Consider the following 72089-nt stretch of genomic DNA (forward strand, 5'->3'; position numbering starts at 1 on the left):
GAACAATCGTCCAGAGGTTCAAACGGACTCATAGTTAGGCCATTTAGTACTGTGTTAAGGTCCCAGGAGGGGTTGTGTGACTTCAGCGTGGGTCTTTATCTAGATCAGGGTTTCTCAACGCCAGTCCTCGGGACCCACCTACCAGTCATGTTTTCCTTAGTATTGAGCAGGTGATATAATTAGTGTCCATGCATCAGGACTTTCCACAGGTATTCATTCTGTGGGATATTCCAAAATCCTGACAATGAATGGGGACAAAACGGAAGCGTTTTTTTCCGGTATTGAGACCCTATGACGGATCTCAATACTGGAAAATATTAACGCTAGTGTGAACGTAGCCTACATCATTTTTTTCAACATTTTCAAGTAAATGGCGGAGGTCACTTTCTTTTTACAGGATCTGAGCATGGATATCACCTTATCGGAAAGTCCCTGGTGCTTTAATAATTCTACCTCAGGCTGTAAGTTTTAGGAACTCTGGGTGAGGAGGTAGAATGGGCCCCTGATGAAGAAGGTCCTTCCTGAGAGGAAGAATCCAAGGGTTGGAGACAGAAAGCCTCTTGAGGAGGTCAAAAGGGGGTTATCAGAATTAGGCTCCATTCACACGTCCGCAAAATGGGTCCGCATCCTTTCCGCAATTTTGCGGAAAGGGTGCGGACCCATTCATTCTCTATGGGGACGGAATGTGCTGTCCGCATCCACATTTGCGGATCCGTGCTTCCGTTTCCGGAAAAAAATAGAACATGTCCTATTCTTGTCCGCAATTGCGGACAAGAACAGGCATATTCTATTATGTCGGCAATGTGCGGTCCGCAAAATGCGGAACGCATATTGCCGCTTTCCGTGTTTTGCGGATCCGTGGCTCCGTGTATCCGCAAAACACATTGCGGACGTGTGAATGGAGCCTAAGGCTACATTCACACGTCAGTATTTTTCTATAATCCGATTTTCTGTCCGTTTTTTGCGGATCCGTTGTTCCTGAAAATGTTTCCGTATGTCATCCGTTTTTTGCGGATCCGCAAAAAATGGAAACATGTATAAATTTCAATAAGCAAATAAAGTTGTTTGGATTTCTTTAAAAAAAAAAATAAAAAATTAAAATGTAATTTCCAGGAACGGATTCCGTATAAAACGGATGACATACGTAATGACATCCGAATTTCTTCCGTTTTTTGCATATCCATTGACTTTGTATTGTACCAGGATCCGATTTTTCAGGAAAAGAATAGGACATGTTTTATATTTAAACGGACATGCGGAACGGAAACGGACAGCACACATTGTGCTGTCCGTTTTTTTCCAGGACCCATTGAAAATGAATGGGTCCAGATCTGTTCCAGAAAAAACGGAACAGATCAGGAAAGAAAAAACAGACGTGTGAATGGACCCTAATTGTCTAATTTTCCTGCTGGATCTTCTGAATCGCTCTTGGGAAATACTCTAGCTCTTTTGACCCTCAAGCCTCCAAACATTTCTTCCTTGATGGAGTGTGCTTTCTGAACTTCCTCCAGCCCCATGGTGGCCCTAACAGCTTTCAAAAGATCATTCATTTCATTCGCAGCAAAGTAGAACTTTTTACTTCCTTCAGAAATTTCTCTGTCTGATAAGGGGTCCTCTTCATCCCACTGTCTGGAGGAGGAAGAGTCATTCCCCAATCACTATGAATCAGAGCATGAAGGCACTATTAATTTTTAATTTGGGTGGAAGCAGCCCTGGGGAAGCTTCAGACATGTGAGACAAAGAAGATCTAATTTTCTCCTGTATCGAGGTTCTGAACTAATCTATAAGTGAGGGTTGCTCCTCACATACAATATTTGCAAATTCTTCCTCACTATCAGGATACTTACATTTTTGATAAAACAGCAACAGGATTTGAGTATTTTACACATGGGGGGATATTTACTAAAGGTAAATGTGCCTGTATTCTGGCTTAATCTGTGCCATAAAAACCGAAGTATATGCTTTGCTTCATAGCGCCTAGTCTGACAAGGACACATGACTTCGCATACGATGAAACTCCGGAGAAAAGTAGGTAAACCAATAGATGATGTAAAGATAGAGAAACGTGTCTAAAAATGTACCAGATTTATCCTCCACCATAAGACAGTTCGATAAATTTGGCACATCTTTAGACTGTCTAAATAGGTCTAAATGTGCTCCAATGAACATGGTTAAAGTGGATAAAAATGAATAGGCAAGACAAAAATATAAAGAGAATTTTATTCCTATTGAAGGAAGAGTTGGCAACAATTATGCATTTTAATGACCCCATACCTGCCTGTCAATGGGAAAAAGGATGCTATGAGAGAGCAACAAGATAGCAGCACCATAACGCCTGGAGCATGAGGTCCCATTACTGATTGGTCTTGAGTATTTTTGCCTCAAAACCAAAAGAGGATTTCCAGACTGCAATAACTACAGGTAATTCATTTTAATGTGCATTTAAAGGGGTATTCCCATCTCAGATATTGGGGGCACATTGCTAGGATATGCCACCAATTTATGGGACAAGCATCCATACTTTGAATGCAGCCTGCCAAGTGCTGGATGGAACACCATGCACATGCGCCCGCCCGCCGTTTATTCCTATGGGAGCGCCAAAAATAGCCGAGCACTGGCTTGGATATTTCCATCAGCCCCAAAGAAATGAATGGAGGGGTGGCCATATTTTCAATAGGTCTTCTGAAAATAGCCTAATGCACTGCTCAAGTATTTTCAACACTCCCATAGGAATGAATGGAGGGAGGGTGGCCGTGCATCCTCCGGCACATTGCAGGCTCAGTTCTAAGTATAGGTGAGAGTCCCAGAGATGGGATCTGCACCTATCAGATATTGGAGGCATATCCTAGTGATATGCCCCCAATGCCCAAGATAGGAATACCCCTTTACCTGTCAGTTTTGTAATACAGTTTAATTACTTGTGTGGTCTATATATTCAGAGCAAAACACCAACACATGACCCCTCTCCACTAAACAAGAGGCTCATTCTGCTTAAATCACATGCACCACTTCCTTCCTATTTTACGACCCACAGTCCGTCACCACCATAGGCAGTCAGTAGGTGGTACCAGAATCCTTTCCCCAGTCATGTCTGTAGACCATGTATAAAAAAGTGAATGCACCATGACTAGGGAAGGTTTCTGGCATTGGCTACTTATCACCCATGGTGGTGAAAAATTCTGGACTGAAAGACCGAAAAGAAGTGGACGTGACTTCGCCAGAAGGACTTTCTTATTTAGGCTTGTTTCACATCTGTGTTGTGGCATTCCGAATTTGAGATCTGGCAGAAGTCAAAATGGATCAGTTTTGTCCCCATTATCAATGGAGACAAAACCGATCAGGATGCATTACGTTCCCTTTTTTTTTACCAGATACAAAACCGTTGCAAGCTGTTTTGTGTCCAATCTGCAAAACAGAAAAAACGGATCTGGTATGAAAATCAATGTATGCATGTCAATGGATGTGGGGTTTTTTGCTAGGGAAAAAAAAAACGGATCTGTCGCCCATTGACTTGCAATGATTTTCATACCAGATCCGTATTGTTTAGATTCAAGACAACCGGATCCCAAAACCTGAAAGCCACACCGAAAGTGTGAAACAGGCCTTAGTCATGTCACAAATTCTAATCCTGTGTGGATAAGGTTTTAAAAATCTCATCCACTTTGCTTGTACTGTAAACTCCTGGAATGGAGAATCCACAGCTTTTATGGCACTTGTGGCTGTACCCTTGCAGACGAGCGTGTCGGGATTAGGTCCGGAGGCGTTGCGTCTGCGATTAGGGAAAATTGTGCAAGTAGGTACGCAATTGAAGTCAGTTTTGACTGCAATTGCATTCCGATGTTCAGTTTTTATCGCGTGGGTACAATGCGTTTTGCACACGCGTGATAAAGAAAAAAGAAGGACTGTGATACCCGAACTCGGACTTCTTCTTTGGGTTAGGTGTTCTGTATATTTTATTATTTTCCCTTATAACATGGTTATAAGGGAAAATAATAGCATTCTGAATACAGAATGCTTACTAAAATGTGGCTTTAGGGGTTAAAAAAAATTAATTAAATTAACTCACCTCATCCTGCTGGTCGCGCAGCCGGCATCATCTTTTTTCAGGACCTTTGATGACATAATCGCGCTCACCACGTGGTGACGTCATCGCAGGTCCTGCTGAATAAAGATAGAAATCTTTATTCAGCAGGACCTGCGCTGATTACGTCAAAGGTCTTTAGCAGGTCCAGAAAGAAGATGATGCCGGCTGCGCGAATAACAGGATGAGGAGAGTTAATTTTTTTTTCTTTAACCCCTAAAGCCCCATTTTAGTAAGCATTCTGTATTAAGAATGCTATTAGTTTCCCTTATAACCATGTTATAAGGGAAAATAATACAGTAAATTGACTTATCAATTTACTTACATCATCTCCTAGCAACCATGCGTGAAAATCGCATGCAGAACCATTCATTTCTATAGGGCCTGCGTTGCGTGAAAAACGCAGAATATAGAGCATGCTGCGATTTTCAGGCAGCGCACAAGTGATGCGTGAAAATCACCGCTCATCTGAACAGCCCCATTGAAGTGACTGGGTCCGGATTCAGTGCGGGTGCAAAGCGTTCATCTCACGCATTGCACCCGCACGGAAATCTCGCCCGTGTGAAAGGAGCCATAAACACTTACAGCCATTTTCCCTTGATATATAAAATTGCTCGGTAAGTATGTGATAAAATAATAAAGTAAAACCACATTGGAGATCACTAATCTTGTCCTGATTATAATGAATCTGGAGGACTACCCCAGATTCTCCATGGTGAATATTACAGCAGTAAAACCCATTAGCATCAATCACTTGGTCACACACAATGCAACAAGTAGCTAAAACTTAAAATAACGTTTCAATACTTTTTTAGAGGAAAAAGTAAAACCAATATTTGATCATGATAATCATTAGATATTAACTCTTTTCAATCCTGACATGAAAATAAAGATTTATTCTTGAACTTTGGCAGTTAAATAAGTGTCCGCTAGTATACTGAGAATCACACCGCGTCTCCAGTCTAATATTTCAGTTTCTTTGGTCTCTGTTCAGATGGCTCACAGAAACAAATAGATGTTCTAGCACTAGGCCATGGTTGAGAAGGGATAATGTGGATGCCACCAGTCTAAGAGGTGGACGCTGTGTACAGGATCCAAAACAATCTGCACTCCTTGTTCTCCACGAGGTTTCTTGCCATTTAACACTGGACAGTCATGAAAGACCAGTCTTACACGGTGGTGCCTCATATCCGTACTGACATTTATAGTCAACTGGAGGAAAAAAAATATATATTTATATATAAATAATTTTAAATGACATTTAATATTAAGCCATAGTACATTCATAGGATATTCTTTTAAAAAGAAACCTAAACCTAGAAATGAAAGCTAAAATAAACAAAAAATATAGTTGCCCTCACTTTTCATGGACTCAGACTATGATGGGTGTGTTTGGTCCGCGTCATGGACCAAAGTAGTGCATGTTTCAGTGATATTTTCACTGACCCACGGTCAGTAAAAAAAAAAATACTGATGTGTACACAATTCAAATCAATTGGTATGTGTATTTTCCGAAGAAAATGCGGACAGCGCGTCAGTTACAAAATGAAAATGTGGACAAGGACTGACACAAACTGTCCTGTAGGAATCCCGCAAAGGACAAAAGGGCTCAGCTTCATCAGAACTGACAAAGGGAATGTTTAAAAAAAACTTGCACTGGGTCTCTAAATGAGAGACTGTGTGAATGGCTGGACGAATATCTATAACCTCTGGTCCTCAAACACCTGGATATATCAGAGACAGAAAGGAAATATTGACCATTTTAATTGGGACACCTCATATTCATGAATAATGTGATCCTTATATTCTTGCACAATTTGGCCATCACAGCAGGGTCCCACCATCTATATAAATATGGCAAATACACAGAGGAGCTCTGAATGTATTATAGATGTGCTTAACTACCTTCTTACTCCATTTTTCTTTTGATCCCTGTCGCTGGCTAACATGTTCATGTCATGGTGGGAAGAAACTTGTGAACTCCACTAACAATCCTTTTAGTGAGAATATACGCAGGTACGGATGTTACATCGACGATGACATTTACATTTTTTGGTTGGGGCGAGGTGGAGTCCGTACCAGCTTTTTAAAATTTTTTATTACATTAACAACCAATGTAGCCTACAGTTTACAGGCAAGAGTAAAAGGTACGCAGGTCATGCTGTGCAGAGGCCGCCCAATGCCTTGCACGGCATGGGGACCTGCTTTCTACGGGTGCCGAGGAGATCCAGCCCCAGGCTTGTCTCCTAGGCAACCTGTTAGTGTATTACTTAGTGTAATACGCTAACAGGCAATGCATCAGACCCCCAAAAGTTGAAGTCCCAGAGTGGGACAGAAATAAAGTTTAAGGGGGGGGGGGGGGGGGGAAGTGTTTTTAAATTTACAAAAAATAAAGTTTCAAGTAAAAAAAAAAAAAAAAAAAAAAAAAAAAAAGCTTCTTCCCCCTGATTTAATAATAAAAAATAAAATACACCACATTAGGTATCACCGCGTCCGTAACGACCGGCTCTATAAATATATCACATGATCCACCCCATCCAACAAACACCATAAAAATAACAAAAAACAACTGTAAAAAATAAAATAAAAAGCCATTTTTGTCACCTTACATCACAAAAAGTGCAACACCAAGTGATCAAAAAGGCGTATGTCCCCAAAATGGTACCAATAAGACTGACCTCATCCCACAAACAAATTTCTCATGTAGGGACTAAATAGCTTAAAATATTATTTATATATATATATATATATATATATATATATATATATCTCTATCTCTCAGAACATGGAGACAAACATTTTTTGTTTCAAAAATGCCATTATTATTGTGTTAAAGTGAAATAAATAAAAAAGTATACATATTAGGTATCGCCGCGTCCATAACAACCAGCTCTATAAAAATATCACATGACCTAACCCCTCAGGTGAACACAGTAGAAAAAATAAAAAATAAAAACAGTGCCAAAAAAGCCATTTTTTGTCACCTTACATCACAAACATTGCAACACCAAGCAATCAAAAAGGCATATGCCCCCCAAAATAGTACCAAACAGTCCTCTCATACCGCAAAAAATGAGACCCTACCTAAGACCATCGCCCAAACAATAAAAAATAAAAATAAAAAAAAACTATGGCTCTCAGAATATGGAGACCCTAAAACATTTTTTTGGTTTCAAAAATGCTATTATTGTGTAAAACAAATAAGAAAAAGTATACATATTAGGTTTTGCCACGTGCGTAATGAAAATGTCACATGACCGAACCCAATTTTTGGTCAGCTTGCCACATAAAGGGTAATAATGAATTATCAAAAAATCATATGTACCCAAAAATGGTACCAATAAAAACGCAGACTCTTCCTGCAAAAAAAAGAGCCCCTGCACAAGACGATCAGCAGAAAAATAAAAAAAATACGGTGTTCAGAAATGGAGACAAACATTTTCTTTTTTTCAAAAATGCCTTATTATGTAAAACTTAAACAAAGAAAGTAGACATATTTGATATCATTGCATTTGTAACAACCTGCTCTATAAAAATAGCACATGATCTAACCTGTCAGATGAATGTTGTAAAAAATAAAAACTGACATTTTTTGGTTAACTTGCCTCACAAAAAACGCAATATAGAGCAATTAAAAATCAAATGTACCCCAAAATAGTACCAATAAAACTGGCAGCTTATCCCGTAGTTCCCAAAATGGGTCACTTTTTGGGAGTTTCTACTGTAAGGGTGCTTCAAATGGGACATGACATCTAAAAAGCAGTCCAGCAAAATCTGCCTTCCAAAAACCATACAGTGCTCCTTTTCTTCTGCGCCCGGCCGTGTGCCCTTACATCAGTTTACGACCACATCTGGGGTGTTTCCGCAAAATCAGGCTAATATAAAGTTTTGCTGTTAACCCTCCATGTGTTAAATAAGAAATATGGATTAAAATGGAAAATCTGTCAAAAAAGTAAAATTTACAAATTTCATCTCCATTTTCCTTTAATTCTTGTGGAACACCTAAGGGTCAACAAAGTTTGTAAAATCAGTTTTGAATACCTTGAGGGGTGTTTCCACTATGTTAGCCCCACAAAGTGACTTCACAACTGAACTGGTCCTTAAAAAGTGGGTTTTGGAAATTTTCTAATTGCTTCTAAAATTCTAAGCCTTCTAACGTCCTAAAAAATAAAATGACATTTACAAAATGATGCCAACATAAAGTAGACATATGAGAAATGTTAAGTATTAAATATTCTATGAGATATCACTGTTTTAAAAAGTAGAGAAATTAAAATTTCTACATTTTTGGTAAATATATATATATTTTTTCATAAATAAAAGGTGAAATATATTGACTAAAATGTATGAAATTCATGAAGTACAATTTTTCACGAGAAAACAATCTCCGAATGGCTTGGATAAATAAGTGTGCCAAAGTTATTACCACATAAAGTGACATGTCAGATTTGCAAAAAATGGCCTGGGCAGAAAGGCGAAAACTGGCCCGGAATAGAAGAGGTTAAACAGCAAGCGCCGGAGCACTCTGCTGTTTATCGGACAGCTAGTGGTTGGGACCGTGTCTCATCTCGCCTTAGCAACTGCAAGAGGAGACAACCCCTTTAACTGTTCACAGTAAGTAATTTTCACCACGGGTGCCCAAACTTTTGCATGCCACTGTATAAGTCTTTATAGAACGTAAAGACCATTTAACAAATTCCCTTGACCTCGTAAGTATGTATGGGGGCACACAATGGAGAATGGTACAAATTTAACAAATCCAAATAATAATTCCACTTATAAGGCGACTCTGTTGAAGTTACAAAGTGCATTCTTTATAGCTAAATTCTTATCAAACGGATAACCAAATGAGTGTTAAAAGGGCCCTTTACAGAGGTCGGGAATCCCAAAGAATGGGCGGTGTAAATTTATCGCCGATTTTCTGATCAACAAGCGAAATGCTTGTGCACACAAACATCATTTACTGGCAGCAGATTGTGCTGTGTAAACAGGATCTCCTGATGGCTAACAACGAGTCAGTATGGGGACAAGTGATGGCATTAGAGATCGCTCTTCTCCATACTGTGGAGGAGATTGCTGCATGTAAATGCAGCGCTCTCCTCTACTGAAGAGCAGACGATTGCTTAATTCCCAGCAATCTGCTGTTCTGCCGTCCCATGTAAAAGGGACTTTTAGAGATATCAGGAGTTTAGAGATGAGGGTTACACATAGCCATCAGAACAGCAATACGATGGGACTGTAAAACTAGAATGAATACTCTGAAACTAAAAGGGTAACTGTCATTTTTATTTATTTGCTAGTTTATTAGAGCTAGGCATGTATACCTGAGTTAGTCTGTCAATGCTTCTCAAAAGATCTGTAATTATCACCTTATAATAACAGCTTTTATTAATGTCCCCTGTCCCTTTCCACTGCTCCCTTAAAATACAGTTGCTATGGCTTGTCTGTCTTCCCTTTAGTATAAACAGAAGACGGAGGGGCGGTCCTTCACACTGCATGCCTGCATTAGACTTCAGAGTGAGGAGGAGTGTCTCAGTAATCCAATCTGATTGGCTGGCAGGGAGCTGCTGGCTACAGCAAGTGCGTATGGGAAGTGAGGGAAAGCAGTTTTGGCCTCAGAACTGGCAGAGGAGCCATCTTGAGAAGGTCCTTATATTGTAAATTAATAACTTGAGGGGTGTACGATGTACAGTGTACGATACAAAGCACAGGCGCTATAGAAAGCCGTAACTCAAGGAAAACAGTGGTATGTGAAGAAACTAAAGATTGTTTTATGCATAATGCTCCTGCAGCAGTAACATTAATTTTTTGATGAAGTCAAACAATTGTCCCCAAAAGGTGTCCATAGCTTTTAACTCTTTACAAATAAAACCCCCCAGAAATAAATAGATTGTAACATGTTCCATGGCATGCCTATATTGAACCTGCTTCAGGTCATCTAGCTTATCCTTCCCTCACTGATGGAAGCTTAAAGGTTTTTTTTCTGAGAATTAAAATACTGACGACCTATACTCCGGATAGGCATCAGTATCTGATTGGTGGGGGTCAGACCCTCGGAACCCCCGCCAATCAGCTTTTTGAGAAGGCAGTGGTGCTCGCAGTAGCACCGTGGCCTTCTCTCAGCTTTTCCTAGGCCAAGTGACATTGCGTTTATCGGTCACATAGCCTAGGCACAGCTCAGCCCCATGGAGGTGAATGGGGCTGAGTACGATACCAAGCACAGGCGCTATACAATGTACGGCGCTGTGCTTGGTGAGCTGCAAGAAGGCCGCAACTCTCACAGCAGCACCACTGCCTTCCCAACCAGCTGATCTGCAGGAGTCTCTCACCAATCAGATACTGATGGCCTATCCAGTAGGGATCGACAGATCTAGATTTTTTTAGAGCCGATACCGATATTTTATATCTTATAATATATATTATATTAGTTGGTAGTCACTGAGGTGGTGGAAATTTGCATTTGGCACTAGTACGGTATATCATAAATTAATAAAGCCCTTAGTTGGTAGTCAATTTATAATTTACATTTATAATATGCTAGTGCCAAATGGCAATTTCCACACCATCCCCCCTCCTCACTGACTTTATTAAACCCCATCAGGCCTCAGATCAGACCTTTATTAACCCCTAACAGACCTCAGATGAATAAAAAAATAAAAAAATGCTCACCTCTCATGCGCCGCGGCTCCTCTTCATCTCCGGGTCCGGTGTCTCGCTCCCCTGTCTTCTCCGGCCCGCGTACAGGGTCAGGACAGTGCAGCATGGGCCCCATCAAAGAAGACCATAATGGAAGCGCTCACTAGTATTCGCTTTATAGGCATTATCGGTATATCGGCAAGGTTAGATGCTGATACCGATAATGTATAAAATCCTGAATATCAGCCAATAATATCAGTACTTCCGATAATCGGTCGATCCCTACTATCCAGAGTATAGATAATCAGTATTTCATCAGTCTCGGAAAACCCCTTCAAAGCATTAACAGATGTACTGATTTCAGTGGTGAGCTACTCATCAGCTAAAAGTAAGTCATAAATGTCGAGAACCAGTTTCATAATCATCACAGCCTAGGCCTGGAAAAGAGTCACGGATGCCTGAGAAGAGTCATGGTAATTTATATGCTCCTGCTCTCTCCGTCCACCTGCTGATGACTGGCAGTTTTCTCCTTTGCCATTGGCTTCCTAAGGTGAAAACAAATGTCACCAGTAGGTGGCTGGGGACAGCCAGTATGAATAAATGTCAATCTTCTAGGCGTCCACGACTCTTTTCCAAGTCCATGCTGCAATGGATTATAAAGTAGGTTCTCTCCAAACACTTACCCTTAGCTCATGAGTGATACACCACTGAAACCAGCATTGCTGTCACTACTTTATGCTCCCACTAGTGAGAAGAGCACAACGTCAGTCACAGCTTCCCTTGACCAGCACACAATGCTGAACAACATGGATGACAATGACACAGCCCATAAGGCTCATGGCCACACATGCAGCTAAGTAGCCTTTTGTATTTTCTGGAACAGAATGGATAACATGGAAAAATAATCATATGACTATTACTTACGTAAGTTAGTGTCATGCCCATTGCCACAGGGATGAAGATAAAATTTAAAGTGGTAACTTGAAAAAGGAAACAGTCCTGGTCTGGGTTAAAATGGACTTCTTTGTACTCTGCAGGGGGTTGTAGTCCATTAAGACAATGGTTCTTCTGCTTTAGAGGCTAAACAAAGAAAACCGTTGTTAATTGTACTATAAACCTCGTATTCATCGTATAAACACTCCATGCTTGGCTAGTGCACCTAGATTCTGGAATATGCCGGACTGCGCCAGCACCCGTCAGAACCCATTCACTACAATGGGGTCTAATGAGCTGTGGAGCGGGTACAGGCATTTTGCAGCATTTCCTCCTTTATTTCTGCCAGAATCGGAGGCAGAGGCTCCCGCAGGAACCTCCACTGTAGATGTCCACTCAGCCTAAGGTCTCATGCACACGGCTGTTTTGGCGGCTCGGATGTGGACCCATTCACTTCAATGAGGCCGCAAAAGATGCGGACAGCACTCTGTGTACTGTCCGCATCCGTTGCTCCGTTCCGTGGTCCGCAAAAAAATATAACCGGTCCTATTCTTGTCCGCGTTTTGCGGACAAGAATAGGCAGTTATATTAATGGCTGACCGTGCCGTTCCGCAAATTGCGGAATGCAGACGGACGCCATCCGTGTTTTGCGGGTCGGCGGTTTGCGGACTGCAGAACACACAACGGTCGTGTGCACGAGGCCGTACAATATTGTAGCTGTAGAAGAAAGTATGTCATAGGGTTTAGTCGTGGCATATTTACAGCCTAGGTCATATACAGTGGTAAGACTTATGCTACTTTCACACCCGCGTTTGGTGTGGAGCCGTCATGGATCTGCACAGACGGATCCGTTCAGATAATACAACTGTTTGCATCCGTTCAGAACGGATCCGTTTGTATTATCTTTAACATAGCCAAGATGGATCCGTCTTTAACACCATTCAAAGTCAATGGAGACGGATCAGTTTTCTATTGTGCCAGATTGTGTCATAGAAAACGGATCCATCCTCATTGACTTACATTGTGTGTCAGAACGGATCAGTTTGGCTCAGTTTCTTCAGACGGACACCAAGACGCTGCAAGCAGCGTTTTGGTGTCCGCCTCCAAAGCGGAATGGAGATGGAACGGAGGCAAACTGATGCATTCTGAACGGATCCTTATCCATTCAGAATGCATTGGGGCTAAACTGATCCGTTTTGGGCCGCTTGTGAGATACCTGAACGGATCTCACAAACGGAAAACCAAAACGCCAGTGTGAAAGTAGCCTTAAAGGGGTTGTCTCACTTCAGTAAGTCGCATGTATCATGTAGAGAAAGTTAATACAAGGCACTTACTAATGTATTGTGATTATCGATATTGATTCCTTTACTGGCTTGATTCATTTTTCCATCACATTATACACTGCTCGTTTCTATGGTTACAGATCACCCTGCAATCCATCAGTGGTGGTCATACTTGCACACTATAGGAAAAAGCATCAGCCTCTCTGGTGGTCAGGACCATGGGAGCGCACATAGGCTAGTGCTTTTTCCTATATTGTGCAAGCACGACCACCACTGATGGATTACAGGGTGGTCTGTAGCCATGGAAACGACCAGTGTATAATGTGATTGAAAAATGAATCCAGCCAGCAAAGGAAGCAATATGGATAATCACAATACATTAGTAAGTGCCTTGTATTAACTTACTCTACATGATAAATGCCACTTACTGAAGCGAGACAACTCCTTTAAAGAGGTTGTCTGGGTTCAGAGCTGAACCCGAACATACCCATATTTTCACCCAGGCAGCCCTCCTGAGGATAGCATCGGAGCATCTCATGCTCCGATGCGCTCCCTTGCCCTGCGCTAGATCGCGCAGAGCACGGGTTCTTTTGTTTGCAATAACACACTGCCGGGTGGAAACTTCCGCCCTGCAGTGTGTTCAGTGACGTCACCAACTCTGATGGGCGGGCTTTAGCGCTGCCCTAGTCGTTTTACTGACTAGGGCAGCGCTAAATCCCGCCCATCAGTACCGGGGACATCACCGGAGTTCCTGGCAGCCCCATGGAGAGCCCCAGTATGTCACCGGATCTCCAAAAAATGCCTTCGCCCTGTGCGATTTAACTGCTCTGATGCTCAAGTCAGGGGGCTGCCTGGGTGAAAATGGAGGGATGTCCGGGTTCAGCTCTGAACCCGGACAACCCAATTAAGGGTGTATTAGACACCCTGATGCAGCAAGCGATTATTGGGAGGAAAGCGTTCCCTCCAGGCAGTGGCCAGATAGCTAGCAGAAGACACCGCTGTTATTACATGTCCTCCACAGCATGGGGAGGAGTGATCGCTACGCCATCGCTCATCCCCATGCAGGACAGCGGTGTGCCGGCAGCAGATTGTGATTACACAGCACGATTTGCTGCCGGCAAATCTAGATCTTTCAGAATGCTGACAGATCTGGACTGCCCGATAAACTACCGTAGCTCGTTCATCGGGCAATCCGAGGCAGTATTAGACCACCAGATGATCGCTAACTAGCTTTACTACGAACGTTCGTTGGAGGCCTATGTTTAACAAAAACTGTTAGGGCCCTCAGCACGCGGCACATGCTGAGCAGTTGTGGTCTGTTTGATTCTTTATCTTCCCTATACTTATATGGAGAGAATGATGACCAACAGGTAAGGGTATATTAAACAGGAAGATTTTGTGCCCGATAATGTACACCCTTGCACTATGTATGGATGTAGCTTCACAATCACACGGATCGTGTCTCACAACGAACAACCTATGCCACTCTACCTATTAGATGGACCTAGCCCTGACCACTGCCGCCAGCAACTCTTCATTAATTCATAAATGGACACAAGTTGGATTGTATGTAGTAAGTAAACTGGCATACCAGCTTCTTAAATTTGAAGTTAAATTCCCACAATGGCTGAGGTCTGCTTCCAGTCTCCACCTTTTTACACCAGAAAAGTAGACACTGAAATTAAAACATAAATGTACCAGTTATGACAAAGAAATTTAATGTCACATATGCAGAAAAGGTCAGCTGTAAACCAAGATCTCATATATATGAGGCTACATACACACGACTATTTTGGGTCCGACCTGCATCCCCACGACCTTTCAGCTAATTATACATGTCCTATTCTTGTCCAGTTTGTGGACAGGAATACGCAGTTCTATCATCAAAAATCAGGCACAAAGCCAGTATCTGTATTAAATGCATACGGTTGTGTGCATGAAGCCTTAAGCTGGATTCACACTGCCTGAATATATGGGCTAATTATCGGGAACAAGCGTTCGTAGGAATCTGCCTGTCTAAAGGTGCTGCAGATCACCCAATGAACGAACGTTCATCGGGTGAAATGATTGGTTGTGCGGACACCTCAGTCTTCAGATCATGTTAGGGTACATTGACACTTGCGGACGAGGATTGCGGCAGGCAGTTCCGTCGCCGGAACTGCCTGCCGGATCCGTCAAAATGTATGCAAACTGACGGCATTTGTCAGACGGATGCCGGATCCGGCTCTCCGGTGTTATGCGGAAAAACGGAACCAGCATTTATTTTTTCACCTTTTTTGCGGTCTGAGCATGTGCAGACTGCAATGCCAGATCCGTTTTGCCGGAACACTTCGGGCCAGATCCGGCATTAATGCATTTGAATGGGAAAATACCGGATCCGGCATGTGTTCCGGAATTTTGGACGGAGATAAAACCGCAGCATTATCTCCGTTCTGAAAAGTTAAAAAGACTGAACTGAAGACATCCTGAACGGATTGCTCTCCATTTAGAATGCATTAGGATAAAACTGATCAGTTCTTTTCCGGTATTTAGCCCCTAGGACGGAACTCAATACCGGAAAAGGATAATGCTAGTGTGAAAGTACCCTTAGCAGAACACTGCTGCCCAGGTGTAGTGTTGAGCGAACTTGTGTTTTAAGTTCGGCGACTAAAGTTCGGGTTATCGAAGAATCGCGTTGTGGATTCCGCTACCACAGACCATAACAGAATTTAGAATCCACAACGCGATTCTTCAATAACCCGAACCCGAACTTTAGACGCCGAACTTAAAACACAAGTTCGCGCAACACTACCCAGGAGCATGGATTTTGCACGAGGAAGAGCAATAGCAGCAGCGATCACTTGTCCTCATACTGTGGAGGTGATCACTGCATGTAAATGCAATGCTTCACCTCCATTTAACAAACAGCTGACTGTTAGGAAGCAACGTTTCCTTCTCGACAATCTTCTGGTCCTCGGCCTGTGTAAATGCACCTTAACACTTGACTTCAGACTAAGAGCCCTTTTACAGTGTCCGAGGATCGGGACCATTATTAGGAGCTAGGGTTCCAATAGGTCACATGAAAGCCCTTTAATCAAGTACAGACTGACACTAAATCCTGGATCTGTGCTCTTATAGCCCATGTACAACCCCCAATAAATTAGTCTCAGCCCTTACTCTCTACAGCATCCTCTAATGCACTGAGGCATACGATAAGAGCACATACAAAACCACTCAGCTTACTTTGGAATTTAACAAAGTGTTAGGAGTCGATTCCGGTAATGAAGGATTTTTAGCCACCCTGGAACAAAACGGCTCGTACATGTGGAATAAGGAACGAATAACACATGCACGCAGATAGCGCAGCCTGTACATGCACCCTGGAAGCAAACGAACAGGAAGGTAGGAGCTTGTGTGATAATGTCTGAAAAAACAAGAAATGTAGTATTAAAACCAAATCGATGAATCGTTTACATCAATCCTGTGGCTGAATGTCTCCTTTCATGCATTAGCTTGTTGGCAAGTGTTACAACAAGAGAAAAGGTGCATTCCAGCCAGGGCAAATGATGGCATATCACTTGGATCATGAGGAACGGGATGTAGGGACCCCCAACAATACAAGAGAATAAGAAGTAAGGATCGACCGATATAGATTTTTTAGGGCCGATACCGATAATTTGTGAACTTTCAGGCCGATAATTTATACCGATATTCTGTGAAATTTCATTAAAAAATAAAATAAAAAAAATCCTACACATCTGCTGAAAATGAATAATTTTATTGTTAATGTGTATTTTTATTTTTTTGTAAATCTTTTATTTATACTTAATATTTTGGTGTTTATTTTTTACTAACTTTTAACCCCCTTAGGGACTAGAACCCTTGTCCTATTCACCCTGATAGATCTCTATCAGGGTGAATAGGACCTTACACTGTCCCTGCTGCTCTGTGCTTTGTGCACACAGCAACATGGAGCTGAACATGGCAGCCAAGGCTTCAATAGCGTCCTGGCTTCCATGGTAACTGATCGGAGCCCCAGGCTTACACTGCTGGGGCTCTGATCGGAGGAGGAGGGGAGAGGGGACCCTGTGGCCACTGCCACCAATGATTAAAACTGGGGGGGGGGGGGGGCGCACTGCGCCACCAATGTTTTTAAATACTGGGGTGGGGGTGGGGGGCCCACTGCGCCACCAATGAACATAAAGCTCTCATTTATTCATATACAGGAGGCGGGAGCTGGCTGCAGAATCACATAGCCGGCTCCCGACCTCTGAACGGTAGCTGTGATCCGCGGCACCTGAGGGGTTAACTACCGCGGATCACAGCTACCGTTCAGAGGTCGGGAGCCGGCTATGTGATTCTGCAGCCAGCTCCCGCCTCCTGTATATGAACTAATGAATGAGAGATTTCTCTTCATTGGTGGCGCAGCGGCCACAGCCCCTCCCCTTCTCTTGTCCTCCTCCCTCTCACTGGCTGCAGCGGCAGCAGCATGACAGGGGGAGGGAGACACTGCTTCCTTCTCTCCTGTGCTGCCGAGGGAACACGGAGAGCGCTGACAGCAGCGCGATCTGTGTTCCCCATACGTTATCGGAATATCGGCAAAATAGATGCCGATAACGGTCAAAATCCTGAATATCGGCAAAACCGATAATCGGTCGATCCCTAATAAGGAGACCCCAAACCGCACATAAAACCCTCCCAGAGAGGAGATCTGGCACATCTGAACTGTACTTTTCTTATTTCATTCTGTATAATCATACCCTGAAGGATCTGTGCTCATGTGCCCAGAATGACAGCCTGTGCCAATGGCTGTATTGTTACCATATAGCGGTAAATTTTGATGAGAGCTCACCATACCCCGAAGGATCTGTGCTCATGTGCCCAGAATGACAGCCTGTATTGTTACCATATAGCGATACATTTTGTACACTGCACAGAAGTACCACACACAGAAAAGGCCAATAATGCAATTCTAGACGCTCCCATAAAGCAGCCAGGTCTACAGATCATTACTATGTGAGGTTATGATTAAGGTCATTAATATTCTACACTGCTTATCACACCTTTTGTACAATCTCATCCAAAAGACAGCAGTGCAAGTAACGGTCCAAGCTTTCTTACAAATAAGAGCAAACGTCACAATATCTTCCGGTCGGATGTAGGAGGAGAGTACAAGCCAGATGTCAATGGGACAGTCGACTCCGTCTGCAGGGCTGCTCTCTGGAGAGGAACGTAATCTCATTAATAGAGTCCCAATATTCAGAGAACACATAGCAAATACTACTAAAAGGAAAGAAATGTTTATACGTACATATACATACATGGCACGTAAGGGATGGGAACAAAAAAAAGAACACTAGTTCGTTCAGTAGTAGTGACTGTTACCAGAACTCTGGGGGTTCTTCCATGCGGTGTGTGTAGCTCCTATTCACTACAATGGGAGTTACGGAAATAGAGAAGCGCCGCTTGGCTGTTTCCATAAGCCCAGCCACCTAGAACTAGCGAGATGGGACAACCTATTTAAAAATGGTTGTCGCACCAGAAAAACATATCCCCTATCTGAGGTCCAACCACTGGGAACCTACCAATCACAAGAACGGTGTTTCCAAGTCCCTGGAGCAATTGTCATGCATGTGTGCTGGTGCTTTATTCAATTCTATGGGACTGGGGAAGAGAAGCCAAGGACAGAACTTCAGTATGTCTCACATGCTCATTCATGATAGGTTATACACGGGCTGTGAATATCAGCCACCAGGACATGTAAGGCTTAGTTCACACTTCAGTTACTTGGTCAGTGATTTTGATCAGTAAGGCCTCTTTTACACAACAGTTTTTTATTTATTTTTTCCTTGTTTACGGGCCGTTTTTTGAGTGCCGTATACGGAACCATTCATTTCAATGGTTCAGCAAAAAAAACGGAATGTACTCCGTATGCATTCGGTTTCCGTTTTTCCATTCCGTTGAAAGATAGAACATGTCCTATTATTGCCCGCAAATCACGTTCCGTGGCTCCATTCAAGTCAATGGGTCCGCAAAAAAAACAAAACGGAACACATACGGAAATGCATCCGTATGTCTTCCGTATCCGTTCCGTTTTTGCAGAACCATCTATTGAAAATGTTATGCCCAGACCAATTTTTTCTATGTAATTACTGTATATGCCATACGGAAAAACAATGGAAATTAAAGAAAGGAACATACGGTCGTGTGAAAGAGGCTTCAGGCTACTTTCACACTTGCGGCAGGACGGATCAGACAGGCTGTTTACCCTGTCAGATCAGTCCTTCCGCTATTTCGCCGTGCCGCCGCTCCGTCCCCATTGACTATAATGGGTACGGGGCGGAGCTCCGGCGCAGTACGGCAGTTCGCGGTGAGAGGCCGCCGGACTAAAAAGTCAGACATGCAGGACTTTTAGTCCAGCGGCCTTTCGCCGTGCTGCGCCGGAGCTCCGCCCCCATTATAGTCGGATCTGTCCTGCCGCAAGTGTGAAAGTACCCTTACTGTGAGCCAAAAATCAGGTGTGTGTCAAAAAACACAGAATAGGTACAAATCAAAATTATACCTGATCTCTGAGGAGGCTTCACTACTGGTTTTGGCTCACAATCCATTCAGACTTCCGTGAGTGTTTTGCGGTCCAAAAATTGCAGATTGCGGCCCCATGATAGAAATGCCTATTCTTGTCCAATTGCGGACAAGAATAGACATTTCTATTTTTTTTTGTGGGGCCGCGGAACAGAACTACGGATGCGGACAGCACATGGTGTGCTGTCCGCATCTTTTGCGGCCCCATTGAAATGAATGGATCCGCACCTGTTCCGCAAAATTACTACGGACGTGTGAATGGACCCTAACTCATAGAAATAACTGACCAAATAACTGTAATGTGAACGCAGCCTAACCAGTACACCGGACATCATCACAGCCGGAGATAAACGCCGGAAGATTAGTCACGTGACTGCTAGGAATGCCTCAAAACAGGGGAGCAATGGGCAATTTAAGTACTTACATAGTTTACATTTTGGACACTTTAGGATCACTGGGAGATAAAAGCTTTATCCTAGAAAACCCCTTGAAAGCAAACATTACAGGAAAGTGCTGGGTAAAAGCAGCATTGTGTTATGCTTAGTGCGGAATCCTAACAAAAGAGACCCTATCTGGGGATTTAGGTAACACAATAAGTAATTACTATACATCTGCCACGCTTGGCTAAATTACCAGACTTGCCCCAGATAACAACCAATGAAATAAAATATAACACATTACTATAACTAAAATAACCAGTCTTGTACTGTAAGTGCAACCTTAAAACTAGGTAGCACTAGTGCATATAGGGACTGCAAAGTGTACACTACCTACAGAAGTCCTGCTATTTCTGCTCACAACGAACTGCCCGTTACCCCTGATGAAGCCAGGTTACTGGCGAAACATGTTGGGGGGCAGTGAATAGGTTTTAGAGGTTTAGCTCTAGCGGCACATGCTATCAGTAATGTCAGTGAACAAAACTGTCCACGCAGTTCGTTGTGAGCAGAAATAGCAGGACTCCTGTAGGTAGTGTACACTTTGCAGTCCCTATCTGCACTAGTGCCACCTCGTTTTAAGGTTGCACTTACTCACAGTACAACACTAATTATTTTAGTTGTAGTAATAAAAGTTATATTTTATTTTATAGTCTGGCAATTTAGCCAAGGGTGGCGAATGTATAGTATATGCCTAGTGCGGGGCCCGAGACAGGCAGACTCTGTACACATACAAACACTGTCAAATACTTGTTATGGTGCCCCTTGGTCGTCTTTTCATTACCTTTCATTTCTACTTTATAGCTAGGATATGCCATCCCTTTATGTTCAGTGGACAGCTATTGTAAAGGGCGCCACGCAGACGTAAAGGGCGCCCTGTAAAGGGCGCCACGCAGACGTATTCCGTATTTTTAGTGGACCGCAAAATACACAAGGTCGCAAGAATGGACCCTAATAACCAGCGCACCACAAAAGGCTCCTTCTCACCAGCACTGGACACAAGGTAGAGAGAACAGCGGGGGGGGGGGGCAGCAATATCTGTGCGGAGAATCCGCATACACTACAATGCCATGTGATTATATAGCTCAATGAGCCAGCAGAATAAGTTATTATTTAGTCACAAAACAAGCCCTTTTATACCGAACCCGAGTGCTGCTATCTGACCATCAAACCTTCTATGAAGGAGGGGGATTTGAACATTATGGAAATAGAAGGGAACAGAAATCCAAAGCAAGGAAAAAAATAAATCTCTTCCTTCCTTACCTTTTTGTTTCTTACTTTTCTTTTTCCTGAACGAGGTCTCATTAGCATTTTCCTCCAGTTCATCACAGCTCTCATCATTGCCATTCTCAGATAATCCGGACAAACCATCCTCACTGGGCACCCGAGAGGCCTCCAGGCCACAAAGCGCTTTCACTGAAGAGGAAAATCAAACATTTACCTAGTTTACCCATCGTCAGCGCAGTTGCTTTAGTTTACTATTCCATTGCTGAGAAGTGAGAAACAATCCGATTACATACACCAGGCATGCTCAACCTGCGGCCCCCCAGCTGTTGCAAAACTACAACTCCCAGCATGCCCAAACAGCCTACAGCAGGGCATTGTGGGAGTTGTAGTTTTACAACAGCTGGAGGGCACGTACCCTAGTCTGGGTTAATGTCATACTGTAAAGCCTCATGCACACGACGTCCATGTTGCATCGGTTTTGCTTTTTTGTGTGGACCCATTGACTTCAATGGGTTCATGTGACCACGTATCGGACATGATCAGCACACAGATGATCCGTGATCTTTCTGCATCTGTATGTCTGTCGTGCTAAAGACAGAAAATGTTCCATACTTAGCCGTAAAATGTAGTCCATAAACCTATTGAAGACAAGGTCGACAAAAAACAAAAACGGATGCAACGCAGGCAGCAAAATACATACGGTCGCCAGCATGAAGCCTAAAATACAAGTTAACAGGGAACTCCAACATGTAGTTTACAGTATAACACTATCAGAAATGATTCATTATATAAGTCGCAGGGCTCAGATCATCTTTGCCGTCAGCACTAACCTTCTTTCTGAACAGCATTGGCCACCGCCTTTCTCACACGTCCAGACTTCACAACAGCCGGATCCGAGTTGGCAAAATCCGCCACCGTAACTAGAAAAAAAATAAACAAAATTCTATCAGTCGAGTCAGAAATAAGGCTGAGTACCGTAATTCGCAGGGATTTTTGGTGCACACTTGGCACAGAAAGCCGTGAAATGAGGATTTGTCGGCAGCTGCGGACAGGAGAATATAACACTTTTACAGTTTATCAGGCACAAACCTGAAAAGGACAAGAAACTGACAAAAAACAAAATGGCTGCACACCGTTATATATACAAACAATAGAGCTAAGAAATGGGGGTCATTCTAGATAGAAGTGGTAAAATACTGTCTAAATTTTCTTGCAATATATTGAGGGTAGCGCCTCTTTTAGACTGAACGCGCCCATCTACCTGGGACTTCTGAGCAGAGTACGTATGTAGCTGGTTCCTACACTGCCCTGAATATTGTAGGCTTAAGTAAGTCCAAAGTGAGGCAGTATCTTTAGTGAAAGGGACCCATCTGTGGAAGCCACCTTGACGCCTGGTAGATGGGCCCGACACGTATGTGCGCTAAGAGCTTCCATTACTCGTTTATAGTCGGTATTGTACCACTTATCTAGAATGACCCCCATTTCCTAGCTCTATTGTTTGTATATATAATGGTGTGCAGCCATTTTGTTTTTTATAATCATGTTTGCTTCATGGATATGCACCTGTGATTCTGAAGGTTCTAGTCTAAATTTTCTTGCAAGAAACTGTGACAGACACTGCAGTTGTGTGCCCATGTGTGTCGCTCCCCATTCAGCTTGAACGGGCGCTACCTAAACTAGAAACCAGATAAAGATCCTTATGTCCTACTATTAGAACCATCTCACTGTAGAAGGTTTGGAATACGGTCCTGTTCACACTGCTGCTAGTCTGTTCTGTTGGGCTTCAACAATTTTTTGTATTGGCAGAGTTTTTATGGTGTTAAAAGAGTAAAGTACTAAAAACCCGATAAGTTCATCATGTCTACAGGATGTGGAAAAGTGGAGCCCATTGTCACGGACTGAACCATCACTGGGGCTGCTGGAGAAGCCTGAGGGCTAGCCTCCTTCCTACGGACCCAGAACTATGGACACCCCCTCAGACCTTTTGGGGTTACAAGGAACTATGAACCCTGATTTGTGTGGAGTTTATATGCCACATATTTCCTATAGCCCACTAAAGGTGCAGGGTGTGAATCCAGCAACACAAAAAGGGTTAACTCTGCACTGAGACTCCTACTGATTGTGTTAGTGACGGGATTAAGATAGCTGACTCTAGGAGTAGCCGACTCCGGTGTAGATGAGTAGATCACCCTATGATACACTCAGGAGATAATCCCATCACATGTGTCTCCTCTCTCCCAATTCATTCATTAAGATACTGAAGGGGGGGGGGGGGTGTCTGTTTGCATGCCGTTCATGGTTGATTGATGTTAGACTTCTTGAACTGTAAATATACTGAGTTGGTCTTCAATAAAGTCCGTTTCTGTTTTACCCTCAACATAGAGTCTCATCTCACATGTGGGGGAGGGGAACAGCTATATTTACTCTGGGGATTGCTATCGGTATTATACTTCCCTGGGATTACAACACAGTTCTACCCACTGGAAGCTGGATCCTGGTCTTGAGCCCAGGGTGGGTGTAGGATCCCAACCAAGCTGCGGCGGTTCGTGGGGTCGGCAGTGCTTACGGTGTCAAGTGGAGAGCTTGGAGTCCTCAGGAAGCACTAGGAGCATCCATCAACGGAGGTACCCAGTCGGGGTGCCAGGAGATCCGTTACACCCATTATAAGTCAATGGGATCTGTAAAAGTTGCCATGGCTCAGTTGAAGGGAGCCTGTCACTAGGTTTGGATGTTGGACCCACTAATCCACCAGCATTACCCCAGATGAGTCCTGCCGCCTCAGGCGCATTGAAGAGATTAAAGGGGGTTGTCTGGTGTTGAAAGAAAACTGTTTAACTCAGTGGATCTACCTATAATAGGGAATAGTTGATCCTTACCTGACCGATCCCACGCCGCTCCGGTTCTCCCGGCAGAGCTCTGACTTCCCAGTTGCAGTAGTGATGTCATGTCGAAAACACGTGACCTCTGTAGACAATCACCGACTTAGCAAAGCACTACAGAAGCCAGTAATTGGTTGCAGCGGTCACATGTTGTCAAGATTATGTCACCGCTGCAGCTGGGAGACCCGAAGCGGTGACATGCGATCTATCAGATAAGTAATCAACTATTCTTTATTACATGCTGATCCCCAGAATTGTCCAGTTTTCTCTTGAAACCGGATAAACCCTTTAACCCCTTAGTGATCAAGCCTGTTTGGGCCTTAAAGAGGACCTTTCACTAGTTTAAAAACTAACTATATCAGTGGGCAGAGCGGCGCCCAGGGGTCCCCCTGCACTTACTAGTATGTCTGGGCGCCGCTCCGTTCGCCCGGTATAGGCTCCGGTGTGTGCAGCTCCCTCTTTTGTACGGCTATGAGCTGTGCGCTACGATTGGCCAGCGCTGCAGCAAGGGACAACCCTAATACAAAAACTCCGCCCAGTACAACAGAGGGAGCTGCAGACACCGGAGCCTATACCGGGCGAACGGAGCGGCGCCCAGACATACTAGTAAGTGCAGGGGGACCCCTGGGCGCCGCTCTGCCCACTGATAGTTAGTTTTTAGTTTTTAAACTAGTGAAAGGTCCTCTTTAAAGACCAAGCCAAATTTTGGAAATCCGACACGTGTCATTTAGCTTAGAATAACTTTGTAACGGTTTTGCACATCAAAGTAATTCTGACATTGTTTTCTCGTCACATATTGTACTTTACTTAGGTGGTATAATTCTACCGATAAAATATGCGTATCTTTATTAAAAAAGATATTTAGGAAAATTAGTAAAAATTGGCACATTTTCCTATTTTCAACTGCAATATTTCACATACATACTATTCATTATTTTTTATCAGAAATATATTTCCCCATCTTTATTTTGGCTGCACTTAAAAAAAAAAAAAAGGAAATTTTTTTTGTATTTAGGAGACTTTACATTTTAACATAAAATAAAAATTTTTTTGAAGTACATATTTTTTTCCTGCAACAAGCCAAGTTTGCGGAGGCTTATAAGTGTCAGAATAATAGAACCCCCTAAAAGTGAACCCATTTTAACTAGGCCCCTTAACGTATTTATCTATGGGTGTAATGAGTTTTTTGACCCACTAGTTTTTTTTAAAGGAAATTAATGCTAAGAAGGTGAAAAAAAATTAATTTTCATTTTTTATACAAAAGTGTCAATTTAAAGACAGATTTTTTTTCTACAGAGCACATGAAAATGAAGATGTACGCTCCAAAATGTAAGGAAACAAATCAGAAAAGGTAAAATTAGTTCCAATGTCTGAATTTTTTTTTTTAGCTCCACGACCCATCCCAAAGGGATCCCTCCCTCCCTGGAAAGCCCACAAACTAAACAGAAAATGAGAATAAATTGAATTCCTGAACCCCCCCCGTTCTTTTTGGTATTAAATAAAATTAGTAATTCGCAACCGTATGGTATGTTTCAAAACAGGTGCCTGGTTGTGATGGGCAACTGGGGCAGTAAATCCGGGTGTCCCTCCTCCTTCCATGTTTGCTACACACCTGGCATCTTTTCTGTGGATAAGTTTTGCTGGTAGTGGCAGGGACGGGGTGAGGGAAATGGCGTTCTGGAAGCGTCGAACGTCCTCCGATTCCAAGGCTTGCCCAGGTGCGGGGGACTCAAACAGGAGACTCTCAACCACCTCCTCCAGGTACTCGAGGAAGTTGAGGTTTCCCTGTGACTTTTTAAATAAAATAAAACTATTGTAGGTAGCAATCTGGATGAGGTAGATTGCTACCTTTTTATACCAGGCCCTGTTTTTTCGCTTCACACGGTATTGTTGAAGCGCCTGGTCCGAGAGGTCTACACCTCCCATAAATTTATTGTAGTCTGTCACACAGACCGGTTTGTGCTTGTCCGCCGTAGCCCCCCTCTCCCTAACTGCCACTGTGGTGTCTGCGTGCACGGTGGTCAGCATGTAGACATCCATCCTGTCCTTCCACTTCACGGCAAGCAGCTGGTCACTTGCAAGGGCGAAGGATGTTCCTTTCTCCAAACGTTTGAAGACCAGCGGTTGTGGGTATCAAACTCTATTTTTACGGACTGGCCCACAAGCCCCTGTGTTTGCAGCATGGAGGGATTTATAAAGGGGTATACTAGTGTAAAACTTATCGGTGACACATGGTACCCTTTGTGCAGGAATGGCACCAATAAATCCCACACAATTTTGCCTGAGGTTCCAATATTTTCGGAGCAGCCTGGGGGGTTAAGTTGGGAGTCTTTGCCCTCAAACAGATAGACTGCAGGTGTAGCCGGTTGTGCTCTCGCACACCTTATACAATTTTACCCCATATCTGGCACGCTTGGAGGGAATATATTGTGGGAAGGAAAAGCGGCCTTTAAAACTAAAAAGGGACTCATCAACGGATACATTTTTTTCAGGGGTATATAATTTCAAGAATAAATCTGTAAGGAGGGAAATAAGGGGTCTCAATTTATTTAGGCGGTCAAAGGCTGGGTCAGTTCTGGGGGGGACTTGGGAATTGTCAGAAAAATGCATGAACCGCATTAGGACTTCATAGCGGTTACGGGACATAACTGCTGTAAACACAGGGGTTGAGTGGACAGTACTCGCAGCCCAATAGGATCGGACAGAGTTTTTTTTTTTTTACGATGCCCATGTCCAGGGTAAGCCACAATTTTTTATTTTATTTCAGGGACACTTGTGGGGGTCCACCATCTTACATTAATAGACGTGGGCTTTTGTACAGCAAACTGTGTGGCGTACAAATTAGTTTGCTGCACAATTAACTCAAGGACGTTATCATCCACAAATAAATGAAAATAAATATCATAAGGGGTTAGGCTCCATTCACACGTCCGCAAATGTGTCCGCATCCGTTCCGCAATTTTGCGGAATGGGTGCGGACCCATTCATTTTCTATTGGGATGGAATGGATGCGGACAGCACAGTGTGCTGTCAGCATCCGCATTTACGGAGCGCGGCCCCGATCTTCAGGTCCGCAGCTCCACAAAAGCTAGAACATCTCCTATTCTTGTCCGCAGCTTGCGGACAAGAATAGGCATTTCTATAGGGGTGCCGGGCGGGTGTGTTGCGGATCCGCAATTTGCGGGTCCGCAACACACCACGGACGTGTGAATGGAGCCTAAAATTGGGGACATCCACATTAATTTGGGGAGTGGATAAAAAAGAAACCACACCGCCCCCCTGAGGTTAGGACACCAGTGACAAGTGCAGGAGAGGATAGGGGTCAACATCTGGGCATCCTGCTGCTCCCCCTCCAGTTACAGAGGGGAGATACTGAGCAGAAACCTCAATACGACCTGCATACGGTATTAGGCCCGTTTCACACTGGCGCTACTCATCCGTATCGGTAAGCTACTGGAAGTCTGCCTGGTCCCATTTACTATGCGTGCAGCGGTATTTGTCTGGCTGCCTCTCCGCATATTTGCCGTGCTGCAGCCAGATCTACGCCGCTCCCGATTAGGCTCCATTCACACGTCCGTGGTGTGTTGCGGACCCGCAAATTGCGAATCCGCAACACACCCGCCTGGCACCCCTATAGAAATGCCTATTCTTGTCCGCAAGCTGCGGACAAGAATAGGACATGTTCTATCTGTTGCGGAGCTGAAGAACAGGGCCGCGCTCCGCAAATGCGGATGCAGACAGCACACTGTGTGCTGTCCGCATCCATTCCGTCCCAGTAGAAAATTAATGGGTCCGCACCCGTTCCGCAAAATTGGAGCCTTATAGTGACTGGGGCCGGGCGGACTTCCGGCAGCTCTCGGATGTACACAGTAGTTACGGATCCGGCAGGCTGTTCCCCTGCCCGAATGAGTAACACCAGTGTGAATGTAGCCTAAGGCACACACAAAAATAAAACACACCACACAATTTTTAATAGTCACTTTTTTTCACAGACGGATTTCTGAAAAATGGCCATTAAAAACGGTCCCTTGTCTGTCTATAGACCGCTGTGATTTGTGTGGTGTGAACGTAGCCTTCTAAGTGCATTATGTATGAAGGGTACAGAATCCATACAAGACAACCTCAGAGAACACGACATTACCAGAAGGGATGGAAATAATAAAGATGGAGCAGTTGCCTAAAGCGACCAATCATATTCCATCTTATGTTCCCGAGATCCACCCGACAATGGAAGCTGAAATGTGATTGGTTGCGTGAGCGGTCAGGCCCGTAACGTACAGCAGGAGGTGACAGCTGCAAGCGTGCTCTCCGCCTCTCACCTGTGTGGGAGCTCACATCGTCGGCCCGAAATTTCAGCCGTTTTCTGTTCCCTCGCCGGGGCATGGTTGCGGCTTAGTAAGGGCAGACGTCAAACAGACTCTAGGAAAGGGAAAATCGGTCCAGGCCATAGCTACAGACCACGGGGGAACGATGAGAGCGGAGGGAAAAGAAAGTGAGATCCGCCGGGGTCTTCTGCCATCATGGAACACGTCACTCCGGTTCCATGCAACCTGGAAGTAATCTTCCTCTCTCTCTTCCGCCCGCCATCACTGGCTTACAGTGGTTGGCAAATTGCTTGTATGGAAGCCTGCGCGGGTCAGGTACTCCTTACCAGAGAGCGCGTCTTCAGGAAGGGGCGGGTCCATGTTAGAAGAGTCGCGAGTGACGTCGAAATGTCACGTGGTAGCCGATGGCAAACAGGAGCAAGTAAAATTTATGGAGCGGTTGTATGCTGAAATAAGTGGAGAGGCGAATGGACCAATCAAATTAAATATAGTTTTTAGCTGTGGCAAAATAAAATTAACAGATAGGGGCAGATTTATGAAAGAAAACAAAAGTTGACCACCAATCACAGGGTAGCTTTCTTTTTCGAACGGCTCAACAAGTGATGAAAATGCCCTGTGATTGGTTGCTATAGAGTGACTATGGGTGACATTTATCAAAACTGGTGTAAAGTAGAACTGGCAACCAATCAGATTTTACATTTCTTTTTTCAGAGCTCCTTTGGAAAATGAAAGGTGGAATCTGATTGGTTGCTATGAGCAACTAAGCCAGTTCTACTTTACACCAGTTTTGATAAATCTCCCCCAATACCTTTTAGATAAGTTTCAAATATCCGCCCAGTTGGTATTTGTTAAAGGGGTTCGCCGGTTATTTAGCCTAATCGGTGTTCACTACCAACCTGTGGAAGATGTTTCTCATAGTACTTACCTATCCCTCACTCTTCCAATGTCTCCATTGCGCTCACACAGAATGTGGCTCTTCTGCCTGGACGTGGCCGCTTCTTTAACTGTTCAACTGCCTAATAGTAGTGAATGCAGCTGAACAGGAGAAGAAGCGGCCACATCAGGTGTGTGAGCGCAGTGAAGTTGAGCAGCATTGGCGGAGCAAGGGATGGGTGAGTACTATATAAAACAACATCTTCCTTCCACAGGTCAGCACCAAATACCAGTTAGGCTAAATGACCGGAGAACTCCATTAAATTTCAATCAGAAAGAGCACCACCCATGTCCACTGGCTGTCTTTGGTACTGCAGTTAAAGGGGTGGTCTCACTTCAGCAAGTGGCATTTATCATGTGGAGAAAGTGGGCTTGTTAGTCCATGTATTTTTAGTTTTTGGTATATTAGTACCTTTTATCATTAAATACGGTGGTGGTTATCTATCCCTGTGTCAGGGCTATCCTAGGGCATATAGGAGGTTCCGGATACGGCATCGGGGCGGCCATTCCGTTCCTAGGCAGGGTACCGAGCATAGGGAAATATTCAGGGCCTGATATTTTCCTGGTTATTCCAGTGCCCTACGCTGCCTATAGTTTTGGCACATATGGGTATTTTTAATTATATACAGTAAAGTCGTGGCGGTCTGTGATATAGTAATTGTCTGCACCACTAATGTTATTAAGACTTTCTGACAGGTAATTGGTCAGAACTGTGAATTATGTCACCTACAGGACAGTGATAACAGTTTACTATGTCCAAAGTAGACTCCTTTAAATACAAGGCACTTACTAATGTATTGTGAATGTCCATATTGCCTCCTTTATTAGCTGGATTAATTTTTCCATCACATTATACACTGCTCATTTCCATGGTTACGACCACGCTGCAATTCATCAGTGGTGGCCGTGCTTGCAGACTAGGCAAGGGTTACACTGGTTGCACGACACCTGCCGTGTTGGATTTCTTGCGACTGCCGCGGTGATCCCATTCATTTCTATGGGATCACAGCGACTCAGCGATCCTGGCAGCGACAGGTGTCACGCGACCAGCATCGCCTTGTAGCGCTTGCCTATAGGAAAAAGCTCCGGCCTCTCTGGTGGCCTGGACCGTGGGAACTCACATAGGCTGGTGCTTTATACTATAGCGTGTAAGCACTGCTGGATTGCAGGGTGGTCGTAACCATGGAAACGAGACATGTATAATGTGATAAATGAATCCAACCACCAAAGGAAGCAATATGAATAATAACAATATATTATTAAGTGCCTTGTATTAAAGGGGTTATCCTATCTTAGACAATGGGGGCATATCGCTAGGATATGCCCCCATTGTCTGATAAGTGCAGTTCCCACCTCTGGGACCTTCACCTACGAGGAGAACAGAGCGGAGAAACTTGAGGCGGGCGCACCGCGCATGCGCAGCCGCCCTCCATTCATTTATATGGAGCTGCCGAAAATAGTCGAGCACTGGCTCGGTAATTTCCGTCAGCCCCATAGAAATGAATGGGAGCGGTGGCCGCGCATGCGTAACGTCACTTACTCACGTGACGCGCCTGCTCCGCCCATTTTATGAATGAAGCAGGCAGAGCAAGCGTGTCACATGAGTGAGTGACGTTCCGCCGCCGCCAGCTCTGCCTGTTACTGGAGCTTCATTGTAAGGTAATAAAGATGCAGTGATTTAACCCCTTAAGGACCTAGGACGTACCGGTACGCCCTATTTCCCGAGTCCTTAAGGACCTAGGACGTACCGGTACGCCCTATTTCCCGAGTCCTTAAGGACCGAGGACGTACCGGTACGTCCTGACTTAAAATCGGAACTCCGGCGCCGCAGGGGTTAATCGGAACGGGATTTCGGCTGAAATCATTCAGCCGGCATCCCGTAACAATGCAGGGGGGGGGTCATTTGACCCCCCCGTATCGGCGATCGCAGAAAACCGCAGGTCAATTCAGACCTGCGGTTTTCTGCGTTTCCGGTCCATTCGGGTGTCCTGTGACCCGATGAACCGGAAAAAGACTGCGATCGGTGGCGTAATTATACACCACCTATCGCAGTCCGAGGATTTGGAGAGGCGGTGCTGGCCCTGGTGCTGAATGCCGCTGTCCAGGGTGCTGATTGGTGCAGGGGAGAGAGGCGCGAGATTCAAACTTCCTGCGCTCCTCTCTCCCCTCCTCTTCCTGTCCAGCACCCTGACCGTGCAGCACCGTCCAGAACGAGCTCCTGTGTCCCCCTAATCGGCATCCATCACCCTCCTGCACCCATCGCCACCCAGGTAGGTTAGGGTCAGTGAGGGAGAGGCACCGTTAGGCAGGGAAAGAAGGGAAAAGTAAGTTAGAAAAAAAAAAAAAAAAGTACTTTTATTCCAAACTTCCAAACTTCCATCTAACCCTAACCCAGACCCCTCCTGCCACTTGCCCCCCCCCCCACCCCCCACCAGCCACTTCCCCCCCCCCCCCACCTGCCTCCCCCCCCCCACCTACCCCCCACCAGCACCCCCCACCCCCCACTCACCACCACTTTTTTTTTTCTGCGTGCGCTGACTGGCCGGCACTTTTTAGCGTCCGTCCACTGTTAGCGCATCGCCCGCCCCACCACCCCACCGACCGCTGATCAGCGTTGTACCGCTGATCAGCAAGTTTTAACTTTTTTTTTTTCTAACACTTGCCCATTTTTTTGCCTGGACTTTTTAGTACGCGAACACCCGTTGCCCCCACACACACGCACATATAATAAAGTTTGCCACACACGCACACCTACACGCACACACACCCATGGCCCACCGGATGTTCTCGGCCGAGGAGGCATACGCCCAGATTGCCTCCGACTCTGAGAGCCCCAGTGAGGATGAGGATGACCCCACATTCCTTTTGTCATCCGCATCCTCCTCATCATCATCTGATGACGATGAGCCACCAAGGCGGCGGAGACGCCGCCAGGCGGAGCCAGGGGCCCCACATGCTAGGGATCCTGTGGCCCACCCTAGTACGAGCCGCCCTGGGGTTCGTACTGGTTTCCCGGCCCACCAAATAAGTCCACCGGAGCCCCCTGCCGATGAACTTAGCTGGTGTCCCCCAGTGGACTTTGAGCCTGAGATTCCGGATTTTGCTGGCAATCCTGGAATCCAGATTCCCACAGTGGGGTTTACTGAAATAGACTATTTTAGTTTTTTTTTCAGTAACTCACTGGTGAATTTGATGGTGGAGCAGACGAATCTGTACGCCCAACAGTTCGTCGCTCAAAACCCAGGCTCAGTTTTGGCTAGACCCGGTGGCTGGACGCCGGTCAGTGCAGCCGAAATGAGGACATTTTGGGGCCTCGTGCTGCATATGGGTCTAGTCCAAAAACCCAGTGTCAGGCAATACTGGAGTGGGGACATACTCTACCAGACCCCACTGTACAGTATGGTCATGATACGTCACCGGTTTGAGGCCATCCGGAAATGTCTGCATTATTCCGATAATGCAGCATGTCCCCCCCGAAGTGATCCTGCCTATGACCGGCTGTATAAGATACGGCCGGTCATCGATCACTTTGGGGCCACATTTCAGCAGGCCTACGTACCTGGAAGGGAGGTCGCGGTTGATGAGTCTCTCGTTGCGTTCAAGGGGAGACTCAGTTTCCGCCAATACATTCCCACAAAGCGGGCGAGGTATGGCGTGAAGCTATACAAAATTTGTGAGAGTGCCTCAGGGTACACTTACAAATTTCGTGTGTACGAGGGGCGAGATTCCCGTATTGAACCCCCAGAATGTCCCCCCACTCTGGGTGTTAGCGGGAAACTCGTGTGGGACCTTATGTACCCACTGCTGGATAATGGTTACCACTTGTACGTGGATAACTTTTATACCAGCATTCCCTTGTTCAGGTCCCTTGCCGCCAGATCCACGTTCGCTTGTGGGACCGTGCGGAAAAATCAACGCGGCCTCCCTGCCTACCCCCTCCAGGTACCTATCCCCAGGGGTGAGACCCGTGCCCTTACCAGTGGAAACCTGTTGCTGGTCAGGTATAAGGACAAGAGGGATGTCCTTATGCTGTCCACAATCCACGGTAACGGCACCACCCCTGTCCCTGTGCGAGGTACCGCGGCAACGGTCCTCAAGCCCGATTGTATCGTCGACTACAATCGGTATATGGGAGGAGTTGATCTCTCTGATCAAGTCCTCACGCCATATAACGCCATGCGCAAAACCCGGGCATGGTACAAAAAAGTTGCGGTCTACTTGGTACAGGTTGCCATGTACAACTCTTTTGTACTATCCCGAAGCGCTGGCAGCACAGGGACATTCCTCCAGTTCTATGAGGCAGTCCTCAAAGACCTGATCTTTTCGGACCGGGAAAGAGCAGGCCGGAGTACCTCGGGAATTGGAGGCGCCCGGATCGTCCCTGGCCAACACTTTCCAGGTGTGGTCCCCCATACTGGAAAGAAGGGACGAACCCAAAAAAAGTGCAGAGTGTGTCACAAGAGGGGGATACGGAAGGACACCACTACTCAATGTGACACTTGCCCCGATCATCCGGGCCTCTGCATTATCAATTGCTTCAGGGAGTATCACACTTCCATGGAGTACTAAATTTTTATAATCCTCAACAGTCCACTAGAGAACATAAAACACTATGGCTCTCAGACTTTGGAGACACGGAAACAATTTTTCTTTCCCCAAAAAATATTAGTTTTAGAGCAGGCATCCTCAAACTGCGGCCCTCCAGATGTTGTAAAACTATAACTCCCAGCATGCCCAGACAACCTACAGCCATCAGCAGGGCATGGTGGGAATTGTAGTTTTACAATATCTGGAGGGCCGCAGTTTTAGGATGCCTGCTTAGTGTCTCCAAAGTCTGAGAGCCATACATATTGGGCATCGTCGCGTGCGTAAAAGTCGTCGCTATAAAAATAACTTTTGACCAAACGCCTCGGATGAACGGTGTTAAAAATATAAAATAAAAACTGTGCCAAAACACCAATTTTTGGGCAAAATTTCAATTTGAATCCATTTTGCCGGTAATAAAGCAAGGGTTAACAGCCAAACAAAACTAAATATTTATTGCCCCGATTCTGTAGTTTGCAGAAACACCCCATATGTGGTCGTAAATGGCTATATAGCCGCACGGCAGGGCATAGAACGAAGGGAACTCCATATGGTTTCTGGAAGGCAGATTTTGATGGACAGTTTTTTTTTTGACACCATGTCCCATTAGAAGCCCCCCCTGATGTAGCCTAGACTAGAAACTCCAAAAAAGTGACCCCATCTAAGAAACTACACCCCTCAAGGTATTCAAAAGTTACTTTACAAACTATGTTAACCCTTTAGGTGTTCCACAAAACCAAATAGTGAATGTAGAAACAATTTTAGAATTACATTTTTTTGTTACATTGCCTCAAAAAAGACTAATATAGAGCAACCAAAAATCAAATTTACCCCAAAAATAGTCCCAAAACAACAACCACCTTATCCCGTAGTTTCCTAGATGGGGTCACTTTTATGGAGTTTCTACTCTAGGGGTGCATCAGGGGGCTTGAAAGGGTACATGGTGTCAATAAACCAGTCCAGCAAAATCTGCCTTCCAAAAATGACGTTCCCCTTCTTCTATGTCCTGCCGTTTAGCCAAATAGTAGTTTACGACCACATATGGGGTGTTTTTGCAAACTACAGAATCAGGGCAACCCATTTTGAGTGTTGTTTGGCAGTTAACCCTTGTTTTACTCCTGGAAAAAATTGATTATATTGGAAAATTTTCCAAAAAATAGAAATTTCAAAATTGTTTCTCCATCTGCCATTAACTCTTGTGGAACACCTAAAGGGTTAACAAAGTTTGTAAACCCAGTTTTGAATACCTTGAGGGGTGTACTTTCTTAGATGGAGTCACTTTTTTGAAATTTCTATTCTAGGGGTGCAACAGGGGGCTTCAAATGGGACATGGTATAAACAAAACCAGTCCTACCAAATCTGCCTTCCAAAACCCATATGGTGTTCCCCTCCTTCTATGTGCTACCGTTCGGCCAAACAGTAGTTTACGACCACATATGGGGTGTTTTTGCAAACTACAGAATCAGGGCAACCCATTTTGAGTGTTGTTTGGCAGTTAACCCTTGTTTTACTCCTGGAAAAAATTGATTATATTGGAAAATTTTCCAAAAAATAGAAATTTCAAAATTGTTTCTCCATCTGCCATTAACTCTTGTGGAACACCTAAAGGGTTAACAAAGTTTGTAAACCCAGTTTTGAATACCTTGAGGGGTGTACTTTCTTAGATGGAGTCACTTTTTTGAAATTTCTATTCTAGGGGTGCAACAGGGGGCTTCAAATGGGACATGGTATAAACAAAACCAGTCCTGCCAAATCTGCCTTCCAAAACCCATATGGTGTTCCCCTCCTTCTATGTGCTACCGTTCGGCCAAACAGTAGTTTACGACCACATATGGGGTGTTTTTGCAAACTACAGAATCAGGGCAACCCATTTTGAGTGTTGTTTGGCAGTTAACCCTTGTTTTACTCCTGGAAAAAATTGATTATATTGGAAAATTTTCCAAAAAATAGAAATTTCAAAATTGTTTCTCCATCTGCCATTAACTCTTGTGGAACACCTAAAGGGTTAACAAAGTTTGTAAACCCAGTTTTGAATACCTTGAGGGGTGTACTTTCTTAGATGGAGTCACTTTTTTGAAATTTCTATTCTAGGGGTGCAACAGGGGGCTTCAAATGGGACATGGTATAAACAAAACCAGTCCTGCCAAATCTGCCTTCCAAAACCCATATGGTGTTCCCCTCCTTCTATGTGCTACCGTTCGGCCAAACAGTAGTTTACGACCACATATGGGGTGTTTTTGCAAACTACAGAATCAGGGCAACCCATTTTGAGTGTTGTTTGGCAGTTAACCCTTGTTTTACTCCTGGAAAAAATTGATTATATTGGAAAATTTTCCAAAAAATAGAAATTTCAAAATTGTTTCTCCATCTGCCATTAACTCTTGTGGAACACCTAAAGGGTTAACAAAGTTTGTAAACCCAGTTTTGAATACCTTGAGGGGTGTACTTTCTTAGATGGAGTCACTTTTTTGAAATTTCTATTCTAGGGGTGCAACAGGGGGCTTCAAATGGGACATGGTATAAACAAAACCAGTCCTGCCAAATCTGCCTTCCAAAACCCATATGGTGTTCCCCTCCTTCTATGTGCTACCGTTCGGCCAAACAGTAGTTTACGACCACATATGGGGTGTTTTTGCAAACTACAGAATCAGGGCAACCCATTTTGAGTGTTGTTTGGCAGTTAACCCTTGTTTTACCCCTGGAAAAAATTGATTATATTGGAAAATTTTCCAAAAAATAGAAATTTCAAAATTGTTTCTCCATCTGCCATTAACTCTTGTGGAACACCTAAAGGGTTAACAAAGTTTGTAAACCCAGTTTTGAATACCTTGAGGGGTGTACTTTCTTAGATGGAGTCACTTTTTTGAAATTTCTATTCTAGGGGTGCAACAGGGGGCTTCAAATGGGACATGGTATAAACAAAACCAGTCCTGCCAAATCTGCCTTCCAAAACCCATATGGTGTTCCCCTCCTTCTATGTGCTACCGTTCGGCCAAACAGTAGTTTACGACCACATATGGGGTGTTTTTGCAAACTACAGAATCAGGGCAACCCATTTTGAGTGTTGTTTGGCAGTTAACCCTTGTTTTACTCCTGGAAAAAATTGATTATATTGGAAAATTTTCCAAAAAATATAAATTTCAAAATTGTTTCTCCATCTGCCATTAACTCTTGTGGAACACCTAAAGGGTTAACAAAGTTTGAAAAAACAGTTTTGAATACCTTGAGGGGTGTAGTTTCTAGAATGGGGTCATTTTTGGGAGGTTTCTATTATCTAAGCCTCACAATATGACTTCAAACCTGAACTGGTCCATAAAAAGTGGGATTTTGAAGATTTCTGAAAATTTCAAAATTTGCTTCTAAACTTCTAAGCCTTGTAACATCCCCAAAAAATAAAATATCATTCCCAAAACAATTCAAGCATGAAGTAGACATATGGGGAATGTAAAGTCATCACAATTTTTGGGGGTATTACTATGTATTACAGAGGTAGAGAAACTGAAAATTTGAAATTTGCTAATTTTTCAAAATTTACGGTAAAAATTGTATTTTTTTATGCAAAAAAATTAACTTTTTTGACCCAATTTTAGCAGTGTCATGAAGTACAATATGTGACGAAAAAACAATCTCAGAACGGCCTGGGTAAGTCAAAGCGTTTTAAAGTTATGAGCACTTAAAGTGACACTGGTCAGATTTGCAAAAAATGGCCTGGTCCTTAAGGTGAAAATGAGCCTGGTCCTTAAGGTGAAAATGAGCCCGGTCCTTAAGGGGTTAAAGTTCAAGGACCCGCAGGCATAGCGCCTGATCCCGCATAGCAACGAATCGGCCGATTATTCGATAACGGAATTCATTGACAACGAATCCCGTTATCGAATATTATCGATAATGTCGATTAATCGTTGCAGCCCTACTCTCATTCCTCCTTGGATTTTTTTTTTTTTCAATTTTTTTCATATTTACTTCATTTGCAGTATTTCCATTTTTGCCTTTTCATTTTTTAATCTCTGCCTTCCCAGAGCCGTAACTTTTTCTGTTCACATAGCCGTATGGGGGCTTGTTTTTTCTAGTGTCACCATTTATATTGCATACGGTATAGTGGGAAGCTGGAAGAAAATTCCAAATGGATTGGAATTAGAATGGTTTGGAAAAAAACGCAATTCCTCCATAGTTTTATGGGTTTTGTTTTTACAGCAGTCCCTATGTGGTAAAACCTACATGTTACCTTCATTCTGCAGGTCAATACAATTCTAGTGGTACCACATTTTTATAACTTTTTTTGTGTTTTAATACTAATAAAAAAAAAACTTCAACATATTCTGATCCCCATAACTTTTTATATTTATGTCTATGTAGCTGTGTGAGGTCTCATTTTTGGTGGATTGATCTTTAGTTTTTATTGATACCATTTTGGAATGTATATGCCATTTTGATGACAGCATTCACCTTACAGGATAAATATGTTTATATTTTAATAGTTTGTGTATTTTGGGATACAGCAATACTATGATATTTATTTTATTGTTTATTTTTAATATGGGAAAAGAAAATTATTAGAATTTTTACATTTCTACTTTTTTCACATATTTTAAGTCCCACTATGGGACTTGAGCATGCAATCATCTGATCGCGGTGTCACGCTCTAGTGTGGGAGGGAAACCCCACAGCAAACATACAGTAGGAGGGAAAGGGGAAAGGAAATAAGGCCTGAAAACTAGAGAAGGAAGTTGGACACCTCCTAGTGAAAACCCTAATCAAAGCCCTAATTGACTACCAGTATGAACAGACCCCAGAGGTAGGTGAGTTCATACACAGGAAAACCTGAAGTCCTATCTAACCCTAAAGAATCCTGGTACTAATGACAGGAAGGAGACATCCTGTTCCTTCAAAAAGGAAGGATAAACGGGAGTCTCCCTAAGGCCTAATACAAAACATCAAAGAAATGCAATACACAGAAAAGCCAAAATACTAAGGGAAAGGTAACACTTAACTTCCAAGAAGCTATGGCAGCACCAGGAACTCAGCTGAGATCCAAACACCATCTATCCACAGGTCCAACTGAAGCTATAAACCGCACAGCATTATGGGAGAAACAACTATAAATAGGGAAAGTTAAATGACCACAATAGCAACACCTGGAGGTTAAGGGTGTGGCCATTACCAGAAACAACACAGACGCCTATTAATCCACAAGGTAAACATGTCAAATCAAACCACGTGTTGCCAGTCTCAAAGATCTCCTGCCACTCACTGTCGCGGGGACGTCCGTATGTCTCGGTACGTCTGTGACAGGCGGATACATCGCTCGATCAGCTTCTGAGCAGGTGCCATGTTTAAATCCTGGACTTCCGCCGTACATGTACGGTGGTCTTTAAGTGGTTAAAGGGCATCTGTCAGCAGATTTGTACCTATGAAACTGGCTGACCTGTTACATGTGCGCTTGGCAGCTGAAGGCATCTATATTGGTCCCATGTTTATATGTGGCCACATTGCCGAAAAATATGATGTTTTAATATATGCAAATTAGCCTCTAGGAGCAACGGGGGCGTTGCCGCTACACCTAGAGGCTCAGCTCTCTCTGCAACTGCCACTCCGTCTGCACTTTGATTGACAGGAGGACCAGGTGTCATAACGTATTCACTGCCTGGCCCTCTCAATCAAAGTGCAGAGAATGTGGCAGTTGCAGAGAAAGCAGAGCCTCCAGGTGTAGCGGCAACTCCCCCGTTGCTCCTAGAGGCTCATTCACATATATTTAAACATCATTTTTCTCAGCAATACAAGCACATATGAACATGGGACCAACACAGATGCCTTCAGCTGCCAAGTGTTCATGTAACAGGTCAGCCAGTGTCATAGATACAAATCTGCTGACAGATGCCCTTTAATATATCTATTTTTGTCTGACAACCAATATGGCTTCCAATACATATCTTGCAGGGTTAACACCAGGATTTCTCAGACTCTAGAATGGTATGTGCACCTAGATACACAGCCACACACTGGAGAGGGTGGTTTAATGGTTCAACTATGCAAACCAACTGGGCAGAATCTTGGCAGGCCTCTGCAGAGCCTGGCATCTGGCCCGCCGTTGTTTAACCCCTCCTATGCTGAGGTCAACAACCTCCGATGATGTCCCCTCCAGCTAAAAGTGACTGTGCGCATTAACGATTGTGTCATCTCAGTGGTTATTCTTAGTAAAATCAAGTCAAAGGAATGATATCTAGAATCTGTTGCTTTGTTGTAATCTATATATATAAAGAAGGATGTATATGTGTGTGAATGTATGTATGTTCCGGGATCACTCAAAAATGCAACCTTCAATTTCAACGAAACTTGGTATACACATCCCTTGCTACCTGGAAAGAAATCTTGTGGGGGTCACATCTCTCTAGGACGTACCGTTCCTGAGATATTCCCAAAAGATGACCTTCATTAGCCAATATAAGCCTGCAAGTCTTTCTCTTCATATCCCAACTGCTATACACACAGTCACATGTCCCTTATCAGCCAGTAGAAGATGGCAGGCCCTTAGTCTCCACATACACACAGTTTCCATAACAACCCAGCCATCTTTCTTCACTGCTGTAGGTCAGCTTTAGGCAAGGGCTACACTACGACATGTGTCGCGCAACAATAAGTCGCACGACACATAGGGCACAACTACACTGCTACATGTGTCGCGCGACATTGATGTCGCACCAATATTGCTCAACAATTCTTATAATGATAGGCTATGGTGTCGCACTGCGACATGTGACATGCTGCGACTGTGATGCGACAATCGCAGAAAAATCCAAATTGGATGGATTTTTTACAACTGTCGTGTCGCAGCATATCGCAGTGCAACACCATAGCCTATCATTATAAAAATTGTTGAGACAAAATGACGCGCGACACATGTCGTCGTGTAGCCCTAACTTCAAAGGGGCAGGGCGCTGTGGAGGTCACTGTTAACCCTTTGGATACCGGAGGTTTTTTCATTTTTGCGTTTTCATTTTTCTTCCCTATTTTCCGTGAGCCATAACTTTTTGATTTTTCCGGTCACATAGCTGTATGAGGGCTTGTTTTTTGCGGGACAAGTTGTACTTTCTAATGCCACCATTAATTATGGCAAAAAATGTTGTGGGAAGCGGTAAACAAATTCCAAATGGGGTGGAATTGGAAAAAAAACTCAATTCCTCCACCGTTTTACGGGTTTTGTTCCGACAGCATTTTGTTTACGACAAAACTGAACCATGCCCTTCATTCTCTGGGTCAGTACGATTACATCGATACCCCATATGTATAGGTTCTTTATGTCTAAGGTTCCATTCACACGTCCGCAAAATGGGTCTGCATCCATTCTGCAATTTTGCGGAACGGGTGCGGACCCATTCATTCTCTATGGGGACGGAATGGATGCGGACAGCACACAGTGTGCTGTCCGCATCCGCATTTGCGGTGCGCGGCCCCGATCTTTGGGTCCACAGCTCTGCAAAAAGATAGAACATGTCCTATTCTTGTCTGCAGCTTGCGGACAAGAATAGGCATTTCTATGGGGGTGCCGGGCTGGTGTGTTGCGGACCCACAATTTGCGGGTCCGCAACACAGCACGGACGTGTGAATGCAGCCTAAATAGTGTAAAAAAATATTTCAACTTTGAGAAAAAAATAATTTAGATCTCCAAATTCTGACCCCCATAACTTTTTTATACTTATGTCTACTGAGCTGTTTAGGGGCTCATTTTTTGCGGAATAATCTTTACTTTTAATTGATACCATTTTGGAGTATACGTGACTTTTTGATCACATTTTATTAATTTTTTTTGGGTAAGACAAGCAATGAAAAAATGGCAAATTCGCCGTATTGGATTTTTTTTTTCCTATTTTAATAGTATGGGCATTTTCGGTCGCGGTGATACCCATGATGTTTATATTTATTGTTATTTAGGTATTTATTTTTTAATTATACGGAAAGGAGGGTGATTTAAACTTTTATTTTATTTAGGTATTTTTATTTTTATATATTTTTAAAAAAATTTTAATTTATTTTTTGTGATCATTTTTTGCGCCGATTCCAGGCGCTGACATGTGTATCCACGGCGCATGCGCGAGCCTATGGCTCAGCGAACGCATTCCGTGAATACACATGTCAGCGCCTGGAATCGGCCTCACAGGACGCACTGCACATGTGCCAGCCGGCAATGAGGAGTGAATAAATTAGCAGTGGGGCGGTGCTGGGCTCCAGGAGAAGGGGCGCGGCTGGGCACCAACGGCCGGAGGGACAGCCCCTTTGGCACCTTACTCAGGTAATTACCATATTAATAAAAGCGATTTTCTAGACAAAGGACAACACTTAGGGTAGTAATACTAGTATATTTTAATACAAAACGAGCCGACTGATGTGATGATGTTAAAAGCTCTGTCACTAAAATCCAGGTGACAGAATCCCTTTAATTACCATGATCAGCATTATTGCCGGTCACGGTAATTAGCCGCAGGTCTATGCTGTATGAAACAGCAGAGATCTGCCAGCCATCATGCCTGCTGCACGTGCGAGCGGGTGTCATGTTTACACATCGCACCAGCGCTGTACATGTACGGCGCTGGTAGCCTAAGGGTTAAAGGGGCGGGCACTGTGGATGTTACTGTTAAGGGGGCAGGCCGCTGTGGAGGTCGCTGTTAAAGGGGCGGTCACTGTGGAGGGCAGGAGCCACTATTAAAGGGGCAACTGCTGTGGAGGTCACTGTTAAGGCAGCAAGGTACTGTGAGGTCACTGTTAAGGCAGTGGGGTACTGTGGAAGTCACTGTTAAGGGGACAGGCCCCTGAGGAGGTCACTGTCAAGGGAGTGAGGTGCTGTGAAACTCACTGTTAAAGGGGCGGACTGCTGTGAAGGTCAAAGTTAAGGGTATGGGCTGCTGTGGGGGTCCCATTTTAAAGTGGGGGGGTCAGTGTTAAGGGGTGGAGGACTGTGGCGGGGTGCTGTCACTGTTATGGGGGATACTGTTGATATCTTTTAACGACACACAAAAACATTAAATGAAATAGATGAAATATACCCGTGCAAAGCTGGGTCCTTCTGCTAGTAAGCTCAATAAAGCAGTTAAGGAACCCAAATTCAACTTTTTGCAGTGCTGTCAGTGTCCTATGTTCATGAAATGAGTTTTCCAGGATAATAATAGATATTTCCATGTTAGATAGGTTTTTTTTTGTCTACTCAGGGCTTTGTTCACACCTTACCTTCAAGCAATGTATTCTCCAGCCTTTAGGTCATGTCGTGTATAAAACACATGTGGATTTTGATGTATTTTCATTATTTTTCAGACAATGTGAAGTCTAACATATTCTAAACCTATTAATCTAGTAATAAAGAGTCATTGTGGCTGTAGAGAAAAGATGGCTGTAGGTTGTTCATAGAATTGGATTTTACAAAAATAGCAAATGGCAGCCTCTGTATTGCTTAATGATACAAGGCTGCCACACATTAATTCCAATGGAACCCTTGTCTGTGGCTAATGCATTGGAGTCTATGAGAGAAGCAATCTGATGATTGCTTTTTCTAGTTCCCTATGGGTACTATAAAAAAGTGTAACAAAAAATGTTTTTAAAAATATAGGAATTTCCCAAAATGAAGATAAAAATGCATAAATAATTTAAAAAAAATACACATCATGGGCATCCCCATGTGCGGAAACGCCCGTACTATTAAAATATAAAATTATCGCAAATGGCAAAACGGAAAAAAATCTAAATGGCCAATTTAACTTTTTTTGGTGGTCCCCAGGGAATCTAAAGCTCAGGCACCCTCTGGATGTAAAGGGTGCTTGGAAGCATACGCACTGGCCCTTTAAGAGGCTGGACGTGAGTATAAGCACACCCTAAGGGGACATAGGCTGGAAGACTGGAGGACTGCAGGAGCATGCAGGCCGCAACTTGCAGAGGATGACGGTGACCAGAATGCCGGATTGTATAGTACTATGGGGGTATTATTATTATTGGGCACAATATCAAAGATACTACAAACAGGTGGCTCTGACAGGGAGCATTAGCACCATAGGGGGCACTGTTAGTAATGACGGCACTCTGGAAGAGAATTATGGTGGGACTTTTGGGAGCACTATGTGGGGGACTATCTGCATGTGCAGCATCCCACTACCCTCATGGGTACTGCAAAGTTGTTGTATTATGATTTTTATGCTTTATATAGCCTGTTTTCATACTGCAATGTGTCCTTATGCATAAACCCTGCTAACAGGTGTATTAGAATGCATTTACACTGAGCTTACCACTAGGGGGAGATAATACCTCCCATATATATAGTTCAGCTCAGGCCTAGCCAGCTCAGTCTAGTTTGAGGACTAGTTCCAGTGGCAGTTGAGAGATCAGTTGTGTCAAGTGCAGTCTGTTATCTTGACCCCCTCAGCCATATTTCAGCCAGGAGCTGAAGTGCTTTACCTACTCAGAGAATACTATAAGAAAGGAGACCCCCAAAGGGTTATGGCCATTTCCTACTAGTGCCTAGGACCTTTGGACTCCACTGTGAAGGATTTACCAGCCTTTAGCAACTTCACAAGCCTGAACCAGGATCACAGGACCATTCCTGAAGTCCTCTATCAGTAAGGCTACAATTTCATTATATTTAATATCTAGAGAGGGACATTTACACCTGTCAGCAGAGGACCTGCAGCAGTGTTACCTCTGTACCAAGAGACTTTTTAATACTTTGGATGTAGTGTTATCAGAAGTCATCTTCAGTAAAGTTCTACCCTGGAATTCATCCTTCCTGTCTCAGTCTCAAGTTCCTCCATTAATACTATAGTAAAAGGTTGTACCTCCGTACAAGGTACTGTCGTCACGACTACAAGGGACCTTGCCACTGGCACATTAATACAGACCATCAAGGGCACCTCAAACCACCATCTGGCCAGTGTCCCTTACACCAGAGTATGCCCCAGAGAATCCTTGTGCCGTTCTCCCTTTCACTTAGGGCTCTATCACACTTGCGTTGTTCTGTTCCGGCATAGAGTTCCGTCGTCGGGGCTCTATGCCGGAAGAATCCTGATCAGGATTATCCCCATGCATTCTGAATGGAGAGAAATCCGTTCAGGATGCATCAGGATGTCTTCAGTTCAGGACCGGAACGTTTTTTGGCCGGAGAAAATACCGCAGCATGCTGCGCTTTTTGCTCCGGTCAAAAATCCTGAACACTTGCTGCAAGGCCGGATCCGGAATTAATGCCCATTGAAAGGCATTAATCCGGATCCGGCCTTAAGCTAAACGTTGTTTCAGCGCATTACCGTATCCGACGTTTAGCTTTTTCTGAATGGTTACCATGGCTGCCAGGACACTAAAGTCCTGTTTGCCATGGTAAAGTGTAGTGGGGAGCGGGGGAGCAGTATACTTACCGTCCATGCGGCTCCCGGGGCGCTTCAGAGTGACGTCAGGGCGCGCCACGCGCATGGATGACGTGATCGCATGGATCACGTCATCCATGCGCATGGGGCGCCCTGGCGTCATTCTGGAGCGCCCCGGGAGCCGCACGGACGGTATGTATACTGCTCCCCCGCTCCCCACTACTACTATGGCAGCCAGGACTTTAATAGCATCCTGGGTGCCATAGTAACACTGAATGCATTTTGAAGACGGATCCGTCTTCAAATGCTTTCAGTTCACTTGCGGTGTTACGGATCCGGCGGGCACCTCCGGCAAATGGAGTGCACGACAGATCCGGACAACGCAAGTGTGAAAGAGGCCTTATGCGAGCCTGTCCAAGGACGACATAACCATGAGTAACCAGAACTGTATTTACCTCGCCCCACCTATTGCTCACACTGTGACCTCACGCATAATACCCCTGCAAGCTCTGGCATACCGCATAATTAAAATTGGCGTCACTACGAACAGGATTAATATCCTCTGTGACTTATGGAACAGGATTTATGATAAAAATCCTATGTGCCTTTAACAACTGGTCTTGTATTTTTGTGCAAAACCCTGCTTTATTGTGGACTGCCTATTGTGAATGAGCCCCAACTGTTTATTGCTTATATCTGGCCAAGGAACTGTTAAAACTGCTTAAAGACTGTCTGCATGTATTGCGCTATTCATCTACTACAAAACTGCATAGTTAAAACTGCGAAATTGTGGATTTTTGAAAAGTCAGTAGTGCTGCTTGCTGTATTTGAATGAACTGTTTTGCATAAAAAATTGCCGCCTAACGGACTTGTAGTTATTTGCGGCGCCATCACAGAGCAGCCTGGCGGGAAATTCAAATTGCACACCCTTTCAGCGCAGAGAACGTTAGCGCACCGCCCCTTATACAAAGTGATTATTCAAAGTGCCGACTACCACTCCAGTAACTATCCGGGAAGGCCGGGCTGTATGTAAAGTGTGGCACCGCCCCCTCTGCTGTGTAATCGCGTTGAAGAGACGTCACGCACGAGACTTGCGTGTGATGTACTCTCGCGCATCGCAAGATTTGGTGCGGACAGGAGAAAAGGAGGATAGAGACTGCCAGCCAGCCTCCACGGGGAGACAAAAGCAAGTACAAGCCCCGATTTAAGTCCTCAGCCTGTAAAGAACTTATTATTAGTCATAAGGGGACATTTAATAAAAAATTTAATCCGCATTAACCTCCAGCCTTTACCGATCGCTTATTAAAGGGCCATACACCCGCCACAGTTGTCCATAGCAACCTCATTTGAAAAGTGTGCAAAGTCATATTTAGTCTGCAACATTTAAATAAATTGTCATTGCCATGTCTGTTCAGGAGGAAGCCGCGTAGCCTGACCTCAGCGGATCCCCTGCAGCAGTCGCAGCTGGCTCCAGTACACCTCCAGCCGCTGCAGCAGCCAGCATGATGCCATTAACCATGCCCTACTACTTTGGGGCCCCATGGTTCCCTCGATACTCTGGGGAAACTCACACCCTAAGGGACTTTAAAGAGAAAATTTGTGCCTTGTTCAGATTGTACCCTGTCGCCACAGAGCAGCAAATGGAAATACTTCTAGCCCAATTAGAAGGAGCCGCACTCCGGGAGGTGAAGTCCTGGCCTAGCTCTGAAAGAAGAACCCTGGGACAGATCTTTGAGAGACTCTACACCACCTTTGAACCCAAGACAGTGTCAGAAGTCAAAATGAGGTTCTTCAGCACGAAACAACAAACCGGTGAGTCACTCAGAGACTTTGCATTGTCTTTACAAGAAGCCCTTAGAGCTGTGGTTCAGGTAGACCCCAGTGAGGCAGAGAACCAAGACAAAACTTTAAAGGAACAATTTATTGAAGGTGTTAACACTGATAACCTAAAAAGCCAGTTGAGAATGTTAGCTGCACAACACCCAAGTGTCACCTTCCTAGAATTTATAGAGCTAACCATCAGCATTCTGGGAAAGAGTCCGCAGCCAGAGCCTACTAAAATTGCTGAAACGCTTGTCCATACGCCTGCTACCCCTTCCAAATGTTGTCCGGTAGCCAGTCAGGCAGCTCAAACTCCAGTCCCTGATGCCGTAGCAGCCTTAACAGAACAGGTTAACTTTTTGACAAAAAGCCTGGAGAAGGTGTGTCAGAAATTAGAACAGTGGGAGAAGCCTTTATTATTGGAAAAGAAGAGACCTGTACGAAAATAACTTTTCCCTCCTGACTACAAAGATATATATCCCAGAAGTCCTGGCGGGCGCCCAAATGACCACTCCAACGCCCGCAGGCGACCTATTTGCACCTACTGTCATAAGATAGGACATACAGAAACAATGTGCTTGCGGTTAAACCAATAGGTCCACAAGATCCCAACTGGATGCCCAGATATGTAGGATCCCGTCCAGAAGTATCAATCCGAATTAACGGAATTCCTTTTGTCGCCCTACTGGACACCGGATCTCAGGTCACTACCATCCTACGGCCTGCATTTGATAAATACTGGGACCAGAACCAACTTACACAACCACCAGGTTGGATCTTACAGCCAGCAATGGGAAGCCTGTGCCGATACATGGTTATTGGGAACCAACTCTGCAAGTAGGAGAAACCACCCTACCTAGACAAGGTGTTGTTGTATAAGACGGAGACAAAGGTGGCTCTGCAGTGATCCTAGGAATGAATGTCCTTAGGAATTATTACACCGAAATGCTTGAGGCATTACGCCAATCTATGCCTACTGCTTCACCTGCCTCCAAAAGGGGCATACAACAGACCATCCATGTGCTAAGCGCACAACAGAAATTCGCCAATGACAAAGGAGAAATCTGCTGTGTCTGCATCAGAGGTAACCAGCCTGTGATCCTTACACCAAATACAGAGACACTCTTATGGTGCCGTGCCACCCTGGGAATTCAAGGTCAAGACTACCAAGCCATGGTAGAGCCCTTAACACTAGACGACCATCCTCTAGTCAGAACTGCAAGGAGCCTAGTGACTGTTTCCCAAGGAAAAGTGCCTCTCCGTCTTATAAACTTGAATGATCACCATGTTACCCTCCATAAACATTATCCTGTTGCTTAGTTATTGCAAGTCTCTTTCCAGGATATTATCAGCATGCCTACAACTAAAATAGGACAATCTGCGCAGAGCTCCAGTACTCCAGAACATGCTCCGCCTGCATCATGGTGGGAAGAACTCAACGTGGGAGATAGCTCTACACCCAAAAACCAAATTGAAGGAGTTTTGAACATTGTGAAGGAACATCATCAAGCCTTCAGTAAGCGCTCTACGGATTATGGAGAAGTCCGTGGGATCAAACACACTATTCCTACCGGCTCTCACCCCCCAATAAAATAAAGGTACCGGCCTATACCACCAACAATGTACCAATCTGTGAAACAAATGATTCGAGAGATGAAGGATTCCAATATCATCCAAGACAGCCATAGTCTATGGGCTGCACCCCTAGTTCTTGTCTGGAAAAGGGATGGCAACATCAGATTCTGTGTGGACTACAGAAAACTTAATCAAATCACCCACAAGGATGCCTATCCTTTACCCAGGATTGAAGAATCCCTGACAGCACTGGGGTCATCAGCCTATTTTTCTACTCTTGATCTGACCAGTGGATACTGGCAAGTACCCATGGCTCCTGAAGACCGGGAGAAAACAGCTTTTACCACCCCCATGGGCCTATTCAAATTCAATTCCATGCTTTTTGGACTTTGTAATGCACCAGGAACATTTCAACGACTAATGGAACGTTGTTTATGCCATAGGAACTTTGAGACTGTCCTACTCTACCTGGACGATGTCATTATTTATTCCAAATCCTACGAAGACCACTTGAAACACCTTGCAGAAGTTTTCCAAGTCCTCATTAAACATGGACTCAAGATCAAACCATCTAAGTGCTACCTGCTGAAGCCAGAAGTCAAGTACCTGGGACATGTTGTCAGTGGAGAAGGTGTTAAACCAGATCCGGAAAAGTTAGCTGCAGTCTGGAATTGGCCTACTCCTACCACAGTAAAAGAGGTAAGAAGTTTCCTTAGTTTTGCAGGAAACTACAGACGCTTCATCCCTCACTTCGCCCAGATTGCTGAGCCAATTCAGGAACTCCTAAGAGGACACCCAAAGAAGTATCAGAAGACGCAGATACCTGTGGAGTGGAATGAAGATAGGGAAATTGCCTTCCAGTACTTGAAGAAGAAGCTGACCAAACCACCTGTTTTGGTATATCCAATTTACCAACAGCCCTTTCATCTCTACACTGATGCCAGCCATAAAGGCCTGGGAGCTGTCCTGTTTCAAGTGCAAGAAGGTAAAGAGAGAGTAATTGCTTGTGCTAGCAGATCCCTGAAAGGAGATGAAAGGAATGACCCGAACTACAGCTCTTTCAAGTTAGTTCCTCGCACTTGTGTGGGCTGTCACTGAAAAATTTAAGGACTACCTTGCAGCAACTCCCTTCATAGCTTTCACCGATAACAACCCACTGGCGCATCTCAATACAGCCAAGCTAGGTGCCTTAGAACAAAGATGGGTCTCACGCCTTGCTAACTACAACTTCACTGTAAAATACAGAACGGGCAAGTCCAACGAGAATGCAGATGCCTTATCTCGCCTGCCTACCAAAGAAGACCCTACTGCAACCGTAGATGTCTGGGAAGAAGTGGAGATGTCCAATTTCTACAAAAACTTTGCCCAACAAAGCATCCTCTCCATCAAAAACAAAAGAGTCCTAAATCCCCATCTACAGAACAGTCCAGAATCTCAAATTGAAAAGGAGAACTTCAGTCAGAAAGTAGAGTAATCGGAGAACTACATGACTTCCTCACCAGTGGAAGAACACCTGAGAGAATCTGCAGAAGAAACTCAGACCCAGAACTGTTGAAGCTATGGAGACACCGGAAACAACTCTTGCAAAAGGGCCTACTATTGAGAAGAAGCCTGGATCCCGTTACCTATGACAGGGTATACCAAATCCTAATACCCCGCCGGGATGCAAGTATCATTCTCGAGATGTACCTGTCACGGCCATGGCTATGACCGTGACTCCTGAACCGCATGCGGTTGTCAGCGGTTTAGTTTGGTTGTCAATCACAGGTGAGGGCTGTGGTATTTGCCTCACCTGTGATTGCCGCTGGCAACAGTATGTATGTGGCAGCATAGCAGTCTGAGCTGTGTCATTGCAGCTTGCTATGTTGTGCATGCGGTTTCGTGTGAGGTGTGTATGTGTGCACTTGGTTTTATGTTATTGTGTGCACTTCCCCTTTAAGTGGTGTTTTCCCTTCCCTGGTGTTGGAAGGGTTAACCTCCTTCCTAGTGTGTGTGTGCACTGGGTGTGTCTGACTGTGGGTGTGGCTACTTGGCCCTATTAAGCCTCAGTGGAAGGCAGTAGTCAGAGGGTGCTTCAGCCATGCTGCTGGAGACATCCTCCTGCTGGTTACCATCCTTCCAGTAAGGGCCACCCTTCCGGTCATAAAATCCTTATCCCTGATGTTTAGTTTATGTCCTATGCTTTTGGTTGTTATTCCAGCTATGAATGTCCTGGTTCCTCTGTGTGCTTATGTGTGTGCTGTTTGTCTATGTTTGTGTGGACAGCGTTCCTGAGCACAGGTTCCAGTCAGCAAGGCTGTGGCAGGTTAGTGTGGAACAGTTAGGTTCACCTGTCATATTCATAGGCTGTTCTTGTTCCCCTTCTTCCTGCTGCTTGGCCAGTGAGACCCCTGTTCCTCCGTGCCTAGGAGGAATAGGTAGTCTTACCCTCCTCCTAGTTCAGGGCCGTCCTGAGGGCTTCCAGGGACTATTAGGTTCCAGTGTATGAGTCCTCCCGCCATCAGGGTCGGCTCATGCGGACAGGAGACAGGGTCAGTGCTAGGGACGCAATAGGAGGTGACCTGCTCCCTAATGCTGTTGCCCTGGCCGAGTAGCGACCGGAAATTTCTGAGCATCGCACGGCTGAGGGTTTTCCCCATCCTCAGCCGTGACAGTACCATGACAAATCAGGACACTTTGGCGTGCAGAAGACAGAAGCTACCGTCCGTAGACGATTCTATTGAATTGGAATGCGAGAAGACATTGTGAAGTGGTGTCGAGAGTGTTCCGCCTGTGCTATTGGACGAGGTGAAAAGCATGACCAAAAAGCACCTTTACATTCTATTGCAAGCCAAAAACCGTTGGAGATCGTTGCAATTGACCATGTGAAGCTGGAACCAAGTCGCTCAGGTTACACATACACTATGACCATCATTGACCACTACATCAAATTTGTTGTAGCCGAACCTGTTAAGGACTTGACCGCTAAAACAACTGCAGATGCCTTCTGGAAACATTTCCTCTTCCCATAAGGATGTCCAGAGAAAATTCTTACAGATCAAGGATCTGCCTTTGAGTCGCAACCCTTCAAAGAACTGTGTTCACCTCACAATTGCCATAAAATCAGAACGACAGCCTACCATCCCCAAGGTAATGGCCTTTATGAAAAAAATGAACCAGACCCTAATAGAAATGCTTAGAGCTGTGCCACCTGCTACCAGGAATGATTGGCCTACTCTTCTACCTCAATTGATGTATACCTATAATAATACCATTCACTGTTCCACGGGGTATACACCTTACTATCTCATGTTTGGCCGACAAGGTAAACTACCTGCTGACCATACTTTGGACGTACAAGTGCAAGATGCCATCAATTCATTGCCAAAAACTGATTGGGTGAGTGAGCACCAAAGACGTCTAGCTGATGCACAAGAAATTGTTCACCACCGCATGGAACATGCTCACAAAAAGCAGCAAAAAGATTCTGACCAATCTGCCAAAGCAGAACCTTTTGAAATTGGTGATTATGTGTGGTTAAAGAACAATCATCGCACCAGCAAGTTGGACAGTAAGTGGGAAAGAGTTCCCTACATCGTTTCAGCTATCCCCAATCCAGCAACTGAAACCTATGAGATCACCAGAGAAAACAAATCACCTCAAATAGTTCATCGCAATCGCTTGAAACTGTGTATCAAGGAGAAAAATACTCCAGGAGGAATCCTTCCAGATGAGATTGTTACAGAAGACCTTCAACCTCTAATTCAAGTGCCTGAACTACCAGTTAAACCTGTTAAGCCTATGCAAACTGTTAAAAAAATAATGACTGAAACAGATCCTCTAAAATGGTTCCTCACACCATGGTTAAACATTGCTGTGCCTGCTCCAGTCAGTACAGTGTCACAACAGCCAGAGGAACCACCTCAAGAAGTTTCAGTAGTGCAAGAAGATCCAGAAGTACCAAGTTCCCTTGAGCCAAGGTCAGAAGATGGACCGCCACTTTGCAGATCCAGTCGGATTACAAAGGGACAACCACCTGCTCGTTATAGGGAATATTTACTTCAGAATCAGTGGAGAGACCTACCAGATACTCACTCCAGTTTAATGTGGATTACAATTTCATCTTGGTGAGACTACATAGCCTGAGTAAGAGACTTCTTGACTCTGATTATTTGCCTTAATCCAAGGACTCTCTACAGTCTTATTTGTTTTGTTAATGCAACGTTCAAGCCTGTGCCCGGAGATAGACTCAAACTCATCTGAGCCTCTGTGTTTATTCATCATCTTTACTTCCCCTATGCTCAAGGAACGGACTCATGCCCTGTGAGCCTCCTGATTTTCACCCATGTTCATTATTTCCCCATTATGGACTATCCTGGTTTTATTGTTCCGCCGTGCCAGGTCAGCGCCCCAGTTCATCAGTCTTCAGAGAAAAGAAACAACGCCCCTTTTACACTTGTTTACTACCATTATTGATGTTTGCCTAAAATTTACAATTGTGCCTAAACATTTGCTTTTCAGATCTCAAGAAAGAGTATTGATATGGGTTATGGTACTGTTCTTTATGCCTGCAGGATTCTTCTATTTTTGTATCTTTCAGGAGACCTACATCTTCGTGTCGAGGGCGACATAGGTTAAAAAAGAGGGGTATGCAGCATCCCACTACCCTCGTGGGTACTGAAAAGTTGTTGTATTATGCTTTTTATGCTTTATATAGCTTGTTTTTATACTGCAATGTGTCCTTATGCATAATCCCTGCTAACAGGTGTATTAGAATGCATTTACACTGAGCTTACCACTAGGGGGAGATAATACCTCCCATATACACTCACCTAAAGAATTATTAGGAACACCATACTAATACGGTGTTGGACCCCCTTTTGCCTTCAGAACTGCCTCAATTCTACGTGGCATTGATTCCACAAGGTGCTGATAGCATTCTTTAGAAATGTTGGCCCATATTGATAGGATAGCATCTTGCAGTTGATGGAGATTTGAGGGATGCACATCCAGGGCACGAAGCTCCCGTTGCACCACATCCCAAAGATGCTCTATTGGGTTGAGATCTGGTGACTGTGGGGGCCATTTTAATACAGTGAACTCATTGTCATGTTCAAGAAACCAATTTGAAATGATTCGAGCTTTGTGACATGGTGCATTATCCTGCTGGAAGTAGCCATCAGAGGATGGGTACATGGTGGTCATGAAGGGATGAACATGGTTAGAAACAATGCTCAGGTAGCCCATGGCATTTAAACGATGCCCAATTGGCACTAAGAGGCCTAAAGTGTGCCCAGAAAACATCCCCCACACCATTACACCACCACCACCAGCCTGCACAGTGGTAACAAGGCATGATGGATACATGTTCTCATTCTGTTTACGCCAAATTTGGACTCTACCATTTGAATGTCTCAACAGAAATCGAGACTCATCAGACCAGGCAACATTTTTCCAGTCTTCAATAGTCCAATTTTGGTGAGCTTGTACAAATTGTAGCCTCTTTTTACTATTTGTAGTGGAGATGAGGGGTACCCGGTGGGGTCTTCTGCTGTTGTAGCCCATCCGCCTCAAGGTTGTGCGTGTTGTGGCTTCACAAATGCTTTGCTGCATACCTCGGTTGTAACGAGTGGTTATTTCAGTCAACGTTGCTCTTCTATCAGCTTGAATCAGTCGGCCCATTCTCCTCTGACCTCTAGCATCCACAAGGCATTTTTGCCCACAGGACTGCCGCATACTGGATGTTTTTCCCTTTTCACACCATTCTTTGTAAACCCTAGAAATGATTGTGCGTGAAAATTCCAGTAACTGAGCAGATTGTGAAATACTCAGACCGGCCCGCCTGGCACCAACAACCATGCCACGCTCAAAATTGCTTAAATCACCTTTCTTTCCCATTCTGACATTCAGTTTGGAGTTCAGGAGATTGTCTTGACCAGGACCACACCCCTAAATGCATTGAAGCAACTGCCATGTGATTGGTTGACTAGATAATTGCATTAATGAGAAATAGAACAGGTGTTCCTAATAATTCTTTAGGTGAGTGTATATAGTTCAGCTCAGGCCTAGCCAGTTCAGTCTAGTTTGAAGACTAGTTCCAGTGGCAGTTGAGAGATCAGTTGTGTCAAGTGCAGTCTGTTATCTTGACCCCCTCAGCCATATTTCAGCCCAGAGCTGAAGTGCTTTACCTACTCAGAGAATACTGAAAGAAAGGAGACCCCCAAAGGGTTATGGCCATTTCCTACTAGTGCCTAGGACCTTTGGACTCCCCCGTGAAGGATTTACCAGCATTTGGCAACTTCACAAGCCTGAACCAGGATCACAGGACCATTCCTGAAGTCCTCTATCAGTAAGGCTACAATTTCATTATATTTAATATCTAGAGAGGGACATTTACACCTGTCAGCAGAGGACCTGCAGTAGTGTTACCTCTGTACCAAGAGACTGTTTAATACTTTGGATGTAGTGTTATCAGAAGTCATCTTCAGTAAAGTTCCACCTTGAATTTCATCCTGCTTGCCTCAGTCTCAAGTTCCTCCGTTAATACTATAGTAAATGGTTGTACCTCCATACAAAAGGTACTGGCGTCACGACTACAAGGGACCTTGCCACTGGCACATTAATACAGATCATCAAGGGCACCTCAAACCACCATCTGGCCAGTGTCCTTTACACCAGAGTGTGCCCCAGAGAATCCTTGTGCCATTCTCCTTTTCACTTATGTGAGCCTGCCCAGGGACGACATAACCGTGAGTAACCAGAACTGCATTTACCTCAACCTACCTATTGCTCACACCGTGACCTCACGCATAATACCCCTGCAAGGTCTGGCATACCGCACATGGTACTGTCATTTCTTCAGTATAGTAGGATAATAGGGGGCACAGTGGATGCAGTATTGGGGTGGCAGCAGCAGTATAACACTTGAGGCAACGAGGGGGGTTGATGGAAAAGTGAGGAATCCAAGATGTCTCTGTGGCAAACTCTGCAGAACTGAGACATGGCTGAAAGATGTCATCATGGCGGTCTGCTCCCAATGGAGAAGATGAGAATGAGAACATCTACATTAGAGGAGACCTCACTGAATAATAAGTATATAATGCTGTATACTCCTGTGTGTTTATTAGATTGCCTCTAAAAATTAGAAAAGAAGAAACTGACAAAAATGTAATATATATTACAAACCGGATTCCAAAAAAGTTGGGACACTATACAAATCGTGAATAAAAACTGAATGCAATGATGTGGAGGTGCCAACTTCTAATATTTTATTCAGAATAGAACATAAATCACGGAACAAAAGTTTAAACTGAGAAAATGTACAATTTTAAGGGAAAAATATGTTGAATCAGAATTTCATGGTGTCAACAAATCCCCAAAAAGTTGGGACAAGGCCATTTTCACCACTGTGTGGCATCTCCCCTTCTTCTTACAACACTCAACAGACGTCTGGGGACCGAGGAGACCAGTTTCTCAAGTTTAGAAATAGGAATGCTCTCCCATTCTTGTCTAATACAGGCCTCTAACTGTTCAATCGTCTTGGGCCTTCTTTGTTGCACCTTCCTCTTTATGATGCGCCAAATGTTCTCTATAGGTGAAAGATCTGGACTGCAGACTGGCCATTTCAGTACCCGGATCCTTCTCCTATGCAGCCATGATGTTGTGATTGATGCAGAATGTGGTCTGGCATTATCTTGTTGAAAAATGAAGGGTCTTCCCTGAAAGAGATGATGTCTGGATGGGAGCATATGTTGTTCTAGAACCTGAATATATTTTTCTGCATTGATGGTGACTTTCCAGACATGCAAGCTGCCCATGCCACACGCACTCATGCAACCCCATACCATCAGAGATGCAGGCTTCTAAACTGAGCGTTGATAACAACTTGGGTTGTCCTTGTCCTCTTTGGTCCGGATGACATGGCGTCCCAGATTTCCAAAAAGAACTCTGAATCGTGACTCGTCTGACCACAGAACAGTCTTCCATTTTGCCACACTCCATTTTAAATGATCCCTGGCCCAGTGAAAACGCCTGAGCTTGTAGATCTTGCTTAGAAATGGCATCTTCTTTGCACTGTAGAGTTTCAGCTGGCAACGGCGGATGGCACGGTGGATTGTGTTCACTGACAATGGTTTCTGGAAGTATTCCTGAGCCCATTCTGTGATTTCCTTTACAGTAGCATTCCTGTTTGTGGTGCAGTGTCGTTTAAGGGCCCGGAGATCACAGGCATCCAGTATGGTTTTACGGCCTTGACCCTTACGCACAGAGATTGTTCCAGATTCTCTGAATCTTCGGATGATGTTATGCACAGTTGATGATGATAGATGCAAAGTCTTTGAAATTTTTCGCTGGGTAACACCTTTCTGATATTGCTCCACTATCTTTCTGCGCAACATTGTGGGAATTGGTGATCCTCTACCCATCTTGGCTTCTGAGAGACACTGCCACTCTGAGAAGCTCTTTTTATACCCAATCATGTTGTCAATTGACCTAATTAGTGTTAATTGGTCTTCCAGCTCTTCGTTATGCTCAAATTTACTTTTTCCAGCCTCTTATTGCTACTTGTCCCAACTTTTTGGGGATTTGTTGACACCGTGAAAATTGGAATCAACGTATTTTTCCTTTAAAATGATACATTTACTCGGATTAAACGTTTGATCTGTCATCTACGTTCTATTACAAATAAAATATTGACATTTGCCATCTCCACATCATTGCATTCAGTTTTTATTCACAATTTGTTTAGTGTCCCAACTTTTTGGGAATCCGGTTTGTATATGAATATTACATTTAAAAAAAATTCTGTTGGAAATGCCCCTTTAACGGGAATGCAGTATAATTTGGCACTTGACATAGGAAAAGAAACATTTACATCAAGAGACTGCAGACACACCCCACATGTATGAGGGGTGGAGGGGGTCACTCCTCATTCTGCAGCACTGTGTAGCTCTTCCCTTCTTTGTCATTGTTCAGTTGCAACAGGTTCTCACAGGGTACTTTTTCTCCTTGTAGAGACACCAGGATGCATAGGGAGTCTTAAGCCTGTATTCGACCTAGGAATGGTCGTTAGTGATGATCTGCCTCTGTAATAGTGCTGATGATTACCCTATGAATGAGCAAAAAACTTCTTCATTAGGCAATCACAATTTTTAACAGGTTAAAAAAGTCATTGTTTGCCGACAGCTGATTGTGCCGATGATCTGCTTCCGCTAAACAATGATTCTGTGTGGGGACGAGTAATGGCATTAGCGATTGCTCTGCCCCATACTGTGGAGAAGATCGCTGCATGTAATAGCAGCGGTCTCCTCCACTGACAAGCAGGCGATTGTCGGGAAGGAACTCTTCCTTCCCGACAATCGTCTGCCTCATCTACTGGTGTAATACCAGCCTTACTGATATTGCTCTCTGAGGGTATGCAAATTAGTTATCCTCCAGAAGGGAGAAAACTGTCTCTTTATTTCAGCCTATAGGTAGCTACTTTGTAAGTAAAAGTCCACTTCATTAAAGAGCTTTGAAACATGACTAAGGATTTTGACCAAGCTCTAAAATGATGAGAACAGGACCATGGGCGTCCACAGAAATTTTTCCAGGGGGGGCATAATTTTATTGATATCCATGCTCTGCTTGTTTCTGAGAATGTAATGAAGGGGAGGGGCATATTCATTATCACAAAGTATAATAACGCATGAGCTGTGCAGTGGCGGATCCAGAGCCTGGTCTCGGGAGGGGCACTTCCAGATTATTTTCTGTCCGCCGCCACAAAACAATGGTGCTTATAGAACAGACTACACAGTGTAGCGGTATACTGTATATTGTGTGGCACAGTGTAGGCTATATGTGTATAACATAAACATATTTCACATGAAAACTTACAATTACTTGGCTTGGCCCTTGGGGATCTCGGACACCACTTCAACACTTGGCTGGGGGGCTCGGCGGAGCTGATGTTGTGTTTTATCCTAATGAGAAAGATTTCATAATAAGGATTTGGAGAAGGGGCAGAGGAATAGCAGAGCAGGGAGAGGATGGTGCTGCTACTAGGGGGTCATACCATGTGGGAGTAATAAAGCCCACCATAATGCCCCCCAGTAGAAATAATTCTCCTTATAATGTGACAGTGCGAAAAATACCCCCTTGTAATGCCCCCAGTTGAGCTAATGTCCCCATAGTGCCCCCATAATGTGCGAGTATAAAATACCTCTATATAGTGCGCCAAGTAAATGCCTCCATAGTGCTCCTCTTCCCCCTTTCTCCTAGTGCCCCCCATAATGTACCAGTATAAAATGCGACAGTAGATGCCCTCAATGTCCCCCATAATTTGCAAGTATAAAATACCCCTTAGTGCCCCCCGTAGATGACCCCATAGTATCGCAATTTTTAGGGCCCTAACCGCAATCGCACAAAATTCCCATATCGTGCAGCCCTACTCAGCACAGTCATCTGTATCGCTGTCCTGAGGACGGCGATACAGATGACTATAGAGATGAACACTTCCACAATGGAAGCGTTCATCTCCCTGTGCCCCGCCGCCGCCCCCCCCCCCCACTTCTGAGCAGCCCCGTTGCCCCCCCCCCCCCCGATCTGCCAGTGCTGCAGAGCAGAGGCAGAACTCAGTTCACAGATTCCAGGGGGGACTCTTGCCCCCCCCTGCGGCCGCCCATGAACAGGACATGCTTTTGCCCACAGAAGAAACCATGGGGGTCATTTATTAAGACCCGCGTTTTGGACACCGATCTTAATAACCCCTATATCTGGCGGAGGATCCACCGAAGTATTAAGAGGCACTGGCCTTTACATAACTTCGACACATCCAGTGCCAGTCTAAATATAAGCCAGCTTCCTAGATTATTTTCTACACCTAAAATAGGTGTCCTCTTTTTTAAACCTGGCATGAGAGGGGAAAACGAACTGTTGCACCACAATCTGCGCCAGAAATACGCTTGATATAGGCGTATTTCTGGATAATAATGACCCCTCATGTTTCTTTTGTCCTTTGGTTCTCCCAAAAAATGCTCAGGTGGTAAAGAAGCTCAGTCACCATTAGCTGCACTTCTCTATGGTGGCTTCCAGACTTTTAAAAAATTTTGAAAAAATGTGAAAAAGTTAATAAAATATAAAATAAAATATTATATATTACTTTACTAATTTACTATATTACTCAAAAATATGAATATTATAATTCCCTTTTGGAAAGGAAAATATTGGCATAAGTGTAATAACATTGACTACCAAAAGGTGTCAGGATTTTCCAAGATAAAACTTCAGAGAAGCAGCATACCAACAGGGAAGAAAAGCGGCAATCTCCTTTGAATTGGAAAGATATACCTCTTGGGTACACGTACAAATTAAATAAATTTGGAAACACTTCTATAAATAAATGTGAGCCAGGAGAGTCCACTGGCTCCCTAAACAAGTAGCAATATCAAAAAGTTTCACATGGGCTCACAATGTCAGTGTAGCTCAGTGATGATTACTAGTGTTAGAAGACACAGGGTTACTAATTATGGAATGCCTTCATCCCCAAAGCAGTGCCATGTCAGCATAGCTGCAAGTCCATGGAGGAGTGAAAACTCTCTCTCACATTCCACCTCACAAGTAGAGTTAAGCGGACACCTGGATGTTCGGGTTCGGCAGGTTGGGCCGAACTTGAAAAAAAAGTTCGGGTTCGGGACCCGAACTTGACCCCGAACCCGAACCCCATTGAAGTCAATGGGGACCCGAACTTTTGGGCACTAAAATGGCTCTAAAATAGTCCTGGAAAGGGCTAGAGGGCTGCAAAAGGCATTAAAATGTGCTTAAGAGCATGACAACGGTTCTTCAAACAAATGTGGATAGGGAAATGACTTAAAATAACATAAAATACAGAAAAATTGAAAATAACAATCTGGATCTAGGAGTAGGAGGTTGAGGAGGCGGTAGATGGGTGGATGTGGCGCTGTAGGTTGACGTGGCGGTGTAGGTGGAAGCGGCGGTGAAGGAGGAATAGATAGCCAACACTGATTTGTGTTATTTTTTATTTTTAAATTGGGGTATCCCCCAAAATATTGGGACATATAACAAAATAAAACAAAGAATAAGTGCACTTGAGTACAAGAATGGATGGTTGAGGCTGGTATAAATGTCTATTCTGCACAAGGTACGGACAAGTCCTGTGGGATCCATGCCTGGTTCATTTTAATAAACGTAAGCTTGTCCACATTGGCTGTGGCCTGTGATAATGCTCTCTGCCGTGCTAAACCCACGTTCACACTATACACTGGCTGCAGGGCAGGTCAGCACCTCCAAGGCTCACAAAGCTTATCTACATTTTGGCCATGCTAACCCTGCCTTCTCAGGTGATGGTGGTGCCCCAGCTGCGTTGGCGACCTCTTCCTCCTCCTCTGCCTTCGCCTTGTGCTTCCACTGTGCACCCGCTGTCAGGTGGGAATGCTATCATTAGCGTGCGCTTGTAGTCGCGCATCTTCTGATCAGTAACAGATGTTTTCACTAAATTTAGTTCCCTGTCAGCAATGCAGAGCAGGGGTTCATTCATGGCAAAAGGGGGTTCATGTCACCCAGCAATAGAACAGACGATTTTGAGAGATTTAGGCCCCTGTCAGCAATGCAGAGCAAAGGTTCATTCACGGCAAAAGGGGGTTCATGTCACCCAGCAATACAACAGAGGATTTTGAGAGATTTAGGCCCCTGTCAGCAATGCAGAGCAGGGGTTCATTCACGGCAAAAGGGGGTTCATGTCACCCAGCAATACAACAGAGGATTTTGAGAGATTTAGGCCCCAGTCACCCAGGCACAGCAGGAGTTCATTCATGGCAAAAGGGGGTTCATGTCACCCAGCAATACAACAGAGGATTTTGAGAGATTTAGGCCCCTGTCACCCAGGCACAGCAGGGGTTCATTCACGGCAAAAGGGGGATCTTGTCACCCAGCAATAGAACAGAGGTTTTGAGAGATCTAGGCCCTTGTCAGCAATGCAGAGCAGGGGTTCATTCACGGCAAAAGGGGGTTCATGTCACCCAGCAATACAACAGAGGATTTTGAGAGATTTAGGCCCCTGTCACCCAGGCACAGCAGGGGTTCATTCACGGCAAAAGGGGGATCTTGTCACCCAGCAATAGAACAGAGGATTTTGAGAGATTTAGGCCCCTGTCACCCAGGCACAGAAGGGGTTTGTATAAGCCAAAAATGGTAAAATGTCACCCGACAATTGAAAATAAGAATTTTTTCAATTTAGGGCACTAAAATTGGCACTTTTTTCTAAATTAAAATGGCTCTAAAATAGTCCTTGAAAAGGCTAGAGGGGTGTAAAAGGCAGTAAAATGTGCTTAAGAGCATGGCAACTGCTCTGCAAACAAATGTGGATAGGGAAATAACTTAAAATTAAATAAAATAACTAAAAATTACAAATTATTAACCTGCAACTTAGAGAAGGAGGTGGATATGGAGTCGGAGGTTGAGGAGGCGGTGAATGTGGTGTTGTAGGTGGAGGCAGCAATGGAGGAGGAACATATATTGGGGTAGGTAGCCCCCAAAATATTGGGACAAATAAAAAAAAAGAAAACAAAGAATCATTGCACTTGACTTGAGTACTAGAATGTATGTTTGATGGTGGTATAAATGTCTATTCTGCACAAGGTACAGACAAGTCTTGTGGGATCCAAGCCTGGTTCATTTTAATGAACGTGAGCTTGTCCACGTTGGTTGTGGACAGGCGTCTGCGTCTGTCTGTAATGACGCCTCTTGCCGTGCTAAATACACGTTCAGAGAGTACACTGGCTGCAGGGCAGGCCAGCACCTCTAAGGCATACAGGGCAAGCTCTGGCCATGTGGACAATTTGGACACCCAGAAGTTGAATGGGGCAGAACCATCAGTCAGTACATGTAGTCGTGTGCACAGGTACTGTTCCACCATGTTGTTCAAATGCTGCCTCCTGCTAACACGCTCCATATCAGCAGTTGGGGCCGGTTGTTGCGGCGAGGTGACAAAGCTTTTCCACATGTCGGCCATGCTAACCCTGCCTTCTGAGGTGCTGGCGCTGACACAGCTGCGTTGGCGACCTCTTCCTCCCACCCTGCCTTCGCCTTGTGCTTCCACTTGTCCCCCGGCGTCAGTCGGAAATGCTCTCAGGAGCGCGTCTACCAGCGTGCGCCTATAGTCGCGCATCTTCCGATTACGCTCCAGTGAGGGAATTAAGGACGGCACATTGTCTTTGTAACGGGGATCCAGCAGGGTGGCCACCCAGTAGTCAGCACACGTTTAAATGTGGGCAACTCTGCAGTCGTTGCGCAGGCACTGCAGCATGTAGTCGCTATTGTGTGCCAGGCTGCCCAGAGGTAAGGACAAGCTGTCCTCTGTGGGAGGCGTATCGTCTGCGTCCTCCGTATCCCCCCAGCCACGCACCAGTGATGGGCCCGAACTGCGTTGGATACCACCCTGCTGTGAACATGCTTCATCCCCATCCTCCTCCTCGTCCTCCAGTAGTGGGCCCTGGCTGGCCAAATTTGTACCTGGCCTCTGCTGTTGCAAAAATCCTCCTTCTGAGCCACTTCCAAAAGACTGGCCTGAAAGTGTTAGAGATGACCCCTCTTCCTCCTGCTCGTCCTGGGCCACATCCTCTTCCATCATCGCCCTAAGTGTTTTCTCAAGGAGACATAGAGGTGGTATTGTAACGCTGATAACGGCGTCATCGCAACTGGCCATGTTGGTGGAGTACTCAAAACAGCGCACCAGGGCACACAGGTCTCGCATGGAGGCCCAGTCATTGGTGGTGAAGTGGTGCTGTTCCGCAGTGCGACTCACCTGTGCGTGCTGCAGCTGGAACTCCACTATGGCCTGCTGCTGCTCGCACAGTCTCTCCAGCATGTGCAAGGTGGAGTTCCAGCTGGTGGGCATGTCGCATATGAGGCGGTGAGCGGGAAGGCCGAAGTTACGCTGTAGAGCAGACAGCCGAGCGGCGGCAGGATGAGAACGCCGGAAGCGCGCACAGATGGCCCGCACTTTATGCAGCAGCTCAGACATGTCAGGGTAGTTGGGAATGAATTTCTGCACCACCAAATTCAGCACATGCGCCAGGCAAGGGATGTGCGTGCAACTGGCTAGTCCCAGAGCTGCAACGAGATTTCGCCCATTATCGCACACCACCAGGCCGGGCTTGAGGCCCACTGGCAGCAACCACTCGTCGGTCTGTTCTATACCCCGCCACAACTCCTGCGCGGTGTGGGGCCTCTCCCCCAAACACATCAGTTTCAGAATGGCCTGCTGACGTTTACCCCTGGCTGTGCTGAAGTTGGTGGTGAAGGTCTGTCGCTGACCGGATGAGGAGGTGGTACAAGAGGAGGAGGAAGCCGAGTAGGAAGAGGAGGCAACAGGAGGCAAAGAATGATGCCCTGCGATCCTTGGCGGCGGAAGGACGTGCGCCAAACAGCTCTCCGCCTGGGGCCCAGCCACCACTACATTTACCCAGTGTGCAGTTAGAGAGATATAGCGTCCCTGGCCGTTCTTACTGGTCCACGTATCTGTGGTTAGGTGGACCTTGCCACCGAGGGCGTTGCGCAGTGCACACTTGATTTTATCCGATACTTGGTTGTGCAGGGAGGGCATGGCTCTCCTGGAGAAGTAGTGGCGGCTGGGAACGACGTACTGTGGGAAAACAAGCGACATGAGCTGTTTGAAGCTGTTCGTCTCCACCAGCCTGAATGACAGCATTTCAAAGGCAAGCAGTTTAGAAATGCTGGCATTCAGGGCCAGGAATCGAGGGTGGCTAGGTGGGAATTTACGCTTTCTCTCAAAGGTTTGTGAGATGGAGAGCTGAACGCTTCCGTGTGACATGGTGGAGATGCTTGGTGACGGAGGTGGTGTTGTTGGTGGCACATCCTCTGTTTGCTGGGCGGCAGGTGCCAACGTTCCTCCAGAGGCGGAGGAAGAGGCCGAGGCAGCAGCAGAAGAGGGAGCAGGAGCCCTTTCTTGGTTTTGAAGGTGCTTACTCTACTGCAGCCCGTGTCTCGCACGTAGATGCCTGGTCATGCAGGTTGTGCTAAGGTTCAGAACGTTAATGCCTCGCTTCAGGCTCTGATGGCACAGCGTGCAAACCACTCGGGTCTTGTCGTCAGCACATTGTGTGAAGAAGTGCCATGCCAGGGAACTCTTTGAAGCTGCCTTTGGTGTGCTCGGTCCCTGGTGACGGTGGCCAATAGCAGGCAAACTGTTTTGGCGACGGCTGCTCTGCTTTTGCACCCTGCTCCCGCTTTTGCTACGCTGTTGGCTCGGTCTCACCACTGCCTCTTCCTCCGAACTGTGAAAGTCAGTGGCACGACCTTCATTCCATGTGGGGTCTAGGACCTCATCGTCCCTTGCATTGTCTTCCACCCAGTCTTCCTCCCTGACCTCCTTTTCGGTCTGCACACTGCAGAAAGACGCAGCAGTTGGCACCTGTGTTTCGTCATCATCAGAGACGTGCTGAGGTGCTATTCCCATGTCCTCATCAGGAAACATAAGTGGTTGTGCGTCAGTGCATTCTATGTCTTCCACCCCGGGGAAGGGCTAGGTGGATGCCCTTGGGAAACCCTGCCAGCGGAGTCTTCAAACAGCATAAGAGACTGCTGCATGACTTGAGGCTCAGACAGGTTCCCCGATGTGCACGGGGGTGATGTGACAGACTGATGGGCATGGGTTTCAGGCACCACCTGTGCGCTTTCTGCAGAAGACTGGGTGGGAGATAATGTGAACGTGCTGGATCCACTGTCGGCCACCCAATTGACTAGCGCCTGTACTTGCTCAGGCCTTACCATCGTTAGAACGGCATTAGGCCCGACCAAATATCACTGTAGATTCTGGCGGCTACTGGGACCTGAGGTAGTAGGTTGTGTAGCTGTGGCAGAACGGCCACGTCCTCTTCCTGCAACAGAGGCTCCACCAACACCACCACCCCGACCATGACCGCGTCCCTTATTAGATGTTTGTCTCATAGTTAGCGTTCACAAAGCAAAGTAAAAAGTGGTTAAGTATGTTAAAAATAATTAACCGCAAATATAAACCCTAATGTAGGGTATTGTACTCTATTTTTTTTTAAACTCTATATGACAGCGGTATTTGTGGCCTAAATGTGACACTCACTTATGCACGTCTTATCCCAGATGTGAAGTATATCAGAGGCTTTTTTCACCCTAGTAACCAAAAAGCCGTATTTATGGCCTAAATGTGACAGTCACTTATGCACGTCTAATACCAGATGTGCAGTATATTAGAGGGTTTTTTACCCCAGTATGCCAAAGCCGTATTTATGGCCTAAATGTTACAGTCACTTATGCACGTGTAATCCCAGACGTGCAGTATATTAGAGGGTTTTTTCACCCTAACCAAAAAGCTGTATTTCTGTCCTAAATGTGACAGTCACTTATGCACGTGTAATCCCAGATGTGCAGCATATTAGAGGGTTTTTTCACCCTAACCAAAAAGCTGTATGCAGCCAGCCAGTCACAGGGGGAACACGTGAGGTTCACGGTGGACCGATGAGGGGTCAAATAATATAACACAGAGTTCATCAGTTTACTCACGGTTAGCAGATAGCCTCCCTGGGCTGGCAGCACAGTGTTGAGGGTGACAGCATGAAATCCTCCGGAGCACACTCTGTGGTAGGAAGCATCAGCCAAGATGGTGGTTGAGGTGCCCTTAATGTTAGGGGTGCTTAGGGTGCTTGTTGCGGCTGAGTCCTTTGATGTTTTTTGTCGTGACGCCAGTACCGCTAATGGTGGTACAACCATAGGTAGTAATAATGAGGTAGACAGTGGTAAGATGCAACTCACAACTTTTACTTTGGATGTCTTTCAGTTGCAGTAGTACAATTATGCAGTCTTTAGATGATACAGAGGTAATTCTGCAAATCCACTGTTTAAGGCTTGTCAGGTTTTTGTGGTTTTGGAGCAGTGGGTTACTTCAATATCAGTGGGATCTTGGTGAGGTTGCCGGAGGCTAAGGTATCCTTCACCTAAAATATTCCAAAGGTCCGTTCTGCCTGGGTTACAGCTTTTATCCTTTGGCTGAATTTGAATCTGTTCTTTTCTTTTGTCCCTCTCTGGACTAGAACTTTTCTTTAGAGCTGACGTGCTGGATCTGCACCTTTTCACTCACTCAGTGTCAATTTACACACTGATCTTCACACTGACTTGTCTGATCTGCTCTGTCTTAACTTGATCTGTCTCCCTAGGCCTGACCTGGATATGTATAGGACCTGAACTCTATCCCCATCTAGTGGTGGGATGTATAAATTGCACCTAATAGGTCTGTTAACAGGGATTTTGCAGTTACACAAATGCAAAGTTATACCATACTGTACAATGCAATGGTTAAGATGAAAAAGTACTTTTAAGCAATGCCCACACACACGTAGTGGGACGCTGCACTGTATTTCTGTCCTAAATGTGACAGTCACTTATGCTTGTCTAAACCCAGATGTGCAGTATATTAGAGGCTTTTTTCACCCCAATATGCCAAAGCCGTATTTCTGTCCTAAATGTGACAGTCACTTATGCACGTGTAATCCCAGATGTGCAGTATATTAGAGGGTTTTTTCACCCTAACCAAAAAGCTGTATTTCTGTCCTAAATGTGACAGTCACTTATGCACGTGTAATCCCAGATGTGCAGTATATTAGAGGGTTTTTTCACCCCAGTATGCCAAAGCTGTATTTCTGGACTTGCAGATAGCCTATGCTGGTGCACTATCGTTGCATAAAATGGCTGCCGATCATGTATTGATATTGACTAACTGAAGAAAAAAAAAGTTCATTTTCAGCAGTAGTTGGCTCAGGGCAGGCTTAAAAAAGTTGTGCACTGCACCCACAAAACACTTTTTCTGTAGATCACTGAGTACATAAACCAGTTATTGATAAGATTTCTCCCTGATCTCTCCCTCACAGCAGCTGCAGCCTCTCCCTACACTAATCCGAGCAGAGTGACGGGCGGCGCTACGTGACTCCAGCTTAAATAGTGGCTGGGTCACATGCTGCAGTTGGCCAATCACAGCCATGCCAATAGTAGGCATGGCTGTGATGGCCTTTTGGGGCAAGTAGTATGACGCTTGTTGATTGGCTGCTTTGCAGCCTTTCAAAAAGCGCCATAAAAATCGCCGAACACTGAACCCGAACTTTTACGTAAATGTTCGGGTCCGGGTGCCAAAAACCCTAAAGTTCGGTATGAACCCGAACTTTACAGTTCAGGTTCGCTCAACTCTACTCACAAGGAGACCAGACCAGTATTCACAAGAACAGGGCAGGAGAAATTAGATAACCCCGAAGAAGATATCACATAAAACCATAAAAAGAATATGTGACTTTAATTAACGGTCTCAGGCATGTGAAAAAAAAGATAAAAGTATTACCATATTTTTCGCCCTATAAGATGCATATAGGTTTTAGAGGAGAAAAATAAGAAAAAAAAATATTTTTCATCAGACCTGAGCTCAAAGTCCCAATCAGACCACCTATGTTAATCAGACCTCGGACCAGACCCTCAATGTTAATAAGACCCCCAATTAGACCTCTAATCGGACTCCCAATTTTAACAAGACCTCCAATCAGACACCCATGTTAATAAGACCCCCAATCAGACCTCAGATCAGACCCCCGTTGTTAATAAGACCCCATTCAGACACTCAGATCAGACCCCCAATGTTAGGACCCCTATTCAGACCTCAGATCAGACCACCATATTAATAAGACCCCTATTCAGACACTAAGATCAGACCCCTAATGTTAAGAACCCCATTCAGACCTCAGATCAGAATGGCATGTTAATAAGACCCTTGTTCACACACTAAGATCAGACCTCCAATGTGAAGACCCCCATTCAGACCTCAGATCACACAAAAACAATAAATCAACGTACCTCTCCTGCTCCAGACGCTGCCGCCAATCCAGGTTTCACGCTCCGGCTCTTCCTGCCACGTGCTGTTCTGTGTCAACGTCTTTATTCACCCATGCAGCGTTTCTGTTTCAAAGTGGCTTTCTCAAGCATTGGAGCTGAAACATTGCATGGATGAAGGTGTGTGTTAATTGGAGTGCTGCCTCAACTTGTATTTGTCTAGTGTGAAGGACTGTGGACCTAGCCCTGCAAGGCTTGCACCTTTATAACATTGTCCGGTGCTGCTGATCACTTTGACGCATCTGAAGTCTTTATTAAAAATGTTTAAATATTTTATTTCTGCAGCTTGCAGGTATTACAATACTCAGCAAACTGCAGAATGCTGTTCAGTGCTAAATCCATCACACAACTCTCTGACGGCTCAGTTTTGAGCTACTTCTGTATTCTCCTGAGTGATAATCTTGGCTGAATTATATTCAAATCAGTGCTGATTGTTAATAGGTGTGTACCGATTGAACAATGTAAGGTTGGGTTTAGTGTTGAGCAAACTTGTGTTTTAAGTTCGGCATATAGGGTTCGGGTTATCTAAGAATTCCCTTATGGATTCCGCTACCACAGACCAAAAGTTATGGTTCGTGGTAGCGGATTCCATAACGGAATTGTTAGATAACCTAAACCTTGTATGCTGAACTTGAAACACAAGTTCGCTCATTCCTAGTTAGGTTCACATCTGGGATGGAAGTTCTGGAAGGAGCCCAAAAAAATGGCAGGATACATATTGGAAACCCAACAGACTCTTTTATAGTCAGTGGGATCTGTTTATCTTATGCAGGATCTGGCAAATTTTGACCCAAATCTGAACCTAGCCTTTGACTGGATTTGCATATTGCTTTTTTGTTTGTGTAATTCTGATTGAGTCCATACTAAATTTCTGCAATGAAGTGCAGTGCAGTATAAGTGATTGGGCTTTAAAAACCCTATTTACTTACGCTATGTTCACATGGTAGACTTTTGCCACAAATTTCTGCACAGATTCCACACCAAAAATGTGTGGCAACCATATTCAGGGGCAAAGCTACCATAAAAGCAAGGGAAGTGGCTGTTTTGGGGCCCAAACTCAGAAAGGGGCCCTGGAGGAGGTGGTGAGTATAGTGCTTCTTATGGGGCATAAGAGCGCACTAATACCTGACACTGTGTGATGTCAGGTCACAGTGTAGTGCGTACCTGGACACAGTGCTGCACGAATAGTGGAGACGTCCATAGGAGAAGAAGAGAGGTATTTTTTTGGGGGTCCGGTCGACATTAAGGGGACTGAGGCGGAGGAGGGGGACCATTCAAAAATTTGCTGTGGGCCCAGTGAGTTAAAGTTTCATCACTGCTCCTGTTTTCAATGGGAGTCCATTCCGTCGTTCATGTAGCCTTGGGTTATTTATGTGCGGTTTTCCAGACTGTACCAAAATGGACATTCTTGGTGTATATTCCGCATGGACACCATGGGAAACCACAGTGGCAATCTGTACGTGGTGTAGCAGAAACTGTGATGATTTCTGCAGCAGAGTATAATAGTGTTAAAATCCATTGTTTGAACATGGCCTTAGGGGATGGTCACATGATAGATTTTGAAAATGTGCTGAAAAAATCTGCGTAGAATCCATGCCGATTTTCTGCGTGGTTTTGGTGCGTTTTTGGCGTGATTTTTTCAGCTTCCTATTTTTTAGCTTCCCATCCATTTCAACCAGTTGAGATTTCGCTCCAAGATGCAGTGCATGCTGCTTCTTTTTTCCAGCGTGGAAAAAAAGCAAGTTCTGCCTCCTATTGAAATGAATAAGAGGCTTTCTAGAGCCATTTTTTGGCTCAGATTCCAAGCGGAAAATGAGTGAAAAACAGCAGATTCTAGGCTTGCTTTGGATATTCAGATCTTTACAGTATGACCTCTCTGCTGCAGAAATGCTGCACTTTTTTCCACAGCGGATTTACCTGATTACAGTGCAGCGAGAGAAAATCTGCGGTCAAAGCCTGCAATGAAATCCTTTGGATGTGGATTTTGGTGCAGATTTGTAGGCTTGATCAGCAGCGTTATAGTTATGCTGTGTGTGTACCCAGCCTTTCAGTGTGTGGGGACATGCTGCATTTCCCTGATATACAAGAGGAATGGTAATACTAGTTGTCAGGAAGTCCTGTTAGGTCTGTCATTCACTTTGTGCTGCTCTCAATTATTCATGAGCTCCTGCTCCCTTTGCCTATCCGCTGCTGATTGACAGTTTTCTTTCCAGAGAAATCTAGGAGAAAAATTGTCAATGAGTGACAAGTGGGCAGGAGGACCAGGATCTCAAGAATAATTATGACTCTCCTCAGAGAGCACGCTCAAAGGAAAGTTAGTTTTCCAAAGCCACTCAACATTAGCATATCAGCATATCTGTCTCTACAGTACGCTGAATGCAGACATCATTACCAGTCAAGGGAGTATGTTAGGAGCTGATCTATTTAAGTCTGAGGATCCTGATCCGCATGTAACCTTAACCCCTTAATGTAGCGGGTGCTGACTGTATAATACTGCAGAAAACCTACATTGACTGGTATAGAAGATAATACCTATTCCAGTCATTTAAAATAGTTTTTAAGACATATATACTGATTACAAGTGATGATCAAACACCCCGATGCTCGGGTGCTCTGCCCGAGCACATCAGAATGCTCGGGTGCTCTACCGAGCACCCGAGCCCTATAGAAGTCAATGGGAGGACCGAGCATTAAACCAGGCACCCCCTGCTCTGAAGAGGGGAGGGTGCCTGGTTCATAGGAAAAGGTCCTGTATATTTACTTTTATATAAAGAGCAAGTTCAGACAAAAATGTTTGTGATTTTCGGTACTGGGGCCATGACTAAGAGGGACGGCCAGTGGTTTCGATTGTGTTGACCGGACTCTTGGACGATGAAACTGAACTCATTGGAAGAGGAACGGCCGGTGGCAGGGGCGTACATAGAAATCCTTGGGCCCCATAGCAAGAATCTTAATGGGGCCCGACTAACTCCGTCCACTGGCCCATCCCACCACCTGCCCTGGCTTCTCCCCTGCCATACCCCCAGCAGTTGCAGCCGTGTAGACATTAGGAGCTACTTTCACACTTGCGTTTCTATTTTCCGGTATTGAGATCCGTCATAGGGTCTCAATACCGGGAAAAAAAACGCTTTTGATTGTCCCCATTCATTGTCTGAGGGCACTGTCCACTATAAGCAGCACACAGGGGGTGCTATGGTGGTGCTGGCATAATAGTATACCAGTGCCACCATAGCCCCCCTTGCCTTATGAACTGTCAGAACCTCCTAATGCATACCTCAGCTGCTGCAGAACATATAAAGCTTCGTTCACATCTGTGTTGGGGCCTCATTCGTGGATCAGGTCATAAATGCTGGACACAATTTTATAGCCTGGAAGATGGAAACCTGACAGATCTCATCATAGTCAGCAGGATCCGTCAGGTGTTGTCGTCCATGAAGTGCCAGATCCGGAACTGCGGTGATTTTCGTTGTTGTGCTCCTATGACGGCAGAACAGCGACCGTCACCAGCACAGAAGTGAACAAGTAATATACACCTCAGCTGCTGCAGAACATTATAATAGTGACAAGGGAACTACAAGTCTCATCATCACCAGA

The 72089-nt window shown here is 44.8% G+C and overlaps 1 protein-coding gene across 1 annotated transcript; it reads right to left on the minus strand.

Moving 5' to 3' along the window:
* Positions 1-4539: 4539 nt before the first annotated feature.
* Positions 4540-28573, minus strand: TMEM183A (transmembrane protein 183A). The gene is made up of 8 exons (XM_040423856.1): positions 28354-28573; positions 21986-22075; positions 21192-21344; positions 17976-18132; positions 16156-16336; positions 14525-14608; positions 11642-11797; positions 4540-5293 (listed from the first exon to the last, which is right to left on the minus strand). The coding sequence occupies exons 1-8, from the start codon at positions 28415-28417 to the stop codon at positions 5108-5110; spliced, it is 1071 nt and encodes a 356-aa protein (XP_040279790.1). The 5' UTR covers positions 28418-28573; the 3' UTR covers positions 4540-5107.
* Between the last annotated feature and the right edge of the window lie 43516 nt (positions 28574-72089).

This window comes from Bufo bufo, chromosome 3 (genome assembly GCF_905171765.1).
Source record: "Bufo bufo chromosome 3, aBufBuf1.1, whole genome shotgun sequence".
In the NCBI taxonomy this organism is placed as follows: Eukaryota; Metazoa; Chordata; class Amphibia; order Anura; family Bufonidae; genus Bufo; species Bufo bufo.

What these genes read in the sequence shown, in the direction of transcription:
- TMEM183A (XM_040423856.1), bottom strand. Translation starts at nt 28,417, where the DNA reads ATGCCCCGGCGAGGGAACAGAAAACGGCTGAAATTTCGGGCCGACGAT. An exon ending in CGATGTGAGCTCCCACACAG is followed by an intron (nt 22,076 to 28,353) that starts GTGAGAGGCGGA and finishes TTTTTTTTCTAG; the next exon opens with TTACGGTGGCGGATTTTGCC. An exon ending in ACTTCAAATTTAAGAAGCTG is followed by an intron (nt 11,798 to 14,524) that starts GTATGCCAGTTT and finishes TTCTTTGTTTAG; the next exon opens with CCTCTAAAGCAGAAGAACCA.